Here is a 70,930-nt window from a genome sequence, read left to right as displayed (position 1 = left end):
TTAAAACAGCCTCATGGGTGAGAACAAAATAAAAACAAGCTCTTTAAAAATTTTAATAGCCTCTACTTCCTTCCAGAAGACAATCAATTACAGTAGAGAAGGAGAAAATGAAAAAAAAAAAAACCTCAGTGTTTTTTTTTCACACGGCACGAGACGCTGCAAACAGTTATCTATAAAGCTGTAACACTTCCTCACTATGAGCAAAGGAGGAAGCCTAAAAGTTGCATACTCTGCCTTGAGAAAACACAATATATAGTCTTGACCTTAAAAAAAATTGTTAAGAAGTGATTATTTGTTCCCTAAAAGGATTAGCTGCTTTACAAAAGGATTATCTACAGACTTCTAGAAGGTATTAAGCTTAGCCAGTGTATATAAACCACGATTCAAATTAACATAACTTTTCAGGAATATATTAATATGTAATACTGGGTTTACTTGGAGACAAAAATAGCCCTTGAGTTCAGTACGAACCAGGCGGCATGAATGCCTGTGTTTGGGGGCTGCCCTTAGCAGCCTCAACTCTCGTCCTACTTTCTCCACCTCCCAGTGCAGGATCCTACCTGAGCCTCCCTGCCACGCACCGGCAGCCAAACTCCGGCAGGGAGGCGACACAGGCTCCGACAATCGATCCTACCCAGGACTGACTCTTGCGGGTGAGTTGTGTATCCAGGGCTGTTCTGGAGCTGCTTGCAGAGGCCACAGCTGCGAGGGCCCAGCGGCAGCAATGTCCGGCAGACCACAGGCCACATCCTCATCAAAACCTCCTGTGGCCTGGCCTTGACTGTGGTTCAGGCTGTGAGCCTCCTGGGTTCCTGCCCCTTTTCTGAAACTGGTTCTCCAGGCTTCCATCTGATTCTAAGGACTATTCAGTAACCTTCTGTCCAGTTTCTTTTCTCAATTCTGTGGTGTACAGCTAAAAGCCACATCTAATACACCCAGGATAATAAGCGAATGAAGGCTCCTCACCAACACCTGCTCTGTGGAAAGGGCTTTTCATCCTTCTCTGCATAAGTGGGGCTAACCTGTGTGACCAGCAGAATATTGCAGAAGAGACCTTGTGACTTCTGAGGCTAAGATGCTGCAACTTCTGCCTTGCTTCCTCTGGGACCACTCTCTCTGGGGGAAGCCAGCTGACAGTCGTAAGGATGCTCACGCTGTCCTATGGATATGTGTGTCCACACGGGGAGGCACTGAGGCCTCCTGCCCACAGCCGACATCAGCTTGGCAGCCATGGAAGTGGATCAGCCAAGCCTCAGACGTACTAGCTTCAGACAGGTGAGCTGAGACAAAACTGCCGAAGGCTGCATTTGCTTAGTCCACGGAGCAACCTCTTCAGTGCCTGGGAATGTGCCTCGCAAAGTATCCAGGGACTCCTCCAAAGGCCTCTGCTTAAAATAGAAATGGGCGACTTCCCTGGTAGCGCAGTGGTTGAGAATCCGCCTGCCAATGCAGGGGACACGGGTTCGAGCCCTGGTCCAGGAAGATCCCACATGCCGCAGAGCAACAAAGCCCATGTGCTACAACTACTGAAGTCTGCGCGCCTAGAGCCTGTGCTCTGCAACAAGAGAAGCCACCGCAGTGAGAAGCCAGCACACCGCAATGAAGACACAACACAGCCAAAAATAAATAAATAAATAAATAAATAAATAAAATAGAAATGGTACTGAGGGCTGAGGTTTTCTCACTTTGCTCATTCATTAAAGCAGCTACTTTCTAGCGAGCTCAGCTACAGTTGTACTAGATAACTTCTAGATTTAAAAATTATATATTATCAATAGTTTTTAGGAAAGATGAAAGCACTAAGATACGGGGGTCCATGCCAATGTTTCCATGTTCTGTGACCAAATGGGACCCTACTGGACACTTCACCCACGTTGTCCTGGTTAATCTTGCAGTTTTTATTGCTTGGGTCATTAAATACCCCCTGAACACAGGAAGGGACGTTGGGCAGAGAGGAACATACCGACCGTAGGTCAATGGTGAAATCCTGCTGACAAACATACATCTGCCCAATCCCGCATCTTGAAAACATCCCCTTGTCCTTCCTGATGAAGAAGCAGGCCTGTGACCTTATAACTCAACCCCATTTCCAGCTCAAACTCTTTCTCGATAAAAACACTTCAGAGTTTGTTCTCACGTGCTCCTCTGATTTGTTCAGACACTCAGTTTCCCAGAGACATGGTCCACCTCACACCGTGGTTAATTGTATTTTTTATGCATTTTGACACAGCATTTAAACCTCCACACAAACACTCCTTGTACTCGTCATGGATATTTTCCAGCTTAGGCCTCCTGCAGGGAAATAGTTCCCTGCCAGACAGGCCGGACAGTGCAGCGATCGCACGGGTTTCATCAGGATCCGCGCTGCTCGTTTAAGGGGCTGAGCTCCCACCGACCAGAAATCAGGCGGTGGGAGATGAGTGCAAGGGAGTGGGCACCCCACCTGAAGGTCAGCTCCAATCCCGGGTTCATCCAGATCCTGCCAGAGGTAACAAGAAGTAACATGTGTGTGGTTTGGACACTGCATTAAAGAAAGACTGTGACTCCGATGCTAGGGTATCTCGATAGAATTTTTCCCAAAGTAGAAACTCTCCATGGAGCCCTTAAAACGAATCCAAAATGATTTTCGAATCAGGAGCAGCTGGGCAAAATCATTCTGTTACTCAGTTCTGCCAGGCTGGCAGCACTTAGCCCTGGGTATCTGTGGTTCCTCAGGCCTGAGTCAGGGTCTCTCCTGCAGCCCCTGGGGCGGCCCCTGTTTCCGGAAGGCTGTCCCCCTGGCCTCCTCATGTGATGAGGCAATCGGATCTTTTCATTTTTTGGAGACTGGGCAATAGGAGGGAGGAAACAATGGGCATTTCTTGAACTAGCTTTGCTATTACTCGTTTCAAAAGAATGGCACGCCAGCCATTCTGAAGGTGAAGTGCCAGCTCTCAGGGCCACTGGTCGGCAGGCATGCAGCGAGCAGGAAAGCTGCCAGAGGCACGAGGCCACAGCCACTGACATGGCCACTGCCACCAGCGGGGCCGGTGCCTGGGGTCAGGGCCCTCACTCCACAGCGCGAGTGTCCCCACCGCGGGAGGGTGAGCTCAGCGGGGTCTGGGGTTCTGGAAGAAGCAGCCCCAGGGGTGGAGCTGAGACTGGGGAAACACAAGAGAGCAGAGTGGGGAAGTGGCGAGCAGGAGGGGAGCCTGGGGGGGACAAGCCCGGCCACAGCCAATGGGTGGCCCTGCCGCCCACTTTGGCCTGAGAGTCTGACCTCCTTTGAATGTTAAGGTTAGGAAGAGAGTCGCAGGAGTCCGTATTCACTACAAGATAGATGGGCTCTTTAAAGAGAGGCTGGCAACATTTCAGTCCCGGGCGGCAGCCACTCAGCCATCAACACCCACGTGGAAATGGGGCCCCTAATGAACACACGCCGCTCCGGATCCACGGGGAAGGGACGCGGGCACGGTTCCCGGCCCAGGAGAGCCTCTCAGTCCCACGTGGATGACACCAGGACCTCGGGGCGGCCCCCTCGCCACACACGGTCCCCAGAGCAAGGCTGAGCTGGGCGCCACCGGCCTCTTAGGGGAACCCTGGGGGCAGACAGACAGACAGACATGGAAGCCCAGGCGCCAGGTAGAGGATGCAGGGGCAGGACCCGTGGATTCTGTTCAGCGCCGGAGCCCCAGCACAGAGTAGGTCTCCCGTTCATACTTGCTGACCGCACGAGTGAATGGACGTACGTACATAACTACAAGTCTCCTGGGGCTTCAGGGCCGCGGGCAGGAGCCTCCACCATCACCAGCACGCTGCTGGGAATCCCACCCTCCACCGTTTATTCTGTTTAGGCCTCGGCTTTCCCGAGCTGTCGTCTTATAAAAAGCAACACTTGAAACTGGCCCCGACTGAGTCCCTAACACCTCGTCATGGGTTAGTCTATCCAAGAGCTCTCATTTAGGACAGAAGTGGCCGGACTGAAAGGGGAGCAGAGCACGAACAAAGGGGATTCGCCCGGGATACAAGTCTCCCTCGGTGCAGGCACTCAGGACTGGCCCCCTCCCGACGATGGTCGCATTTCAGTCCTGAGAGCCATGAGTACCAGGTACCATCTCAATCCCGCTGTCGGCCCTGTGAGGAATCGGTGCCTCTTCTCCACCTGCCCAGGCAGCCACGGGGCCGCCTATACCTCCGGGGCACCCTCTGCCCTCTGTCACTGTGGAGAGGCCTGACCTCATTCCCGGGCCCCTGCAAAAAGCCCCTGACGTCTTCCACCTGGCCACACATCGGGATTCCCTGGGGAGCTTTGTGAAAAATGCAGCTGCCGACCTCACGGCATGCAGGATGCTCTGGGACCTGCCCTCTGGGACCTGCCTGATGCACGGCCCACTGGAGGCGACCACTGAGAGCCCCCCGGACCCCCAGCCCACCCCTCATCAGCCACCTCCCCCATCAGCACTCCCCTTCCTCAGAACTCCCCTTCACCTCCCCCAGCCCAAGATGGAGCCCAAGTCCCTCCTCTGATTCCAAGACCCTTCCCAGGAGGCCCAGGGGTCCTCGCATCCTGCTCCCTGAGTGGTCCAGCCTCTTCCCCCCCCCGCTGAAGGCCCCAGCCACCCTGCCCCAAGGTGATCTGGAGGGAGCTGCTCCACCCCCGACCCCTGGCAGGACACGGGGCCCAGGCCTGGACAGTCAGAATAGGGCGAGCCCTGGCCACGGTGCAAGCTTTGGGGACAGCAAGTGGCCGAGGCCTGGCTCATCAGAGCCAAGGAGACCCACCTGGCAGCCTACAGCTGCACCTGCTGGAAAGGCTCTCTCCCGGGGGAATGAGAGGCTGCTGGGGAAAGAGCCTGTCCAGGCGAAGGGGCAAGGACGGCGGACCTTGACGGCAACGCTGAGTCACTGGATCCCGCTCTTCCCGAACCTTCGGTTACGTAAGTCAAGGAGGCCTCTTGTGAACCCGAGTGGAATGAACCGTGTCTCCACCTCTGACACCCTCAGATCCCTGACAATACACAGCCCGCCTCTCCCAGTCTGCGGGGCGACATCACACCTCCCCCTGCACTGGGGCCCCCCGGGAAGGCCAGGGGAGTCGTGGAAGAAGGGTCAGCCCACACCCAGGTACAGACCCTCCAGCAGACCCTCCCACAGACGGGCCTGGGAGGCTACAGCCACGTCAGTAATGGGAGCTGCTCCTTCTGCCCTGCCACCGGGACCCCCACCAACTAGCACCGGTGATCAGAGGGGAGTGTGGTGACCTCAGGGCAGCTGCACACCCACCAGCTCCCTGGGGATACGTACCCTGGCTGGGAGTGGGGAACAGAGTGGACCCTCAGCCAGACTCAGAGTGGAGGCAGCAAGGGGCTCCTCCCAGAAGGCAGGCCCCCCTCAGGCTCCAGGGGCTGCCCCTTTCCAGGGGGGCCAAGGGACTCTCCTCATGGGCGCCTAACCGATGTCTCGTATCATTGGCAACAGGGGTCGAGCCCCAGGGTACCAGATACCAATCACTCCACACGTTTCAATGCATATAGCTGCCATCAATCAAGCCCATTACATCCACACGGCCAGGCAATTCCCACCCAACATCGTTCAGGCCATCGGCTCAGAAGTCACTCTGGGAAGCATGGCCACGCCCCTTGCCTGCCAGGTCTGAAAATGGACACAGCACATCGAGCCTGGCTGCTGCAATCTCCAAGCTGCCAGTCACTAAAGAAAGCACAATCTCTGTAAAACACTTACAAATCACTGCTATGCTGACACAAAACAAAACAACAAAAAAAATCCACTGCGAAGTAAAATAACCAGGATTGATATCATTGATTTCTGCCCGGCACAGCCTGCCCATTCAGGGTGTGCATTTTACTATAACAAACAATCAATCATTTGCTAAACAAAAGCATGCCACGTGCAAGAAACACACGTGACTGCCTTCTAAAATACCGCCTGGACGCAGCTGGCCGGGCCGAAACCACACCCAGAGGAACAGGCTGGCGAGACTCAGGCCAAGCAGACACAAGACGGAGGCCCAGCAGTGAGTCCATAGCTCCTCACCTCCAGACTCCGCTCGAGGGTGGAACGTTCCACTCCTGTCGAAACAGACAGAGATAAGCTAGGCTTTCGTGTGATGGAAGCAGATGAGGGGCCTCCATTTCCCGAAGCCCCAAAACTGAACAGGGGGTCAGACACAGGAGGGAGGATAAAGGGGTCAGCCCACCAGGGTGGTGAGAACAGGAAGAGGATGCTCGGTTGGCCTTGTTCTCCGCTTTTCTGTTTTTCTTTTTGCAGACGCCGCCCTGCTCTCATCAGTCTCTGGCCCGCCGTCTCCTTGAGTCCTAACACCATGCCTTCAATGAAGTTGCAGAGTTCTGATGGAGAGATAGTTGAAGTTGATGTTGAAACTGTGAAACAATCTGTGACGATTAAGACCATGTTGGAAGATCTGGGAATGGATGATGAAGGAGATGATCCAGTCCCCTTGCCAAACGTTAATGCAGCAATATTAAAAAAGGTCATTCAGTGGTGCACCCACCACAAGGTTGATCCTCCTCCTGAGGATGATGAGAACAAAGAAAAGTGACAGATGACATCCCTGCTTGGGATCAAGAATTCCTGAAAGTTGACCAAGGAGCACTTTTTTTTTTTTTTTTTAAGATTGATTGATTGATTGCTTGATTGATTGCTATGTTGGGTCTTCGTTTCTGTGCTAGGGCTTTCTCTAGCTGCGGCAAGTGGGGGCCACTCTTCATCGCGGTGCACAGGCTTCTCACTATCGCGGCCTCTCTTGTTGCAGAGCACAGGCTCCAGACGCGCAGACTCAGTAATTGTGGCGCACGGGCTTAGTTGCTCCGCGGCATGTGGGATCTTCCCAGACCAGGGCTCGAACCCGTGTCCCCTGCATTGGCAGGCAGATTCTCAACCACTGCGCCACCAGGGAAGCCCAAGGAGCACTTTTTGAGCTTATACTGGCAGCAAACTACTTAGACATCAAAGGTTTGCTTGATGTTACCTGCAAGACTGTTGCCAATATGATCAAGGGGAAAACTCCTGAGGAGATTCGAAGGACATTCAATATCAAAAATGATTTTACTGAAGAAGAGGAAGCCCAGGTACGCAAAGAGAACCAGGGGTGTGAGGAGAAGTGAAATTTTGTGTCTGATGCTGTAACACTGTAAGGATTGTTCCAAATACTAGTCACACTGATTTGTTTATAATTGTTGATATTAGAAAAACAGTCCACAAATGCAGCAGCAAATCAGTTGTATTAGCAGAATGTTGTCCTCATTGCATGTGTAGTTTCAGTACAGACTCCAAACTTATGGCTCAGTTTCTTCTAGTATGATCAAAAGTTCTTTTTTCTTTGCTCTGAATAAAACTGAACTGTGGGTTCTCTATAGAAAGTGGCATTTCGGGCTTTCCCTCTTTTTGTAAAGCAATTTCTGCCTAGTTTACTGTCCGGTTAACTACAGTTTAGTGACTTTTAAAAGTTGGCATTGTAAATAAAACAACTTGCAAAAAATTTTCTGAAATCGAATTAACAACATATTATCTTTATTCATGAGTTGGAAACTGGAAAAAGGCTACTTGAGGTAAATGTTATCAGAGTGGGGTTATCAGAATGTCTTCCAGCTTCCTGGACTCCACTGGTATTGATTAGCCTGTATGTAGCAGGGCTCCCTTAACTGGATCTGAGGACGTGTTTTTGCATTTTGAATCCTCTCAGCTTTGAATATGTTGGCTAGAGGCTCAGTTACTACTCAGTCTGTGGTTTGAGAGGAAACAGAATTAGACAGTTTGCTGGCTTTTCAATTAAAAAAGACACTTGACCCATGTGGTGTGTCATCTTTTTATAATCAGTAATCCTATGTGGGGAAACCCATAAACACTACTTGCATGTAAAAAATAATTTAACCTTTAATGTTAAAATGTGTGGTGTAACGCAGAAAGCATCAGTCACGAATGCAAGATACTTTCAATAAAAAGTAAGTTACATTAAAAAAAAAAAAAAAAAAAAAAAAAAAAAAAAAACGGGCTTCCCTGGTGGCACAGTGGTTGAGAATCTGCCTGCCAATGCAGGGAACACGGGTTCGAGCCCTGGTCTGGGAAGATCCCACAAGCCGTGGAGCAACTAGGCCCGTGAGCCACAACTACTGAGCCTGCGCGTCTGGAGCCTGTGCTCTGCAACAAGAGAGGCCGCGATAGTGAGAGGCCCCCGCTCGCCGCAACTAGAGAAAGTCCTTGCACAGAAACGAAGACCCAACACAGCCAAAAGTAAATAAATTAATTTAAAAAAAAAAAAAAAAAAAAGATGCTCAGTCCGGGTCAGGACATGGTACCAGGAACAGGCATTGTGACCCCGGCAAGTCTCAGGCTGCTCACCTAGGGCGGGCATTGTCCTCAGACTCTAAACAGGGAGCTCACACGGTTCCCCAAACTTCTCAAAGAGAAAATGTCTAAAGCAAAAAGGTAGACTTGGTTTTGGTATTTATTCATTTATTTTCTTTTCCATTACAGTTTATCCCAGGATATTGAATATGGTTCCCTGTGCTATACGTTAGGACCTTGTTGTTTATCCATTCTATATATAATAGTTTGCATCTGCTAATCCCAAACTCCCAATCCATCCCTCCCACACCCCCACCCACCCTTGGCAACCACAGTCTGTTCTCTATGTCTGTCAGCCTGTTTCTGTTTCGTGGATAAGTTCATTTGTGTCATATTTTAGATGCCACACATAAGTGATATCAGATGATATTTGTCTTTCTCTTTCTGACTTACTTCGCTTAGTATGATAATCTCTAAGTCCATCCGTGTAGCTGCAAATGTCATTATTTCACAGAATTGGCTTTGGTTTTTGGTAAACTGAAGGATTTATATGGAAAACGTATTTCTAGTTACCTAAAAACAAATGAGGAAGGTTACTGAGAAAATAACTAGAAATGAGTAAAAGTGTTTTCTTTTTTATTTGATGAAAATCAGTGGGAGGGGTGCCTCTTTAGTGTGCAGTGAATTCAGTTTCCCGAGCACAAAACCATGGTTGCGTTGAGCCAGGTCGTATGTCCATCCTGGGCACTGTTCTGCACACAAAGGTACCTGGACCTGGCTCCGTTTGTAAAATGAAGGGAGAAAATGAATTTTTTTTTTTTTTGGCCGCACGGCACGCAGGATCTTAGTTCCCCGACCAGGGATCGAACCCGCGCCCCCTGCAGTGGAAGCGCGGAGTCTTAACCGCTGGACAGCCAGGGAAGTCCTGAGAAAATGAATTTTTAATGCAATGCGACTGGGGGCCTCACCATCATTCCTGACCTCCGTGACTTTGAAGGGTGTTTTACAGCCCAAGGAGCCCTCAGGAAAACTCCCCTCCCCCGGCATGGAAGACAGAACTTGAGTTTCCCAGTTGGGCCAGTTCATGGAAATCTACAGGGAAGGTTCTCACTCCGGCTGGCTGAGAAATCGGCAAAGGCACTCAACCTCTGTCAGAAGCTCTTCCTCGGGGGCAGCCGGCCTTCTTCGCTCTTGGAAGTGAGCGTCTTTCCTCTCTTACAACTGCCAGGATGCTGACCAGCTGGGGCGGGCCAGCTGCATTAAGCACCCCTCAGATTTGGTTTGCGTAAGTGACCATGATTCTTTGAGCCTCTCCCCCAGCTGCTGTGTTCCACTCCTTTAATAAACGTCATTGCTTCAAATCTGGCTTTTCTCCACTTAAAAAGGAAATTTAAAATGTGATGCAGCAAGCTAGACTGAGGTCTGCAAGGCAAGAGTCCTGGGTGCAGGGAGAGAGTGGGGTGACTCCCAGTCTATACCTGTCAGAGGCCAACGGTGGCCACATGCAGGTTCATGAGCCCTTCCTACCACAATTCCTCTGAGCCGGCTTCTCTGATGACAACAGCCACCATTAAATGACCTATTTCATGTTATTTTATTAGGAATACGGTCCAATCCCCCATGTACAATGTACACTGTAACCAAATTTCTCATAAAAAGAAAGATAAACAGTTAGCAGGGTGATGCACAAACATTGTCATTACCAGTTTCAAGATGAAAAACTGTCCTCAAGCCGCGTTGGGCAGACTCTCCCTAGTAGAATCACCTGCCTCTAGTCACCAAATTCCTTGGCTCCCCGCCAAAGGCACCTCCAACTCAGCCTACAATCTGGTCTTATCGTTGTCCCTTAATCTGGCCCAGGTGCAAAGCAGTCTTCCCAGCCAAAAACCTCAGGGCCTTGGTCAGGCAAGACTCGTGAAACTGTAAAAACAAACAAACTGTAGACACATGCATTTTTCTGCAGGATGAGTCTATAGTCTTCCTCAGAATCTCAAAGGAGGACATGAGCTCAAACAGGTTGAGAACTGCTGGGCCATCACACAGAACCCAGACTCTTAGAAGTGTCTGGAGAATCCCAAGCTTTTCCATCTGTCTTGTCCCAGTCTCATCATCCCTGGGCTTTAGTTGCACTCAGATACCCGCTGTTCCTCAGATAAGTCACGCTACTTTTCACCGCTGGGCAAGCACACGGAGGTCCCTCTGTCTGGAATGTTCTAGCCCTGTTGGCTGCCAAGAAAACATCCTTGAAAACGAAGCCTGCTCTATTTGGTGAAGCCCTTCCAGGCCCCTGCTTCAAATGCCCGTCTTGACGGCTCTGTTCCACCTCTGCATCCACCTTTGCATTATATATGCCCTGGAAATGATGGATTTTGCCCTCCTATGGGTGTGGGGCACCCATAGAACAGGCACTGTGACTTTTTGTAACACCAGTGTTAATAAGCCCAGTGCAAGAATATCGTAGATACGCAATAAATGTTTAAATCCCCATTTGTCCCTTCTATACGACCTTACAGACTCTTTTAAATACAACCCACATTTGATTAAAACCAAGAAATATCCTTTGAAAGAATATCACTGGCTGGCTAAGAATAGGCCTAGCTTGGCCCAATTCTGTGCAAAATTATTAAATTTCTGGCTCTTGCATTTTTATATTATGTTGGGCCAAAATCAGGACTTTGCTCAAAGGAATTTAAATGAGCAGACTGATACCATCTCCAACAGATGACTGAACTTTAGCTGATGTTCGCAACACTGGCGAAAAGTAATTTATTGAATTACTGATGCACTTAATGAAGTGCTGCCAGAAGCTCAGGAGAAGACAGTGCTGAGTCAACTGTATTTGAACTTGAAGGACGGGGTGACTGTTTCAAAGCATTTTGATGTCCAGGACTTAAATGTTGGGCTGTTTATAAAACTAAGGCCACTTTCAGAGCCAGAAAAACCACCTACTGAAGAAAAGCGTTCATTACAAGGAATACTTTTATTAGTAACCAGGCAGGTTTTGAGATGACTTGAAATAATGTGGTTGCAAAGGAGAGTTTCTTTTGATTAGCCAATGTCATAGTGCAACTAAGATGGGTTTATTTTTACATGTTTAAGAAGCTGAAGTATTTTAATCTCTTTGAAAGAGCATTTATGTGTTTTCTAGTCATTAAAGCAAGTGCCCTAAGGCAACATTTTGTGAGCCCAGACTGATTTACTGTAAATCCCTGAATGTCATAAAAGGATACAAATATCCTGACTTTTTGTTAATTCATACTGATTCCCTACCCCTGTTCCCCTGGAATTGTTGAGAGAGCTTCTGCTTCTGAGATGCAGTGTCTTTGGGTCTAACTGTTAGCTCCGTGCCCTAATGGAAGTGACAGGTCACCCCCTTGCTCTCTGAAATCGTCTCAGGCTATGCCTTGGTCCTTAACTCTTGCCTACAGGTACTAGGATCCAGGGCTCCCATTCCGGAATGAAAAATTTGGAGGCCTCCTCAGATGACAATCATTAGAAGATAAAAAGCTTAGTATCTTGATAGTCTCCCTGCTTTGTAACAAGTGGATTAGTATAAAATGGCTAAGAGCAGGCCAGCCCTGGGAAAAATTGTGACGTAGGAAAAACTGACCACTGGTGTCCTCAAAGCCCTCAAAGCCCCTCTGAGCCATAGCATATCTCAAACGACCAGAGAAAAGCTTTATCCCATGACAAGAATCCAGCCAGACTGGTGAGTGAGGGAGGGGAGGCCCCAGGGCTGTGACATCAAATCATGTAGGTGGGTGTCCCCCTTTGAGGCCAGCCTTTTGAACCGGAGAGGAAGAAAGGGAGGCCGGAGCTCCCACGGTTTAACGGGGTACCTGCTGGGACAGGAGGTGGCACCGGCCGGGCTCTGCCCCAGCGGGCTCCCACCCCCGGCACTCGTGCGTATTGACAAAGGAGTCAAGGCCAAGTCTGCTGAACTCAGCGGAGCAGACCCATGGAAGCACCGTCCCTGGGACACAGCCTGAAAACGCCAAGTCCTTTTGGGGTCAGAAACAAAATAACAAGGCTGAGTACAAAGGTCACTCAGAATAACACATTGTAACCAAGTAGCTAGGCGACAGGACATTCAAAAATCTTAGCTGAGAAGAAAAATGGAAGTAATTTGCTCCCTAGTACAAAAATCGTTGACTAACGTTCAGCTGGAAACGACCAAATAGATTTAAGGACATTAATAACCAAAACTGCCTGTGTTTACAGAATGGAAATGGTGTGACTTGCTTTGAGGACAAAGCAAGTGTAGCTGAGCAGAAATCAGAGCTCAGATCATCTCGAGCCTTTGATGCCGGTCCTGTCGCCCCTGGACTCCTGGACATGATAGCTGTATCAGTGACCGTCTGGTAAGCAGGAGGCCGTGCTCTCTATACGTGACCTCAATCCATCCACATAACAACCCTGCTTGGGAAGTGTCATTGTCCCCATCAGAAAGAGGAGGGATCACACTGGGAGACAGTAAGTCACTTGCCCAGAGCCTCAGTGTCAAGAGCCCCAGCCTGACCCCATCCCTCTGCTCCAAAGTCTGTGCTCTGAGTCCTGGGCTGGGCACCTGCCAGTGAAAAGCAAAGCCCGGGGCTTAGATCCACTGCTGGTTCTCAGACAGAGTAAAATCACTGCTGGGGGAGCCCTATGCATACAGCCTCCTCCACTGCCCGGGACAGACAGCTCACACTCGGGTCTGTCACTTCCTCCCCTCCCTCCACTCCTCCACTTTCCCCTTCTCTTGGAGGCCTGGGTGCCCTGTGAGCTCCAGGCACCTGGCGAGCAGCCCAGCATCCCTGGAGAGCACGACGCAGCCAGGGCACCCGCCGGGGAGCGTGGCTGAACGCTGAACACTCGTTCCGGCATGAGCCTTTCTGCCAGATCATATTTAGCGTTGCTGGAACCCAGGCTTGGGGTCCAGACAAGTTTTCCTATCAATTCTTCATTCCCCACCCAATAAACAGAACAGCAAAACACCTGCCCAAAACGCTTCAGGTTTTTAGCACATAACCAAGGATCATTTTTTTCCTTCAAACTCTCCTCTGTCCCCTGCTGGAGTTTATATTTGTTTCAGGGAGAAAGAAAACGTTGTCACCTTTTTGGATCTCGCATCCAACATACTCTTGATTATATATGAAACCTGTTTAAAAACACACGTTAAAAAATATATATTTACTTGCTTCTTATTCCGCTGGGAATCAATATAAAAGGGTATGTTTGTTTTTCTGAAAGATATTGCTAACATTTTTTTATTTCGTAAGCTTTGACAACGCCTTTGAAGTATCTGCACAACTGAAAGAAAGACATCAGGCTCACATTTCTGGCTCTGGGCCGGGAGCCGTGTGAGTTCAAAGAGGCTGCGAACCACATCAAAACTCCCCAGGTAGAACACCTGGGGCGGCCCTTGATGGACAAGGTTTGGGGAACGGCAGCCAGACGGAGAGAAGAAAAGGAAGCCAGCTTGGTAATCCCCAAACTAGGGGTCTCCCAGCCTGAATCCGGCAGACACTCCCCGAGCCCCACAACTGTACACCTGCGTATCTGTTGGAGGATTTAGTAAAACTCAAGGAAACCTGTTTTCCTCCGGTGCAGCTGATCTAAAACTCCAACCATCTAGAATGTTATCCAGCACTCTGCTTTTGGAGAAAAACCCAAGTGACAGAACAGTGAGAAGTTAACTCTCCAAAAAAAGCCTTTCGGTATGTCTGGGGTCAGCATGTAAAACTAACACCATTCTGAATATACCCATGAGCCTAATCCTACTCTGGGTAGATCTGGTACCCAGCGCAGAGAGGATGTGGCCCCTGTGATGAACCGGGAACGGGAGGCCGCCCAGCTGTGGATGCAGCCGGGCGTGCGGTCGGCAGCACCGCCTGGACCAGCGTGGATGGGTGAAATCGATGAGCACACTGGGGTGAGGAGTGGCTCAGAGATGGCCCGGTGCCACACGTCTCTCTTTGGAGGTAAGAAAAGTGAAGTTCTGAGGGTTTGGGGGGCAGTCCACAGTTTCATAGCCTTTGTTTTCTAGTCTAGAAGCCATTCTCTTGACCCTGGGGCCACGCTGGTTCTAGACACACCACTTCTCGATGCCGGTTTGGCTCACTTGCATCTGGCACACAGCCTGGCTTAATCCAGCCCATGAACCCAGGCTAATGCACATAAAACACTGCATCTCCGCCTACCAGATCATTCGAACATTGAAGAGTCAATGGCGTGTGTTAAAGAATGGATTTGTTCATGGAGCACAGATTAAAATACTTAATCACGCAAATGTTACATCATCTTTCAAATTATCATGCAAAAACTAAAGTTAACTGGCATGTCCCACCGTATTGATTTGATCTAGCACTGTGGAAGGCACACAAAAGGTATCTATCTACTCATGTGGATTCTGAGCTTATTCATTTATTCATTCAAACATCACTGTTTCTTACTGCATGCAATACACAGCCTCGGGTATTGGAGGGGACTAATAACCACAATTTACGGAGCGCCAGCCATGTGCCTGGTACTTTATATGCATCAACCGTCACTCTCACAACAGTCCCGTGAAGTAGAGATTATCATTCCCATTCTAGAGGAGAGAACACTGAGGCATGAATCTTGAATAACTCAGCCAAGGTCATACCAGAACCAGGATTTGAATCCATACCTGAACCCAAAGTCCAGGCTCTCAGAGACATACCTTCCACCCTGAAAACACAAATGACCTGGGAGAGGAGATAAACACGTCAACTGGAAATCAAAATAGATTCTCATAGCTGCTTCAGGACAGGTAACCTTCTGCAGAACTAAAAGGACGAGAGATATCTCTTATGGAGAGGGGTTAGGAAGGCTTTGTGGAGACAGGCATTTGAAGTGGGCCTTGAGGTATGAGTAGGAGTCCCGAAGATGGAGATAAAGGGGAAGGAGATTCAGAGTAGGGGGCTGGGCGGGTTCCATCTCTGAGACTCTGGAAAGCATAGGGGTGCCTTCAGGGAGCACAGAGCCATCGCTTCACTAGGAGACGGCACGCCAAGAGAAGTGCTGAAGGCGATCTTGGAACACGCAGTTTCTTCCTAGTGATAATCAAATATTAAGAAGGCCAGTCTTTATCCTAATGGATATATTTGTTCTTGTTTTGACAGCAGAACCTCTGTAAGTGTAACTCAAACATTATAAATGAAAAAGACATGTCAAATAAAGGAACGGAGGCTGGCGTCCATGGGGCGCCTGACTGATCTCCAACCCGCCTCCTTGGGAGGTCATCTGGGGTCGCTCTGGTCCAGGTCAGACAGTCATTTTAGCAAGTATGTCGGGCATCTCCAGAAGCACTGTCAATGTGGTCCCTAGACAGACCTCTCTTATCCCTCCAGGATCCAGTTCAATCACATTAAAAAAAAAAAAAAAACGAGTGGCTCTACCTATCAACCACAACGACATCCCCTAAAGAGACACAGAGTCCCCTACATCCGCAGATGCGCTCCCGAAACGTTTCGATTCGTCCAATGATAGCTATCAGAGCCTCCTGTCAGGTACCTGCCTGGCTGGGCACGGAGGACACAGTATGGTCCTCGGGGAAACGACAAGCCAGCCTGTCTCTCCACAGCAGGGTGGAGGCTGGTGTGATCAGACGGATAAAGAAAACATCAGGAAAGTGTTGGGCTGGGTCAAGGGAGTTCACAAGTTTGATTTGGGACATGTTGAGTTACGGGCATTTGACATCCCAGAAGAAAGGTAGAGTGGGCACCTGAGCCTGGGAATCGCAGAGGACTGGTCTGGGCTAGGACGTGCCTCTGACCTGGAAGGAGGGGGCTTTGCTAAAAGGGGGATGGCTTGGACTGGGATGATGGCAGCAGGAGGAGAGACCAGTGGACCAACGGGGGCACAGTTCAAAGGAGACCCACCTTCACGTTCCAGCTTCACTGCTAACCAACCATCGAGCGCTGTCAACCCCTCACACATCCACCTTCAATACGCCCCCTCTGCGGACCCCGGACCCCCATCCTACGGCTGCTGCAGCCGCTCTCAGGGGTTGACGATTCGCACACACACACATCCCTGGACGGGAAGGGATAAAGCGCGAGGACACAGAGCTCCGGGGGGCTTCTGCAGGCTTCCTTGGAGGCACTGACCCAGGCCATCTCGGGGCCAGGTGTCCCTCCACAGTAGTGAGAAGTGGCCCCCGTGCAGGGCTTGTGGACCTGACCACAACGCTTCGCATTCCCTCTGTGCCTCCACAGCGGTCCCGGGAGGCCTCACAGTGACAGTAAAGTGAACTTCCTCAACCACTGCCCACAACTCACTTGGCTGGGGGCGCTAAGTAGGTATGGCTTTAAATCTAAAACCGTCTGGATCCATCTAACGACCTGGCCTTCTACAGGGACAAATCTAGCTCTTAGGTCTCGCTGACACATGGAAAGTCTGGGGATTTTGGGGGGAGGGGAGGGGCAGTTGCTGGTTCACAGGCATCACTAACACCGATGAACAAAGACCTCAGCCCCTGAGGTCACGGTCAGAGGCAGTGTCTCGTCGGGAAAGGGCCTGTTTCATGTCACCACCTGGCCCTTTGCTCCCCGAAGGCTTAGAGCCTGTGTTCAGAAAGCCCAGACCTCAGTCCTATTCGCACACAGAGCTCTGCCCCATACCACGAAGGATGTGTGACCATGGCAGTCAGGAGCCAGCCTGGGCCACCAGCACCCACCCTTTCACACCCTCCTTTGGCTGAGAGCTCTGATTCTGAAAAGGTACGGCCCTCCCTTTATCCCCTCTCCCTGCCACAGTTTATATGGGCATGAGTCTATTTTGCAGAGGCAGGATTTCACTGACCTTTCAGACACAAAGACCTCTAGGGACCCTGGGTCAAGAGGCACCGGGGGTCAGGAGCTGGCTGGACGTGGGCCCAGGGACTTCTGAAACATGTGACCAGCCTTTGCCGGTTTTGATCCAGTTCTGCCACCTTTCACTCTAGAATACAAGCACACACAGAGCCGGGTTCCTCTTTCCTTGAGTTTCCTGGGTTGAAACTCTGGTAGAGAGGTCCTCTTCCGAGACAGATCGATATCACAATTCTGCCAGTATAATTGTTTCACCTTTCTAGAAGGGTTTGCCACGCCAGGAAGGAATTTAGGTCAAGTCCAGCACAATCACTCAGGGCTTGGCTATGCCTCTCCATCCTAGGGGTTGTCCGGCCTTTCCCAGATGGTCCCGGGGAGCCCGCGGGCTTGGCGTTGCGCTGCCCTCTGGCCCAGGAACTCTGACAGGTCACCCCGCTGACGCGGCGGGCCGGCCTGGGCCAGCGGGGCCTGCCCGCGTCCCCCGCGCTCCCTGCCGCATCTCTGAGCCCCCAGCGGCATCGCACTCCGCTCCCCTCCCCGGGAAGGCAAGGGGCGCCTGGACAGCAGCCCACGCCCCTCCCGGAGTTGGTGCAACTCGGAGTCGCTTCCTCCAAAGGCGCCCGTCTCGTCTCGACCCCCTGCGTGCGGCAGCCCCCAAGTCACCCGCTTGGCACCCGCTCTGGGTCTCGCCTGCTTTCACACGCGTGCTCCCTGTCGCCGTCCCCCCAGCGCCGTCGCCACCCGCAGACACACACGCTCCTCCGGTCCGTTTACCCAGAGGGAGCGCGAGAGCTGCCAACCTGGTCGCCAAGTTGGGCTGGGGGGGCCCGGGGCCCGAGGGCTGGGGTCGCGCGGTCCCTTGACGCTGGCGCCGGGCGCGCCGCGGGCCGGCAGGGACCGGGCTCGGGGACCCGGCACCCCGGCGCGGCCCCTCCCGCGGCGGCGGCCGAGGCGGCGTCCCCGGCCTGCTCCGGCCGCCCCGGGCGCGCGGCCCCCGGCCCGCAACCCGCGCGCACTCACCTCGGGGGCGCCGGTCCGGTCGCGCCGATCCCGCCGCCGCCGCGGCGGCTCCGCATCTCCCGGGCGCCCGCCCGCCGCCCTCCGGGGCGCCCCGCCGTCCCCGCCGGACGCGCAGGACGGTCGTGGGGACGCGCGGAGGCCGCGGGGTCCGGGCGCCGCCGCACCCGCGCCGCCCGCAGCCGAGCAGGAAATTTGTCCGGCCGCTCCCGCTGCTCCTCCGCGCCGCTCGGCTCGGGCTCCGCGGCGGGGGCGGGGGCGGGCCCGGCGCCGCGAGGAGCGGGGGCGACGCCTGGTGTCCGGCGCGGGGAGCGCACCCGGCGCCCGCCCCACCTGAGGCCGCGGCTCCGCCCCGCAGGGATGGCCGGCGCCCGGCAGGGACCCGGCCAGCCTGGACGTTGTTAACCCAGGCTGGAGCCCCACGCGGAGACCCTGGCCGGGACCCAGGCATCATGTAGGGGGTCAGGGTGTGAGAGCCACTTTTACGAGCGGGAAAGGCCCTTGCTACCCAGCCTTGGCCCTGGACACCAGGAAGCGGCGTGGCTGGGCGCCAGCTCTGGGCCATGCAATCGGTCCAGGAGAGCAGAGGGCAGGCACCCTGTACTGCCTCTGGTTCGGAGAAGTAGGGAGAGCCGGGAAATCTCCTGAGCTGGTATCTTCCTCTGTAAAGCGGGAATAAGGGTGGCCACTTGGTGGATGTTGAGAAGGGCTTACTTGTCGTTGAGGCAATATCCAGCACACGCAGGAGGAAGAGCGACTGCCAGAGGGGTCTGGACCGGCTGTTCTGGGGGACGGCTTTCTAGGTGCCCTCTTGCAATCTGTTTAGGGAGGTTTCAGAGTACAGGAGATTCCATGGGGAAGGGCAGAAAGGATGCGTGTTGTCTCATCTTGGTTCTGCGCCTTCCTGCTGTGCCCTCCACGTTGGTCCAAGGCCCCCGCCCTCATGAAGGATAGTGCATCCCTGTTGCAGGGACCTCACTCATTATGGCTTGTGAATGAAGGAGCCAATGGTGAGAAGGTGATATTCAGGGTATGTTACCCCACCTTGTATCAGTAGCCAGCAGACCACCATCTGGGACACTTGGGACCTGTTCTGGACAGAGCTGTAGACCCCAAAGGCTGAGGAGGATGGCCACCTATTGGCTGAGACCGTCCACAATGCAACTTCCCTTCCACAGGGTGTAAAGAGGGCTCAAAGAGTGGAGAACTTGAACTCAGCTTTCTTGCCTTGCCCTGTCCATGCTGTCCCTGGGGGATCTTGTCCAGCGCCAGGACTTTAAATACCATGTCTACGCAGGGAGCTCCAGAAAAGCACAGCCCGTCTGGTGGTCTCCTCCAGGCTCTGATCCTCCTGGTTGTCTACCATGGCAGACCCAACTCTTGCTCTGACTCTGCTTCTTGGCAGGCATCCTGTCTCCACCTGCCCTCCCACCTCTAATCCATCCCTACGTCTACTTCCTGTCTAGCTCCAAAGCGCCTCTTGAATATGCCCCTCCTCCCCACTCCACTGCCTTCATCTGATGACTGCAGTGGTCCGCCAACTTCTGACTCACTGTTTTTTAGGCAATCCATTCTAAGCACACCATCCAGGAGGACCCCTACAAATGGAACCAGGTCCTGCCAGCCCTCTGCTTAAAAACCTCCGTTCCGAATAAAATCCAAACTCGTGGGAGGCTCTGCCTGACGTCTCAGCTGCTCCTGAGCCCCTCACCCCGTTCCCTGGGCTCCAGCCCCCAGGTCCTTCTCTCTGGGTCAGAGCCCAGCTCTTCCCACCTGAGACTCCCCTCCTTGGTACCTGGCCTGCACCTTCTTCCTGACTGCCTCTGGAAAATCACCCTGCGCCCCTCCCCTCGGCTCGTCTCTCACCAGGTGCATTCACTTGTAGGGTGTCAGTCATGGCCCCCTCCTTCCCCCTCTCTCTGGGCTGTGAGCTCCAAGACAGTCCACGCTATGCCTCTCCCCATCACCTCTCCATCTCCAGCTCCTGACGCAACAGGATAGCCAGGAGGTGCCCAATAAAAGCCTGTGGGCCGGCAGAACAGAGGAGGGGCGCCAGCCCCAGCGCCAGGCAGCCGGGTCACCCTGGAGACCAGCAGGTGGGCGGCCCCCTCCTGAGCGCGCCCTGGGGGAACAGCCCCGGTCAGGTGGGGCTTAGGTAGCCCAGTGACTCCAGCCAGCTGTCAATATCCCTGCGTGGTGGCCTCCAGAGCCAGCCTTCTGTACAGGAGGCGATCACTTCAAACTCTGATGAGCACAGTTTTGCTTGTTAACCCTGCAGGGCTGCAGAGGCAGAGACTGTGATGCAAGAAGAGAGAAACAAGTTGCCCTTGTCAGACATCTGCTGTTGGAAAGTCAGCAGCTGGGGAACATGATGAGGGGCAGATGGTGCCTCTCTCCGGGTGAGATCCTCTCTGCTGGACCCCCACGATTCTTCCCAGAATTAAGCAATATCCCTCAACCTCTGAAGTCTAAAGACATTCATCATCGTCGTACAAGAGTGTGTTGTCGGAGACATCGATCCAGGGTTGTGCTGATTCCCATTCGGAAGCCCCTGGATCCCCCACATCCATCTTCCCTCCACCTCTCATGGGCTCAAGGCCCCTCCTGACGTCAGAATCAATTCCCTTATTCCCCTCCTAGGCTCTGAGGACCACCCGCAGCCTCTTGCCATCCTGAATACCTACGTACTCTCATCTTTTATGACCCCAGGACATGGCCCTTCTTACCTCCACAGCTTCCTCTTTAGCCCCGACGCACTTCCTGTTTAAACCACCATCGGTTTCACATACGCCATCCTCCCACCTGTCTCTCACCTCCTCCTCTTCACCAAGCCATGCAGCTCCTTTCCTTTAAAATACAGCTGGAGGCAGTTTTCCTGTGACTGGTAATGTTAACTGTAGTTATGTGTCCCGTCTTCCATTTTACTGGAGGACCGGGCCTTTGGATTTCTCTGCAGTAACCCAGATAATGCCCATCATGCTTTAAGGGCTCAACAGATGCCAATCAAAGTTAAAATGCTGAGGACAGAAATGGTCTCTAGAAGAATAAGCAAAAAAGGCAAAATTGGTATGTAGAGAGAAATCAGAGTTTGCTTTTAAACATTGTCCAGAAACATTAACATAAAATTGCTCAAATTTAGGAGATAAAATCAGAAGGTCTTGGTGACTGTTGGCTACAGAGCAGGGCAAGGAAGGAAGACTGATTTTTTTTTCCTTTAATTTTTATTTATTTATTTACTTATTTATTTTTGGCTGCATTGGGTCTTCATTGCTGCGCGCGGGCTTTCTCTAGTTGCGGAGAGCGGGGGCTACTCTTCCTTGCAGTGCGTGGGCTTCTCATTGCAGTGGCTTCTCTTGTTGCGGAGCACGGGCTCTAGGTGCGCGGGCTTCAGTAGTTGCGGCTCACGGGCTCTAGAGCGCAGGCTCAGTAGTTGTGGCGCACGGGCTTCGTTGCTCCGCGGCATGTGGGATCTTCCCGGACCAGGGATCGAACCCGTGTCCCCTGCATTGGCAGGCAGATTCTTATCCACTGCACCACCAGGGAAGCCCAGGAAGACTGATTTCAGGACCTGTCCCCACATAGAGAAAACTCAGGATGGATGGCTATTCCAATCTCTAGAATGTGCCAGAATGAGTAACTCTAGTGGATCCAGAACTTTCCATTTTTACATTACCCATCTATCCTTCTCCCTCCTCTTTTCCCAAGTTATGCCCAAGTATTAACATTTACTAACCAGTGACATCATGAGGACAGACCCTTTGCTGGAATTTTCCTTTACCCTTTTTTTCTTGGAGTACTTTTCATTGTTGAATAATATATCATGTATTATAGAGATCCTAAATGTACAGTTTAATAAATAAAGACTAATGCATCTATCAAGATATTGAACATTTACATCACCCCAAAAAGTTCTCTCATGCCTCTTCCCAGAAAATCTCCCACTCCTGCTAAAGGCAGCACCTGTTCTGATGTCTATTACCATAGATAGTTTAACCTGATCTAGATCTTCGTATAAATGGAATCGTACAGAATATACTTTTTTATTTCTAGCTTCTTTCACACAGCAAAACCTCTTTGAGGTTCATGCTTTATTACCTATATCAGTAATTTAGGTAATGTATCTTTTTTCTCTCATTGCTTCAAAGATTTTCTCATTGGTTTTTTTAAAAATTTGAGTAAAATATGTCTTAGTGCAGTTTTCTTTGTCTCTATCACACTTGGGATTAGTTGTACTTCTTGGCTCATAAAGTATATAATATAGTTTATAATATCAGTTTATAGTTTTCATCAAATTTGGGAATTTTTCAGCCATTATTTCTTCAAAAATGTTTTCTGCCTGCCCTCATTTCTGGGACTTCATTTATATGTACATGGTATATCTAATATTGTCCCATAAGTCACTGAAGCTCTTTAAACTTTTAAGCCATTTTTTCCCTCTGTATTTCAGTTTGCCTAGTTTTTATTGCTATATATTTAAGCTTGCTAATCTTTTCTTTTACAGAGCTTAATCTTCTCTGAAGTCCACCCAGTGAAATTTTCATTCAGATATTGTATTTTTAGGTCATAGAATTTTTATTTGGTTGTTTTAAAACTAATTTTTATTTCTCTGCCAAGTTTCTTCATATGTTTGTTTATTGTATTCAGCTTTTCCATTAAATCCTTGAATATATTCATTATAGCACTTCTAAGTTCTTGGCTAATTTTAACATCTATGTCATCTTTGAATGTGCATCTATTGAGTTTTTTTGTCCTGATTATTTTCCTGCTCCTTTGCAGGTCTAATTTTTTTTTTTTTTTTTTTTTTTTTTATCGTTTGCAGGATGCAACATTCCTGAGAGTTTAGATTGGTTGATCTTTTGTTAGAATAAGTCTGTAGAAATCCTTATAGGTGAGAGTAGCCCCAGTTTTATGACAGACTTCACTGAAGTTTCATCCTGATAATGTACAAGTTAGTATTCCATGGAAGACTTCAGGAATTCTTACGCAGACCTCTAGAACTTCTTTTCTGCACAGATTTATTCTGCTTTGGCACCCCGTCTCACACATTCCAGCCTCCCCAGTAGCCACAAACTTTGATTTCTGTTCCTCTACTCAGACACAAAGCTGCTGTCTCTTTGGGCTTTACTTCTCTGTGCTGCAGTTTAGAAAACTTCCCAGGCAGAATGCTGGGGTTAATGTTGTAATCATCTCATATGTTTCCTTTCTTTCAAGGATCACAGCCTTCCATTGATCAAAACAAACAAAACAAAACAAAAACGAAAAAACTTTACCATGTGTGTTTTTCCAGTTTTATACACTTTTATATGGCGAGAAGATACGTTTGATATCCTTACTTTGTCATGGCTAACACAGAGTTTCCTACGTTTATTTTAAATATTTATTGCATTGTTTTGTAATTATCTATATGGATCCCTTCCCCCAAGGCTTGGTCTAAGTCATTTTTGCATCTTTAGCCCCTATCAAGCACCTTAAATGGTGCAGAGTGAATGATTTTTGAATGAATGAACTAATATATATGTGTATATATATGTGTGTGTGTATGTGTGTGTGTGTGTGGCAATTCGTTTTATGTTATGTGCTGTTTAGAATTGTAATTAGTTTAGTAAAGTTATGTGGTTATGTTATTTAAATAGCAGTTACCTTTATACTTAAAAAAAAATAGGAAACACATATACATGGCTCAAAATGAAAAAGGTTCAAAAAGTGAAATAATGAAAAACATGTCTCCTTTCTTCCTTGTTCCCCAGACAACCAGTTCGCCTTTTTTGAGACAAAGTTAGTTACCAGTTTCTTGTCTAATCTTCCAGAGGAATATTAGGCATTTGCAAACATCTGTATATATATGAATTTTCTGTTAACTAAATTGCAAGGTATGGGTATTTTTCCATATTAGCACTTATAGACCTACTTCGTTCATTTCAGCCTCTGGAGTCAATATGTGGTTGCACCAGAATGTATTTAACTCTGCTTCTGTTGTAGGCCACATAGGTTATTCCCAGTCATTTTCTAATACAAAAACAGCTATGTGGAATATCCTTGTTCATATGTCATTCATATGTCATTTCAAGTATATGAGTATATGTGTGAATATAGAATTCTTGGTCACTGGATCCAGGTTGTTTTTTTTAAAATAGATGAGCAATATGTGTGTGTGTGTGTGTCTGTGTGTGTGAGTGATTCTTTGGAGATAAGTTTTCACTATGTGAGTATGAGTGCAGTTACCATTCCACCTGTAATGACAAATAGCATTAATTACTTCTCTTCTTATATGATTAAGAAAGTTAGATTCAATCCCTTAAGTAAACTGACATCTAGAAACTGGAGTAAATACCACTGGAAGGCCAAATAATAAAACAATTCAGCACCTTCCAAGATCTGCTTCGAGGGGTGCATAGAATTCCCTCCTATTCCCCACTCAAAAAATCATAAATGTTTATGCTTTGGCAAAAGTGTATTTTTTCCTCAACTTCTTTGAGAAACTTGAAGACCTTCAATGGATTTCTGGCAGAATGAAATGACAATTTCTTTATTTTCCACCATGAAATTCGTGTCTGTAATCCACAGAACATTATTACTTGTGGAATGATTTAGTATCCACCTAGGTTTTGCCTTGTGTATACTTTTGATTTGCTTCAGGAATTGAGGAAAAATGTTGGTAATAGAATATAATACAGCACTGAGATACCAAGGAAAGTCTCTTGGTAAATAGGAGATAGACAGCTATTTCTTATCAGCTATTAAAGCAGGATAGAAATTTAGTTCTTAAATGTTTAATTTCTGGAAGTATTGCAATGTTAAGAAAGGCTTTTATGTATTAAAAGATTGCCTGTTTGAAAGATAAATACCATATGATATCAGTTACATATGGAACCTAAAATACTACACAATGGGGCTTCCCTGGTGGCGCAGTGGTTAGGAATCCGCCTGCCAATGCAGGGAACACGGGTTCGTGCCCCGGTCCGGGAAGATCCCACATGCCGCGGAGCGGCTAGGCCCGTGAGCCACAACTACTGAGCCTGCGCGTCTGGAGCCTGTGCTCCGCAACAAGAGAGGCCGCAACAGTGAGAGGCCCGCGCACCGCGATGAAGAGTGGCCCCCGCTTGCCGCAACTAGAGAAAGCCCTCGCACAGAAACGAAGACCCAACACAGCCAAAAATAAATAAATAAATAAATTTATAAAATACTACACAATGAACTTATCTACAACACAGAAACAGACCCATAAACATAGAGAACAGACTTGTGGTTGCCAATGGGGAGGGGGTGGGGGAGGGATGGAGTGGGAGTTGGGATTAGCAGATGTAAACTATTATATATAGGATGGATAAACAACAAGGTCCTACTGTATAGCACGGGGAACCATATTCAATATCCTGTAATAAACCATAATGGAAAAGAATATGAAAAAGAATATATATGTGTATAACTGAGTCACTTTGCTGTACAGCAGAAATTAACACAACATTGTAAATCAACTATACTTTAATAAAAAATTTAAAGATTAATAATTAAAAGAATTTTAAATTGCCTCTTTAATGGAAAATTATGAGTATGTCTAGGCAGCTTCTCTATTAAAATGATCCCAAAGTACACACAGTCTACATACATTTTATAACAAAAGTGAAAATGTACATGAATTAATTAAAAATAGTAAAATAACTCCTGTTATATTCTTTAGAGTTCTAGGTGCTGTAAGATGTATACTTGCGATTTAAAAAAAAATGTTAACCTTTAATAACCCACATGACAAACAAAAGAAGAAATCAGCAGCCTCAAATTGTAGAAATAAACAAGAAAGCTAACAGCTTGTCCCAGTGCTTTATCAGCTAGACTAGCACTTTCCAAAGCAAGAATCCTTTAGTAACGATATATTGTGGAGGAAGGAAGAGATGATTGTATATGGTAGACAGTACAAAACGGCCATTTTTAAACTTCATATATGAGTTGCATATTTATTTTCATGTATTTATTTTCATATTGGTACATCATCTGAGATTTTATTACAAGTAGGCTAATGGAGATAGTATCATAGTCAATTAATTTGTAAAAATATGAATATAGAAAAAATATTAAGGAATTAGAGGTGGGAATTCACATCTGTCAAAAATGGCACCAGTGGAGCTGGAATGATGGAATTGTGGGAAGTCTGGAGCCAGGGCCACTGCCCAGGAGCTGACATGACCTTCGTCCCAGATTTTGGTCTTATTCTCCAGTCTATGAAGTCTTCGTGTTCCGGACTGTGCTCTATCTGCAGCAGCCTCTATACCACAGGCTCTGACATCACTTTTCTATTGTCAGCCACACCCAGCTCTGTCTATCTCAGCCCATACTTCATGCAGCCCCTGCCCCTGGAGGAGTCCCCGGACATCTTTCACTCTTAACAGAGGGGGAGACGGTCCCCAATGTCAAGCCCTCTGAGATTCCCAAACCTAGTTGGAAAAGGTTCTTGACTTGAAGCAAGATCACAGATTCTGCCTCCCCAAACTCAAATGAATCAAAAGCAAGACCACCTCCCCCCAACTCTAGGAGGTATGTGTGTGACAGCTTTAGAGCTAATAAAATGCCAAGAGATTTCTGGGGTAGAGGCATATAATTGTTTTTTGCAATAACTTAAAGCTGAGAGGATACAAGTTCTGGACAAGGATGAAAGTCCATGAACTCAGGAGCAGATCCAAAAGAAACATAACCAGGAAAGAGAACAAGACAGGTGACCTCGTTTGAGGCCCTGTACCAGGTTATGCATGGGACTTCCCTTACCTGAAACGTATGTGAGCTTAAGTCAACTTGATTTAGGTATTTTGTCAAAGCTCTGTACACTCTTTCCTCCTGGATGCATTCGGGGGAAAAAGTGAAAGAAAGTCATCCAGCCAAAAACTGAAGCTTGGTGAAGATAAGACAAAGTGAGCCCAGATAATGTAAGAAGAATATCAGCGGAAATCACTCACAATGTATTAGAACAAAGCAATGGTTGGACAGAACTGCCCAGGTTAAGCATAAGCAAGATAAAAAGAAATGCCAAGGGGACTATGTAAACATACAGCCAAAGGAAAGAAAGACAGAGTAAACCCTCTGGGGTTGGGAAAACACGATCCAATGAAGTTTCCTCTGCATGTATTATGCTATGTAAAGACTTATAATAAGAAGAATTTGTTAAAATAAGAAATGAATAATGAGATAATAAAACAATAGAGATGAGCTGAAACTCCAAAGCACACAATTTCAGATTAAATACATAAGCTAGAAAAAGACTTGACTGAAAGACTAGTTATCCCCACAGAGGAAAGTAATGGTGAGTGCAGAGGAAGAAGGTAAGGAGACCAAATCAATTAGAGAGAGATGGTGGATGTGGAGGTCAAAGATAACCCAACCCAAGAATGACTGCTGTGTCTCAAGGTAAGATTTCAGCGAATGGGGCTCACAATTCAGAAATATGATACAGAAAAAATGTATCTGCCATGAATTGAGTGAACAGATTGAAAAGACAATCTAAGAATGAGAAAAAAAATGATACAGAACAATCTATACAAAATGTATTCAGGTCAGCTACTGCATTTCATGAATAAAGGCTTTTATAACTATGCTATCAGAATAAGAAAGTCACAATCAGAGAGAAGAAATAAAGCCGACCTCAGACTCTTCCACAGCAACATTCAATGTCAAAAGACAACAGAGTAACATGCACAAAATTGTGAGGGGAAGAAAATGTAGCAGCCACACTGTCATTCAAGAATAAAAGCTGACTGCTTCTTCTGACCCTGATGGAGGAACAGGGACAAGATTGGTCCTCCAGTAATAAAACAGAAAATTATATATATATAAAAAAAGAGTTTCTAGACACTGGACATCAGGCAGAATAGGACTTTAATTCCTGAAAGAAAAGAAAAAAATGAAGTTTTACTGACCACTGCACCAGGGAGTTTCCAAGGAGGAATTCACAGGCAATGGTGCAAGAGAAGAAACCAGGAAGGGCCAGTAATCATCTGGAGTCAAAGAGAAAGAGATCAGAGTTTGGGGAAGCAAAAGTGGCTAAAATTGGTGGTGCAGAGTCTTGGAGAGAGATAGCTGCCCAGGCAAGCTCTAGAGGTCTGCAGGGAGATCCCTCAAATCTTTGGTTGGTTTTTGGTCCAAAAGGGTGAGAGGAAGCCATCTGAGGTCACAGGAAAAGAGCCACTGGAAAGCAGTGTGACAAACAGTTCCTGGAGTTGACACAGAGCTGGGAAGAAAGACTTTGTAATAGAGAACCCAGAAAGAGACCCACACAGTGTGGTCATCTGATTTTCAACAAAGATGCCACATGCCAAGACAATCTATCAGGGAAAGGGTAATCTTTTCAAGAAATCAAGCTTAAACAATTGCATACCCACATGTATAAGAATGAATCTCAGCCATTACTTCATACTATCTTAAGAAAAAAACTTCAAAATAAGCAAATAACCGTAAATGTAAGAATGAAAATTATAAAACTTCTAGAAGAGAGCATAGGAGAAAAATACCTTTGCAATCTTGGGTTAGGCAAAGATTTCTTAAATATGACATTTAAAGCACAATCCACAAAATGAAAACAATTGGTACTTAGACTTCATCCAAATTAGAAAATTTTTCTCTTCAAAAGATACTACAAAGAATATGAAAAGATAAGCCAGAGACTGGGAGAAAATAGTCGCAAAACATATATCTAGTAAAGGACTTACATGCAAAATGTACCATATAAAAAACTCTTAAAACTAAAATGGCCACCAAGAAGGATATGTATAAATAAATTCTGATTACTTCACGCAATGGTAAACCTGATGTATTGGCATGAAAGGGAGTCCTATGACAAACTGTTGAGATTTTTAACAGATGATTACGAAACAGAACACGGAGTAGAACTTGATTTTAATATAAACGTGTATGGGCATAAGAATATGGGTATAAAAGTCATTGCCCAAATATGAACACAGTTATTTCTTTTAGGATGAATTTTTAAATTATATTTGCTCTCTTCCTTTTTTCTGTGAGTTCCATTTGATATTTTTTCTAATGAGCATGTATAACGCTTGCATCATGATATAAAATTATTTTCAGACTGGAAGAAGGCTAGAAGGACATAACTACGGAAATTCTGTCCTATCCCTAAAAATGTAGTTAAAATGAATAGACTTAAGTAGAAAAAACTAGTTTTCCCCATAATATGCAACGCTGTGAAGATAAAGATGCACATTCACTGTGTTAAGGGTGTGTGGTTAACTTGGCACAACTTCTTCTGATGAGCAACTTAGCAATGCATAGCAACAGCTTCAGAAAACGTTCACATGCTTTGACTCCCATCTAGAAATCTAAGCAAGGAAATATTCAGAGATACGGATGCAGGATTATCTAGAAGGATGTTCATGCATTGTTCTTTTTCAATCATAATTTAAAATTTGGAGCAACATAAATGTCCACAATAGTGGAGTATTTGTGCATATATCCCCGATAACTCATTCAACAAATATTTGCTGAGTGTCTGCTGTGCCAGGCTCTTTGGCAGACCCTGGGTCTAGTGGTGACCCAAACAAACATGTCCACCTCCTGGTCCATAGTCTAGTTATTCTAGTGGGAAAGACAGACATTATCAACTCATTCCGCAAGTAAGTTAGGTGCTATCCAAGAAAAGTACAGGATGAAAATGTGTATATACAATATTACTTTATAGCCAGATAAAGAATATAATAAAAAGAAGTGTACATAATATGCTGTGAATATCTATTTATTATCTCGAGAAATGATCTTCTTGCCAAATGGGGGACTTTCTCTGAGGGCCAGAAATGATCATTTACAAACTATTCGCCACTCAACAGGGAGAATGGAGTCACGAAGACTTAAAGCAGGAATGTTCAGAACCACTTCCATCAGAGAACTAAAGAGAAAGAGAGATGAAACCTCTCAAGTTATAATTTAAATAATGTGCAGGTGTCTGTTGGTGGGAATGTAAATTGATACAGCCACTATGGAGAACAGTATGGAAGTTCCTTAAAAAACTAAAAATAGAACTACCATACGACCCAGCAATCCCACTACTGGGCATATACCCTGAGAAAACCGTAATTCACAAAGAGTCATGTACCAAATTGTTCATTGCAGCTCTATTTACAATAGCCAGGACATGGAAGCAACCTAACTGTCCATCATCAGATGAATGGATAAAGAAGATGTGGCACATATATACAATGGAATATTACTCAGCCATAAAAAGAAACGAAATTGAGTTATTTGTAGTGAGGTGGATGGAGTTAGAGTCTGTCATACAGAGTGAAGTAAGTCAGAAAGAGAAAAACAAATACAGTATGCTAACACATATATATGGAATCTAAGGAAAAAAAAAAAGCCATGAAGAACCCAGTGGCAAGACGGGAATAAAGACACAGACCTACTAGAGAATGGACTTGAGGATATGGGGAGGGGGAAGGGTAAGCTCTGACAAAGTGAGAGAGTGGCATGGACATATATACACTACCAAACGTAAAATAGATAGCTAGTGGGAAGCAACCGCATAGCACAGGGAGATCAGCTCTGTGCTTTGTGACCACCTAGAGGGGTGGGATAGGGAGGGTGGGAGGAAGGGAGATGCTAGAGGGAAGAGATATGGGAACATATGTATATGCATAACTGATTTTTTTTGTTATAAAGCAGAAACTAACACACCATTGTAAAGCAATTATACTCCAATAAAGATGTTAAAAAAAATTAATGTGCAGGTGTGATCCAATTTGAAAGAGGAAATTTGAAAGGTGCACTTCTTTATCAAGGTCTAAAAATAAGGTGTCAACTCTTCTCTTTTCACTCTCCAGTATCTTTAGCAAGGGCTTCATCTCCTTAGGGTTTCCTTTTGGAACACTTGTTAGGGTCAAGTCATTAACCTTGGTAGGTGGGACTCTGTGTTGTCGGCTGCTAGAATCAGCAACATTTGGGGGGTGCGGATCCTTTGCTCCCTCATTATTTAGGAATTCTAGTTCTCTCCTGACGTGGTAGGCTGAACTTTCTTCCAAGGCACTTGAAAAAGAGTTATAAATTAATTGTGTGATTGAGGAAGTCTTGGAAAGACCATGCCTACCCCCTTGTTCCTGCTGGTTGGTTGTAACCATAGCAACCTCTTACTCCAGACCAAAGTTCAGCTACTGTAAATCTTTATGACCGTGTTCATAGTCCAATGTTCATTAATATGACCCTTCCTCATGGAGAGCAACGTTTTATATCTCACAAGCAAGTGTTAGACTCCATTTCTAAATACTGGACTCCAAATGAGAAGATCCAGAAATATTATAAAAAGATCTTTGTTTTTTTACCCTAGGATCCTTATTTTCCTGAGAAGATGCCTACGGCAACGAAAAGTCTGATGTTCTTATCCAGCTTTGTCACAAGCTTGGGGGCTTCCATCGTAATTTGTTCTGTTCTTACAACTCAAGAATGGGTCCGCAGTACACTTGTCATTAGTGACACTTCTTCGAATGGTAGTGTGATCATCACCTACGGACTCTTTCGTGGGAAGAGTATTCAAGAATTGAATCATGGACTTGCAGAATCAGACAAAAATTTTGAAGGTAAATCATAACTTGTTTGAATGGATACAGTGAGATTGAATTAACTGGGTAAGATTCATACCATCCTGTATTTGGGCCAAATAGCCCTTCAAAAGTAATTTCCTTGTGAACTTAGCTGGGCTGTAGATACGAACGCATATTTTTAATTTTGAAAGTTCACTGAATCATTATTTCAGCTTCCTCGGTTCTGGTTGTGTCTATTAGCAAAACAGTCTAAATCATTCTAGCAGAGGCTATGCTTAAACAGTACTACAGAGTGTATTGATAGGTAAATAGTTAAGTAAAAATATGGAACACCAACATGGTATTCTACAGCCAGTAGGGAGAACATTTTTAACTGTATTGACTATGGATTTTTAGTTGGAGCAAGAACCTCTGTCCAGAACTTCATTACTGGCATCTACACAAGGAAAAAATAAAGTGGAAAATATGGACAATTTCTTATCCTTATATCTCAAGTTCATTTCTTTCACTGATTTGAATTTGCAGTCTTACCTCCAATATCTCATTGCTGTTGGAATTGATATTAAATTTCCATTAAGTCTATTAATCGAATATTTTACAGGAATTCCTAAATTTTTTTCTGATTTCATACACACTAATGTCCTACTCTCAATGGGAGGAAAACAAAAATTCCTTGAGAATGATAAGTTGAATTTAGCTATTTGTTTGGCGTTTGAAGTTTGAATATATACCATTATGTTTTCTAAATTTAAAACCAAATTTGTAACTTGTTTACCACCTTAAACGGACTTTGTTTCAAAGGGTGCTGCGTGTAGCTCACTACACAGGCTTTATCAGGTATTATGCAGTCATTACCTCTTTCCTTATAAACGTACATCATTTTCTGCCTTATACAAATGTAGTGTTTAGCCCTCATGCCCTGCATAATGGTGGGACATTAGCTTTTGACATTAGCTCCAAGTTCTAGCTCTAATTTGTGACTTTATTAATGAAATGATTTCCTTAAATCCAGAGCAACATAATTATATTTCCAAATTACAAATTTGCCTTTTAGACCTTAGCAAAAGCAACGTCTCCCCCAGTATTTTAGCAGTATTACACATCTCCTCTGGTATCAGCCTCAGGTCCTCAGGAAAATGAGGAATATTCTCTTTACGGCGACTAGAAAAGAAGACTTTCAAAGATTCACTCCCATTTTCAGTTCTGTGAATAGCATTTGCGAAACCAAAACTTGTTCTACTTCCTGAATTTCCAGACACTTGTAAAATTTTTAAAATACGAGAAAGCAGCCTGTGAATTTTTTGATTTTCATGCAGTGTCTGTTTGGAACCAGTAGGCTCCAATTTGAGATAACTGGCTTCAATGAGATCCCTGACTCCCTACATCCAGAGAAGCGCCGAAGAGGCCCGGGTGGGTCAGCACCTGGTTCTAGAACCCCATGGGAGTGATGTGAGCACGGTGGCTTTGGGAGGGCAGGGACAGCTGTGGTCAAGGATAGCTCTGAAGGCGGCAGGGCAGCCCAGTGGGCCCACAGAGCAGGTGAAATATTTGCATTTGCTTTGCCTGGCTCTCTATTTTTACTCTTTTTTCTTTTTCCTACTTTTACTCTTTTCCCCAGAGAGCCACATTCCAACTTCAAGTCACTGTATCCAGTCACCCCAGGGGCTGTAGAAGATAAACGACCTCCCAGGCACTGAGATGCTGCACAATTTCAGGGCGTTAAAATCGTCTAGGGACACCTCAGAGCCCAGGGGTCTTCAGTGTTGATGGTTTTAGCGGTCGTTGAACTGGGAACACTTGCAAACAGTCCTCTTGGAGAGGGAAAAGTCACGTAACCCGAATGTAGATGGTGGTTCAGCTGGTGCAGGTGTGTGGACATGGTCCCCCGGGAGCAGAACTGCAAACGCGCAGTGAGACAGGTTCTTTAGGACCCCACGGGCTTATTTCCAATCAGAAACCAACCATTGGCAGTACAACAAAATCATCGTATAAATGCCACTTTCCTGCCCTGCCGTGGTGGATTGCCTTTTCATATGAGAAGTTAACCATGTCAGTTTCTTAGCTAGGATGAGGTCACACTGAAATCTCCAAAGAGTTATGAATGTTGCAAAGCTCTGCTATATTTCTACATAGGATTTATCACATGGTGCCGATTTGGGGCTGTAGATTTTGAAATGAAGTGATGATGGCTGAGTTCAACTTGCCAAAATAATTCAGCCTACAATACGCCAATTGGTGAGGAAAAGAATCAGTCCAACCTGGGGAGGAAACTCTCCGTGGTGTAGCTAGATTGTTCGGGCAGCTCAGGCTCACCAGGAGCTCTACTAGCCTCATCCAGAGGCATCCCAGCTTGTCCAACACCCAGATGAGAAGTGCCAGGTGTCCACCAGTGAGCACGTTGCCTTGCTACTCCAAAGACTCTGGATATTTAATTTTGGTTCAAAAAAACCTTCCTGAGCAGCTACTATGTGAGCGAGGGGCTTGGATCCCAAGCGGAACTGCACAGAGCTGGGTGGACTCACCACTTAGTCTTTTTAGAGAAAGACCCCGACCCCATCAGTTAAATCCATCAGCCCGCACTACTTGTAGGACAAAGGTGAGTGCAGGTCACCATGAGAACAAGGGGGAGTTTCACCCCAAATGTGCCTCCCCCTGCCCACCAGTCTCTTTTCACTACCTACCCCTTTTGTTCTGGGGGAACTCAAAGTTGTACTGTTGGCTCAAGCTAAAAATAATGAGGAGAGTGAGTCGGCTGCCAAAATCAATTAACTGCAAGAATGACTGAACTGAAGAAATGAGGTTTATATCTCCAGAATTTACAAAAAGCCCCTTCTTACTACTCCTAAGTGTCCTCCCATACACATCCCGTACTTTCCCCCCGGGGTGGCAGCGACATATAATTTGCCCCCAGAGACATGACCACACTGGGAGGTGGAGTATAAAGGGGCAGAAAAAGCTTTCCCCCATCCTTCTTTCCGAGACAACCCTCGTCAATTTCCTAGAGGCTGAAGCCATCAGCTGGGATGTCCTGGGAGAGCTCCTAGGCCACACTCTGGGATCCATGGAGTTAATGAGCCCTTCCAGGGATACACTGTGGTCCAGGGACTGGGAAGCTCCACTGGGTCAGGCCCCCTGGTGACCAGGTGCTTGAGGAGGGGCTGGAGGCCATTCCTCCGCACAAAAAAGCCACCGGCTCTCCCTCAATTTCCGAGGACTTCCTGAAAAGCAGAGCTAGAAGGGCCAGATGGCCAGTGGGGCTTGAGTATCAATGTCCATGCACAGGAAGCCCGGATGTCCGGATGACCCCCCGTGTGAGCACTGCCCACCACCCAGTACATTTCGGCCTCCCAGCTGCGGGAGCCGTGGCCTCTTTCCCCGGGGCTGCCAGAATCCGAGCGATTAGTTTCAATTGTGAGGTGGCTTTCTCGATTCCGATGCTTGACCCCTCAAAGGAAGGAAAAAGAACAGAATGTATTTGCTAATTTTGTGGGCAGAGAGCAGCTGTCAGATGCTGTGGGGGTTGATTGTGATTTCATTCTTGCCAACTTTCACTGAATTTCCAGCTTTCATTGTCTGAGTTCTGAGCCAGGAAGGGGAGGGGAGATACAGCTGTCATACCTGTGTGGCAGGGAATTCAGAAGGCCGAAATAGAATTTGGAAATATGGCAGTTAAAATTAAGATAAATTGTCACCTTAATTCATAGAAAAGTGTGAGTCAGTAGACTCCAAACGGACTCCCTTTTGAGAACTGATGTCTAGTAGATCTTACCAACAGTCAAAAAGAAAGCCAAACCTGACTGTCACTTTCTAATATACTCTGAAAAGGTGGAATGTTCACCATTTGCAAGTGAACATCCATGTACAGCTTTTAATAAGAAAGCTTTCCCCAAGGCAACTTGGTGCCTTGGACACAGGACGTTTTTCCCACGCTGAAATTTTTATTTTCTAGTTAAGTACCCAAATTTTGTCTTATTGGCTAAGGACAGAGGTCATTTAGTTCCCAGCAAACTTCTGATTCGATGCTGGAGTTTCCTCCTTCATGCTCAGGCAGAGGCTGTGGGAGTGTGGTACAAACAGGAGCAGTTCTTGCCGGTGGTGACTAAGTTTGGAAACATCTGCAGCATTTGACCCTGCACCTCTGAACAGGTGTGTCCTGCTTCTTGTTTCTCCTATTCTGGTGTCATCTTCCACGAGCCGCAAAATAGGTGTGTGCTACATCACAGCCATGCCAAGCCCTCACCACTGCATCTCCGGGGTGAGCCAGGCAAAGGAGCTAGAGCCTCGGGCTTGAGGGCAGGGCCTTCGGAACTGTCCCAGCCCAGACGGCTTCCCGGAGGGCAGGGGGCCCATCGGGTCCCACCCATCTCCACGCAGGCAACAGGGGGTGGCAGAGAGGACCGCATTCTCAGTTTAACCAATGCCTTTCAGAGTTCTTACCTGGAGTGCATAACAGAGGGGGCTGCGCTGAGAACTTAGCCCTTCCCATGGGTTAATAACAGAAACAGTGACAAGGGCTGGGCACTGCTAGGGACGAGCAGACTGGACGTGTGTGCGCTGAACTTTGCACCGAGGCCCGTCTCACTGAGTGGTGAACTCATGGCCTCTGTGTTGCTGAACTGGTATTTCCCTCTTCTGTCCTCTCTGGTCTCCCGTGGGGTTTGAAGGGCTGGAGCTGTGCTCACGGGAGGCCATACCCACATTTCTTTTCTCCCGCCCCTTGTCTTTCCTGACTCCTTTCTTGTCTGCTGGCCACACCCTCCTGCCTGCCGGACAGCCCTGTGCTCCTGGCATTCTATCCCTGCTCTGTCTGGAGACACTTCCAGCCCTGGGCTTGGCCACGTGACGCGGCCATCAGGATGAATTCTCTCACACACGAGGGTGTTTACAACCAGATCCCCAACGTCCAGATGTGTGAAGGCAGATTTGCTGGCCAAATCTCTTTCATGCCCACCCTCTGTCCGATGACAGGAAATTTACCTCCCTCGCAAAGTACCGCTGATTTAAAAAGAAAAACGTCTGAACTAATAACATGTGGGTATTCAGAGATGGAGAGAGGATGGACCCCGCACAAGTATCGTCACATCTTATCGGGAGAGTTGAGCCCATCTGGCCAGCATGGGTAGGGAGGTAAAGTCAGACTAAATGTGTGCGGAGTCGGGACCAGGCTGGCAGGAGCTTTGGAATCACGTCTTATGAAGAACACGTTGGGGTTTATATCCCTTTTCAAATACTGGGAAAGGCTGCAAGCAGGAGAGGAGGGAGTGGATTCTGCGTCGCTCCAAAAGGAGCATAGGATGCAGGGTAAATGCTGTAGAGACGCAGAATGAAAAAACTTTAAATGACTAAGGAGACGCAGCGATGGAAAAGGCCACCTTGCAAAGAGAGGGCTCCTCGCTGCCAGGACACGTTTCAGGAGGAGGCTGCAGATCTCCTCTGGCTCCCAGGGCCCCTTTCTTGAAACTGCGCCATCCATGGCGGAACAAGAAGGTTTCCATGGCCGTTCTGGTTTCTGTTCTTTAAAGCTGCTCTGGGGTGAAGATGTGAGAGGCTCCTGCTCTCTCCCAGGGGACCTGAAAAACAGGAATGGAAAGAAGGAAGCTTTTACTTTTTCTTTCCCACCCCCATCATGGTTCTAACACCTTGTAATTCCCAATGATGGTGTTAGTACATTACCAAGGACTCTGAAATCTTTTTCCCAATTTACTTTTTTCCTTCTGTCGCTGTGACTTTCACAGAACCTCTTGGTAAACACTTTATTGAATGTGCTGGCAATCTCCTAAGGGCCTAAAACACACTGGCTGTTCTTGGAGATGTTTATAAACGCATGGCTGGGTTTCCAGGTAAATGGGGGGGGGGTGGGGAGAGCGCATCTCTGGTGTCTGCTCATTTTGTAAACAAAGGACAGAGCGGAGGAAACAGATGCCTGGGGAGGCTGGCTGCTGGTGGTTAGAAAGAGGAGAACGGCAAAAGCAGGAACTGATGGCAAACGGCCCAGGGCACCTGCGTTTCATGTTACACAAGTGCATATCCACGTCTGGAGCTCCCCTACACTTAAGAAGTATGCAAATTTTATGAAAAGACTGACAGTTTCTAACCCCAGTGCCTAAGCGGGTAGAATGGGGAAGGAGGTAGAATGGGGTGCGTGAGGGTGGACCTGCCCTCCGGTCCAGAGTTGGTCTTTGCATTTGGTGCCACGTGCTTACCAAACATTGCTTTAGTTTTAGGGACATTGAACAATTCTTCCCCAAAGACTCTGCACTTGGTGGTCATCCTGTTCCTGGTCCTCAGTTTGTTGACTTCACTGTTGAGCTCTGGGTTCACCTTCTACAACACCGTCAGCAACCCCTATCAGACGTTCTTGGGACCGATGGGGGTGTACACCTGGAGCGGACTCAGCGGTGAGTATCGGCCGAGACGACGTGCTCTCTGCCTCCGTCCCCCTGCTTCCCTCTCACACACGTGGACACACACGGTCACGGTCGAGCCATGGGCATTAAGAGGGGCCTCCTGTGTGCTGAGTTGCGTGCTGGGGGCTGAGGTTTGTTTTTGTAAACTTACAGCATTTATTCAGTATCTTTGGAAATAAAATTCTGTTTTAGGTGCCCAGGTAAGAGACCAGAGTGAGGTGAGGAAGGCGTGTTAGGTGTTAAAATATATGACATACCCAGTCTTTGCTTTGGAGTATCTGGTGTAAGGAGTTGAACGAAAAACACACGCAACCACAAAACATTCACTGGGCTCCTGCGGTGTGCTTGACTCCAAATGAGGCTCCACGTGATGTGTGGAAGTCAACACGTGCACACACGTGCACACACGTGCACACACATGCATGTGTGTTATTTAGTCTCCTTCTTGCCCCCACAGAGCAGCAGTCAACTTGGCTTAAAATCTAAACCTGAGCGTGGCACCGAGCGCCACCAAGAATGCCCTTTTGGAGAATCTGGGGCCAACGCCCTTCTTGTGGGCAACCTGTGAGTCCCGGATGTTGCTGGGCGGTGCTGCTAGGTTGCGTGACTTGTTTGCTGGGAAAGGTATTGGGGTGGAGGATGGGAAGTGGGGCCCAGCTTGAGTCACAGTGTTTTGGACTTTCTCTGGGTCTCTGGACTCTGTGGCCACTGTGTCTGCCCAGGGACGCGGTCACGTGGGAGCCTCGTTGCCCCTGCCGGGCAGCCGGGTTTCTCCTGCTCTTTCCCTCCCTCCACCATGAGAACCTGATCTCGAGATCGGATCAGAAGCAGCCCATCCTACTAACCGGGCGGCTCTGGAGGTGGTCGCGTGTAAGCCACAGGTGGTGCATTTTTTTTTTTTAATAAGTTACTTTATTTATTTTTATAAATTTTTTTTAAAATTTTATTTTTGGCTGCGTTGGGTGTTCGTTGCTGCGCACAGACTTTCTCTAGTTGCGGCGAGCAGGGGCTACTCTTGATTGTGGTGCGTGGGCCTCTCATTGCAGTGGCTTCTCTTGTTGCGGAGCACAGGCTCTAGGCGTGCGGGCTCAGTAATTGTGGCTCACGGGCCTAGTTGCTCCACAGCATGTGGGATCTTCCTGGACCAGGGCTCAAACCCGTGTCCCCTGCAGTGGCGGATTCTTAACCACTGCACCACCAAGGAAGCCCGGTGGTGCATTTTAAACACAGACCAGGAATGTTCAGGGACAAAGAAAGGTGCCCTGGATATTAGGCTGTAAGGAAGCCTCAGAGGAGGGGCTCTGGGCAGCAGCTCTCTCCCGTCCCCCTGCTGAGAGGCCATCCTCACACTGGCCGGTGCAGGTGGCAGGAGGGGCCCCTGTGCTGTGGCTCCCAGCGGTGCGGTGCTGAGAACGAACACCCGGCTCTCGGGGGAGGGAAGCCCTGGCTGCAGCCCTGGCTGGTGCGAGTGTGTAAACACTTCCACTGCGGCCTTTTTCAAGCTAATGGTTGAGGAGATGTGTGAGCCAGTCCCAGCCCAGCATGGATACAAGGGAGAGCCATGCAACTCACTGATCAAGCAAGCGCAGTTCACAACTATCGTGCACCACAATGGTGGAAACTTGGGCAGCCCTGGGCAAGCCTGCACCATGGCCACGTCGCACACTCACCCCTCAGCTCTGAGCGTTTGGTGTCAGGCTGGTGTAGCCACACCCACACACGACTAGCCCTTTCCTTTCTTTCTGTGCTTTTATTACCCGGTGGTAAAAACAAACAAATGCCCCAATTTAAAGGGCATCTGCTGTGGGCCAGGCACAGCAGTCCTGCGGAATGAGTATTCCTGCTTCCTGGCTCCCAGTGGAGCTGGGGGAATTGGTTCCAAACTCAGAGATCCTCATCCAGATGCCCGGGTTCCTTGCCCCAAGCTGTTTCTAGGACGGTAGTTCACCTCCGTCAACCAAAGCAAAGGCAAGACTCATTGGCACTCATTGCCAGGGTAAAAAATAGATTATTTTAATTTTTGCTCATATGATTAAGAAGCTAAGGGACACTGTGGCTTCAGGTACAGCTGGATCCAGGGTCTCAGCCAGCACCGTCAGAACTCTGTTTTCCTCCAGTGTTCCCTCTATCATTAAGCAGCTGGGCTGGTCCTCTTAAAGGCAAGAGGGCTGCCAGCCCTTCTTGGCCCATCACCAATGCAGCAACCCCAGGAGAAAAGATGACTTTTCCCCCCAAATCTGACTCTCACTGGAATTGCCCTTCTCCATTTCTGGAGCAAGCTCCATGGCCGGCAGGGTTGAATTCACTGACTGAGCCCCTTGGCAGAGGACTGACCACCTGGGAGCTGGGGAGGATGGATCCGAGAGGAACATCGGGCTCTCGGACCAGATGGGAAGGCCCGATGTGGGCCCAGCGGGACAAAGCCGGCCCCCGTTCCTCGGTCTACATCTGCAGGGCTCGGAGCGCATCCCTCCATCTCGGCAGGAGGGAGCCCCAGGCTTTCAGCCTCTTTCTCCATGGTCGAGTCTAAGCTGGCTTTGCACAGGGCACGTTTGTGGAGGAAAACATGGAAAACAGGGCCTGCAGCCTCCCTCACCCTGGTCCCCACCTGCTTCTAACAACAAAAAATTGTTTGCCAGGCAGCAAACTCCCGCCACGTTCCCTCCCAGGCTTGGAGCAAGTTCTGACACACAGAGAGGCTGTGAGCTGGGCAGAAACACATTCGGAGACTTTGACTTTGCCTCTCTGTTCAGCGTTTGGCTTTGCCTCTGAAGGCCCTCACAGCCTCCAGCTTTGATAGGGCAGACTTGGGCCCCGAATTTGGTCGGAGAACTTAGTGAAAACTCAGTTCATGGGAGGCTTAGCCTGCAGAGGGTTTTGGCCACAGAGATGCCATCACTGTGTCCTTGCCTTGGGTCACCGTGGGGAGAGGGCAGGGGTCAGGCTGCCCTCAGGGGTCCTGGAGGCAGAGGGAAGGGCCACACACCCCTCTCCAGGCTGGGCTTGGACACCCTCTCTTTGGCTGCAAGGAAGAAGAGGGAGTGGTTCGCTAGTTTGTTTCTGAAGGATCAGGAGGGGGTTCTGCTTTTTTAAAAAATGTATTTATTTATTTTTGGCTGTGTTGGGTCTTTGTTGCTGCGTGCGGGTTTTCTCTAGTTGCAGCAAGCGGGGGCTACTCTTCATTGAGGTACACAGGCTTCTCATTGCGGTGGCTTCTCTTGTGGAGCACGGGCTCTAGGCGAGTGGGCTTCAGTAGTTGTGGCTCGCGTGCTCAGTAGTTGTGGCTCATAAGCTCTAGAGCGCAGGCTCAGTAGTTGTGGTGCACGGGCTTCTCATTGCGGTGGCTCCTCTTGTTGCAGAGCAAGGGCTCTAGGCACACGGGCTTCAGTAGTTGTGGCGCGTGGGCTCAGTAGTTGTGGCACGTGGGCTCTAGGAGCACGGGCTTCAGTAGTTGTGGCACGCGGGCTTAGTTGCTCCGCAGCATGTGGTATCTTCCTGGACCAGGGCTTGAACCCGTGTCCCCTGCGTTGGCAGGTGGATTCTTAACCACTGCGCCACCAGGGGAGCCCTGGGATTCTGCTTTGAGGAGAAAAATACCAGCATCACCTCCCGGGCCCCTGTGCCCTCTGACCCCAGCCTGGCGTGGCCCAACCCTGACCCCAGGGGATAGAACTGTAGTCTGAGAGATGATGGAGCCGGAGAGAACCTTGCAGACGGTGTGTCCCAACACATTTGATCCTCAGCCCAGGAACCGAGAGTGAGCGTAACCCGGCAGCTCACACGGCCCGATGGGGACAGGCTGGGGAGGGAAGCCAGTGTCCCGAGCCTTCAGGGGCTCCTCCTTCTACCAGGGGCTCCCTCCAGGCCCAGTAGATCTTCCGTCCCAGGAGCCGGACGACAGGCTGTGAGAGGCGTGCCCTTTTTCAGGGGGCTCAGGTCAGCATCCGTGTCCCTGACGGCCTCTCCCAATTCAAATCAAAGCATCCACTTCAGGAAAAAGCATTTAACCCATTTCCATCCTACCCCTTTATGACTAAGCTTTCATTAGAAACCTCCCAAGAGCACAGTGAAGGATAATTAAGGGGCGTGAGACGCATAGCGCAGAGAGCAGGGGGTTTGTATGTACCCACTCCTTTTATGATTAACAAATAAAACCATTAGGTTGAGGATGAAAGACCGTCATCACGGAGAGTGAGAACTCCTCACGCAGAAGCCCTCTCATTAGGGCCTCTGGAGGGCCGTTCCCTGGGTGTGGGTTACGATCAGGACAAGTTTGATGCCAAAATGTCCTTCTAGTTCTGGGTAAATGTCAGCAGATGACGAGTCACGCAGCCTGGGTCCCAGAGGACCTCCGTCCTGGGGATTCCCGGACAGCCACCCGGTGCGCTCAGGCCCCGCTCCACCCGCCGGCGCCGGCGGCATCACGAGTCTGGAATGTCTGCGTCCTGACCTTCCTCCTCCCGCCTTTTTAAACAGCTATATTGAGATATGACTCACATACCATATAGTTCACCCATTTAACCTGTGCCATTCAGTGGTTTTAGTGTGTTCACAGATCTGTGCAACCATCACCACAGTTGATTCTAGAATATTTTCATGGTCTCAGAAGGAAACTCCACCCCCCCCCCCAGCCCATCCCCAGTCCTAAGCGGCCACGAATCTACTTTGTGTCTCTAGCTCGCGCTCTTGGGAAGATGAGGGCTGAGGCTCGGGGAAGCTAAGCTCGTCTCCCAGAACCAGTAGCCGGAGCCCTTGAGCCCTGCTCTCTCTGACTCCAGAGCTGCGCTCCGTAACGAGGCCAAAGGAGCTTTCCAAAGTCAAAATGGAGGAATGCTCTCTAGTGAAGGACCTCGTGAAGAATAAAAAAGGGAAGGTAAACAATTTAAAAGGCTCTTCTAAAATGAGTTTAGTAAAGAGGTCCTTCCTGGTTAAATGCTGTACTCCGTTGTGTGTAGAATGAAATCCCAGCTCCCGAGCCGGCATTCAGGGCTCTCCAGGTGGGCCCATCCTCTGTATCCAGTACTCAGGACCCTCAGGACCCCTCCCCGTCAGATGAGCTTGTGCCTCACAGACCCGAATGCTCTGAGTTCATCATCCACCACGAGTCTCTGTTGGGGCTGCCTTTTCTATCTGTCCTCCCTCGGCCTTCCCATCCCGCTGGCCTCTCTAGATAGTTTCCCCGTTGACCCCCGTGTTCAAGCATTTATTCCTCACTCATTCAGCACACCTGCTATTGCCCAGGGAAGTGGGCAGAGCAGCTCCTTCTGGAAGGACTTGAGCTGAATGCTTGTCCCTGTCCGCAACTGCCCTGCACCAGCTTTAGCATTTGGAGCCTAGAATCTAGCTCGCGTCTTTCATTCCTTTTACATTCTCCCTAATGCTTAAAAGAGAGTAAATCCCAGTGTAGATATTCAGTGAGTACCCATAGAGTACGTGTGGTAAAGGAAAACAGTGACATTAAAAAATGTATCACCGTGTTACCTATGAAACTATTTCTTCCTTTCAGCATCCTTCATATTCATAACCATGGTGCTCTTTGTGGGGAACACACAGTCCAATCACCTCTCAGAAGAGCTGGCCCAGAGGCTCTACCCACTTTATCCGACAGCCACTCACGGAGGAGCGTCCCACAGTTACGGATACTCGTTCTGGCTCTCCCTGCTCGTCATTCTTCTAAACGTAGTCACCGTGGTCGTCATCATCTTCTACCAGAAGGCCAGACACCAGAGGAAGCAGGAGCAGAAAAAGCCCATGGAATATGCCCCAAGGGATGGAATTTTATTCTGAGTTCTGTACCCGCATTTGGTGGTTAGGTCTACTCTGTTGTGTGCCAGCTCCCCGAGCGGTAACTGGCTGGCTTGTCTGCAGGTAAAGTGCAGCCCTGTTTGACTGTCATTCCGTGACAGTTTTTGTATCTCATGACACTATGTTCTTCATAACTGATGTACCCTTGCAAAAGGATTCTTCCCACGAGGGTGGGGAAGATGAAAGAGAAAGCTCTCCAGTCCTTGTAGTGTTCAAAGCAGCAGAATGATTGTGAGCCTACGGACCTTTCTGACCGGGTCTCAGTCTATTAGGTAATAAAGCTTTGGGTTACACACCTTCCCTTTGAGTTGCTCAAAGCACTTTGGTACCTACGATCTCATTCACCTCAGGAGAGACCACGCATTTTTCTTCCACTCTATGAAGGAAGACTTCCAGGCACAGAGAGATTCAGAACTTGTTTTTCCTAGACCAGGTGTTGGAAGCAAAAGGAGAGACTTAGGGGTGTACGACCTGGTCCTCTGGACCCTCAACCGCCAATATAACTTAAGCCCAATGGTGAGTAGAAATGCTGATATTCATTTTTGAGTTTCCAAGATGGGTTTTTTTGTAGGGAAAAGATTAGGAAGGAAGAAGATCAAGGAAAGATTAAAATTATAGCCCTACAGTCTCATGCTAAGAAGGTTAAATATATTTTTGCTTTAAAAAGATCGTGGTGAATTCAGTCAAAAGAGAAATGTCATATTGTGGTAAGTTCTAAAAACCCCATCAACCAACCCTCTGCTTAGTTGCTGCAGTGTCCCCGACACAGGTGTAGATGGTCAGGTGGGAGTGTATCACCCATCAGCAGACTCCTGCCCAGCCAGAGGCTAAGAAATGGGTTCCAGCTCTATGGCTTGCAGGCATACCCTGATTCAGGGCCAGGGCAGGTGCACAGCACAGGTGATGGGTTGCCTTCTAAGAACATGTGGGTGGAACGAGTTCATGGCCTCATGAGAGGACAATGGGTGACCTGGAATATTTTAAAAGACACCAGATGGATTCGACCTACTTCGCCAGTAGGGTATTCTCCCGGAAAATCACTTTGAGAATCTTTTGGGCTTGACAGAACACTGACAGAATTCTGAAATAATCACCTTTCATGTCTTGATGGAACCAGAGCCAAAAGAAGCAGAATTCCCTTAGTGTAATTTACAAAGCAGCAGCTCTTTGGACAGAAAGATACATCCTTTATGAAACTGGCAGAGATTAACCATCTTCTTACCCATTACTTTTTAACAATCTGTCTTAGAAATAACATTTTTCATTCAAGAAACATGCACTGAATACCTGCGATGTGATTAATGCCTTGCTAAGCCAGGTACCTGCCCCCGCGGAGATCACAATTGAACAGTCAAGACAGACATTCAAAAAGCAGTCACTAATTCCGTGTGAAATCCGTTCTTAGTCACAAAACTGTGTTCATCCTTTGAAAGGTCAGTTCTCCATAACCTCCCTCCGCCAAATCCTACTAAAGTCAAAATTACTCTAATAAATCAACTTAGTGTGAAACTGAGCATATTAAAAATATGATTACCCACAGTGAAACTGTTCTAAATTCTTTGAAGCTAAAAACATTTATGTTCTTTGGAAGTTTGAATTTTTATATCAGATGTTGCTAATAGGGATGAGTAACAAAGAGGAAACAGATGAGGGTAACAAATTTGCCCTCACATCCTGTATCAGTACGAAGGATTCTGTAGCTGGTGAAGACTGTGTTTACTCATCTCAGCATTGGAGCAGAGCTCGGTTTCTTTAGAGGACAGACTATCTTAATCCTTATATCACAAATGGTCTTTGAGGAACCACTTAAGACACGGGAAAATCAGGTAAGTGGAGCTACAGTCACAGTTCGGGAGACGAAGAGCTTTGCTCTCTTACTACGTCTGAAGGTAGAAAGTAAAGAAGCTGCCTGTGTGTTCAGTGGAAATCTTCTTAAGGAAGGACAGGGCTTGCTGACTATTCACAACCACAGGCAATGTGGCACGACCCAACTCTGGCCTCCTGCCCCGGCCCCCAAGATGGGCCTTTTAGTGAATGTCCGTGGGGCAGGGAGGGGGACTGACTGTTTTTTCAGGGAAAAAAGTGCCGTTGAATAGTAATTTGCTGTTATAAAACTACTAATAAATGTGCATTCTCTTACTTTTCTTGTAATGGAACCACCTGAAACACTATTTTGAAGGGGTCCAAACTGTTCCATGAAATATGAATGTTTCAAGGGTGGTGATATGACCCCTAATCAGTCCACGTGGTCCTGTTACGATGAGCTTAGTTTACCATATAAAATATCGTGCTCTTCAGTTTTATAAGAACATAGAGTCTGTGATAATGATTGTAGGGAAAGTCGTACTTTACACTAATGTCAAAGTGATGGGGCTCCTCTAATGGGCTGATGCTTGCAAAGCACGGTGGCAGACAGGGGCCTTAACCTCCAGTTAAGCTTCGCCTTCATCATTACAATTTGATTTGATCATCTCACCAAAGCCGGTGGACCAGGCAGGGCAGGGGGAGTTGTCTCCTTGGATATGCCACTTCTCTGGGTCTAATTAACCATCCTGCAGCCAGCCCCACGTGGCCGTACAGGATTGGTACCCGTGGCACATAGCCATACAGGTAGACGTATCAGCAGCCTCCTGCCTTCTGATTGGCCTCTTGGAAGCCCTAGGAGCCTGCAGTTCTGCAAAGCATAGGCAGGTGCCAAGCAAAGTTCCAGAACAGGTTCTCTCTCCGCCGGCCCCTCGCCCACCCAGAGTGCATCCTTCTTTTTCACTGAAACCAGCCACTGAGTGCAGACTTGAAGCCAGGTTCTTAGCTGTCTAACCTGATGTCTTTCTCCAGCCTGGACCAGGTTGCAGAGCAGGCGTGTGTGGGACCGGATGTCTAGGAGTCAGGAGGCTTTCTGATTCTGAAACTCCAGCTTGGAGAGAAGCCAGGCTCCTTGGTCCCTGAGCCCCACGGGGGTCTCCTGACCCTGGCACCCAGATCCCCCCCGAGGGCCTTGGATACATAGGTCCCCCCGCCAGGGGCGTGGAGGGCTGATGCCTCCGTAGCAGCTGGGGCTGCAGTCTGCTCTCTGGGCCTCATTCCCTGTCCTCACCCCCAAACACCCCCCGACCCAGGACACAGGACCCAGTTGGAGGCTCCATTTGTACACTGCTCTGACATCTCATAGGAGCCGCAAGAAGCCAGCAGTACCCCCCTTCTCTGAGCTTTTCTCATGATGAAAAAATAAGTAATAAATAATAGAAATGACAACCGGTGTGGGATTGAGCAGGGAACGTCTGCAGTCAGGCTGCCTGGGGTGGAGAAGTTAATCTCAGCAAGCCTCGTTCTAATCATCTGTGAAGTGGGATCACAGTACCAGGCTTTGCTCTCAGCAATGTGAGAATGAACTGTGATAAAGGATGTAAAGAACTCGGGGCCTTGATAACTGATGGCCATCCCTCTCCTCACAGAACTGGGAGCCTGCAGAGCGTGGTGGTGGCAACTTTAAAAGCTAGAGAATGTTGCCCCTTTAGCTACCACATTAATAATTCTTTTGTTCTGTAAATGAGCAACAAACAACTTAAACCCCGGGAGGCTAATAAACTTGCCCAAGTATCCACAACTGGCAAGTAGCAAAGCAGCACGAAAAACAGGTCTCCGGGCCCCTGTTCTTTTTTACTAACGTTTGATTCGGTTCTGTAAACATGTGTCTGCATCCGGCTGAGGGTGGACCGAGGGGACAGAGGAGAAGGTCCCTGCCTGTGAGCTCTGCCCGAGAGGAGGCATGGACTTCGCGGTATTGCCCGTGGGGCTAAGCCGCACATTTCACTGCATTTGTGTGTCTAACAGTGGATCTGGATCTGGTTCATTCAGAACACAAAAGAGCAGCTTGCTCAGGCAAAAGCACCCAATTTGTTTCAAATAAATCCTCAGCCGGGCTGGAGAGGGCGGGGTCCCCCCGACGTGACCCTCCCACACACACTCAGATGAGGCAACGCCCCTTGACCTAAGAACTTTGTGCTTCTTAAAATAGAAAGCGAGGCCCAGGTTACTCACGGTGACCTGGGTCACTGGATTGTTAAAGCCGAGCCCAAGGAGGAACCGAGACCTGGGGAGCCCGTGGAATATTAAATGCCCTGAACGCGACTGCACGGAAGGTCAGCCCAGGCTGTTCTCCCTGCCCTTCCTGCTCTGTGATGTCACGCTGCCCGCAGACTCTGAAAATTCTTAGAGCATCACTTAGAATTCCAGACAACGTCCTAGTTACAAAAAAAGAAAAGTGAATCTGTCTTTGTGACAGGCTTCAGACCATGAAGGTTTCATTTTCAAAATGTTTAAATGTTTAGTTAAAAAACAAAAATTTAGCTAGAAATACGTTGTATTTTATGACTATTCCTTTTAAATGAACTACTTTAAAAATGAACACCCCTCCTACCTCTGTCTCCCACTCCTCACCCAGAGGCGTAGACTTAATAATTTGTAACCTTGACCCTTTGTAGAATGCTCTGCCCCTCTGGCTGTCCTGGAGCAGGGCATGCCCACAAAACGGTCCCTTCCACAAGCAGGGGTTTCTGCTTTTCTAATTCACTGCACAGATGGTGGGTCTTCCAGAGAAGAGTGTGGTCACAGCAAACGTCACCATCTCTCAATGTGTGCTTCCCCTAAATGCTCTACAGGAGAGAATCCATTGAATCCTCCTGGCAAAAGCAGGTGCTGGTTTAGAATTAACTCATTTCACAGATGAGGACTGAGGCTTACACTGTTTAAATGGTGTGTCCACAATCCCGCAGCAAGGGAGACATTGAGCAGAGATGCCAGCGCAGACTGTCTGCCATGTCTTGGGTGGGGCACATGCCCTGGGGGCCGATAATCTTACGGTGGCCCCTTGTGTCTGTATCAAAGGGTTGTAAAATGTCCCAAGAGCACATCCACGCACTAGACCTTGGCCTCCATCAGGTGTCCTCCTGGTAAGTTGGCTGGATTCCTGAAGTGCTGAATCATTCTCCTGTGGCTTAAAAGTTTAACTATTTTCACCAGACACTACACACTGAGTGTTATCTTTATGTACTTAAGGCAGACTAACCTCTTCTTGATGGCTCCATCACTGTGCTAAGTAGAGGTTAAGTATTCTGTTGAAGGCTGGTGAGGAAGTGCAGAAAGCACATGCTTATGTGCTGAGACTTAGGTTTAAGTGAATACACAGTGAACAAATATTTATTGAGCGCTAAGTCTATTTAAGATGGGTGGCAGAAGGTGGGAACCCAGCTGGACAGACAGACCTTGAGTCCACCCTGACGAGGCTTTCCAGCAGAACCTCTTTGGGAGCATCTTGAAGGTGAACCTAGACTAATTGGGAAGGTTTCCCGAGAAAGACGTGGCCTTTGCTCCACCCCGAATTCTGGGACCTTAGAGAGGATCTAATCCAGCCCTCGGGTTACAAGGAAAGCAAGGGAAGCTCAGATCTAGGAGGTCGAGGGTTTCTAATCTCTGCTTCCTCGTTTGAAAATAAGAAATAAAAGGGTAGAGGAAGATTCAGGATCCTTTAAATTCTTGGTGTTTTCTTCTTAATTTCATTAAGTTTATTGTTTAAAGAAACATTTACATAAACACAGAATGTGAACAGGTCAAGGTTCCAAGTATGCAGGACACATGTGATAAGTGTTTCCCAGGGAACTTCCGTTCCTATAAAAATTTTGTTTTTGCGAATGCTGCTATGATATTCCAGGAGGGGTATAACAAGCCTGATCTGCAGGGGTCTTACTTTGCTGTATAGTGTTGTTGAAACGTTCCTTTCAGCATTTGCCTCACAAAAGTCAAATAACGCCGTCTGCAGCAACATGGATGGACCTAGAGATGATGATACTAAGTGAAGTAAGTCAGACAGAGGAGGTCAAATATCATCTGATATCACTTATATGTGGAATCTAAAATATGACACAAATGAACTTATCTATGAAACAGAAACAGACTCACAGACATAGAGGACAGACTTGTGGTTGCCAAGGGGGAGGGGAGGTGGGGGAGGGATGGAGGAGGAGTTTGGGGTTAGCAGATGCAAACTATTATGTATAGGATGGATAACCAACAAGGTCCTACTGTATTAGCACAGGGAACTATATTCAATATCCTGTGATAAACAATATTGGAAAAGAGTGTATATATATGTATAACTGAATCGCTTTGCTGTACAGCAGAAATGAACACAACATTTAAAATTAACTATGTTTCAATAAAATAATTAAAAAAAAAAAATAGCACACACAAGAACCTCAGGAAAAAGGGCAATGAATGAATGATGACGACAATCAGGTACACTTGATAGGATAAGAAAAATTCGCTTCATATTCCAGAATGAGAAATCTTTGAAAAAATGTTCAAATTTCCAGACTCCTCCATGTTTTATTTACAAATGAGTGCCCAGGAGCTCGTGGTGTACTGTTGAGGAAACTCTGAGGTCATGTGTCTGGGAGCTGTGTGGCTTTTTACTGAGAGTTCCAACCCACGCATGTTTCACACCCTGCTGTGAACGCAGTGCCTTTGGAAGGTTTTTTGGCTGTACTCTGACCCAAGTCAGTTAATGCCACTCCACCTGATAAACTGCCACCCCCAGTGCGGCTCAATGCAAACATCTAGCTTAATGCCTCCATGAAAACTTGGCTGTCATGGACTCGTTCAATCAAATAAAAACTTGTAGAGAATTTTGATAGCAAGATAAATGATGCATCACTTTTTCAGAGGGTCATAGAGATGGATGGCATTTAAGATGCTCATGGCTAAAGATCAGGAGTTCGTAAACCTTTGGTCTCAGGGGGACTCCTTTGCACTCTACAGATTGCTGGAGGACCCTCAAGAGCTTTTGTTTATGTGGGCTGACTGTACTGATATTTACCACATTAGAAATGAAAACTGGTAAGTTTTCACAATGATCATTTTTTATTTATTAAAAAACCCCAACAAATCCATTACATGTTAATACGAACAACATATTTGAAAGAAAAATAACTATATTTTTTAAAACAAGAAATAATTTAGTGAGAAGAGTGTCATTCTTTTGTATTTTTGTGGATCTCTTAAATATCAGGCTTAACAGAAGATGGCTAGATTCTCCCATCTGCTTCTGTCTTCCATCTGTCATCAGTTGTTTGGCTGAAGAAAACTCAACCTCACATGGAGATATGGTTAGAACAGAGAGGAGTGTTTTATGGCCCTTTATGGGTCTTTGCTTTAAGGTCAGTTGCCATGTGGAATCTGAAACTATAGGAGTGAATTTTTCCTTCTCTGTTACATTAACACATTGCATCCTTTGCATTGGTCTCTTTTGTACTGGGACTGGATCATTTATCCATGCATGATTTTGTAGCATCAAATATTGATCACTTGAAAAATACTGGTTCACTGACTTAGGCAGATCTTCCAAATGTTGACACATTAATTATAAACATCTAAAATTCACATTTGTTAATATTGCCACCAATCTCATCAGAAAAGTCTTGAAGGACTGGGAAGCTGGGAAGCTCAGGATGGCAAATACAAGTTTTCCAGAATTCTAATCTTTTGCTTGAAAGCTCAAATTTTATCCTTGGCAACAAATACTGTCAGTTGTTTTCCTTGAAGGGACAGACTCACTTGATTCATTTTTGAGAAAAAGTTTGCCAAATACTCTGGCCTGAATAACCATAGTTTGTCAGTCATTCTTTCAAATAGAAATGGCACTGCATGAAAGAGGCAGTAAGTTTAGCTCACGTTTCAACCAACCTCACAAGTGCTTTCCCTGGAGACGCTCACAGTGCTTGGGTATGCTGCAAACATGCTGTGTGCATATTTTCATTTCAATCAGAGGTGTTCTTAACTAGAACTTGCTTTTTTCCCCACTGCAAGTACATGGTGGTGAAGAGCATGGTAATGTCTGGCGCAGTTTGATGAGTGTCTTCATTTGTGCTAAAGTGCAAGCAATTTTACCCACCATTGCAAGTACCAACCCAGTTCAAAAGGCAGATGACATCTTACTATTGTGATGAAGATAGTTTTGATCAGAACCCAGAACTCTATTACAACGATATTTGAAAAGGAAGGTTAGGATTCCAAGACAGTTTCCAAGATGTAAGTGAGAGTCTGTGTCTTAACAAAGCCTCAGAACATGGTCCCAACTAACAGAGTAAGACAGCCATGTCTTACTCTGTTTCTCTGGAGAGTGACAGTTACAGGGGATGGAGATGTAGAGAATGTAATTATATCCACATCATGCAACGTGATGAAGCAACTGAAAATGATGATTGAGAAGGAAATATGTACACATAATATGGTGTGAAAAAGGCAGGCGTTCTACTGCTAACGGGGGTATCCCAAGGTGCAGAGGGGCAATGGATTTTATTTTTTCTTACATTCTCCTGTATTTCCTACAATTGGCATGCGTTACGCTCATATTCAGAAATAACGACCAACCTTCTTTCATTCTTTTAAAAAGGCAGAGATCAGGAAATGGGAAAAATCAATCCATTGATCACGAGGTCAGCAGGTCTAAGTGTCGTAGTCAGAATCATAGAAAAAAGGTAAAATTTGAGTTGCAAAGCTTGCTGAGTCTGAGTCCAGCGGCAAAGCTGGGAGAGCAAAAAGACGACATCCACCCCGGCTATAGAGGGGAGTCCCCAGAGTGAGAGCTGATCCAAACTGGTCATTGTCGGGCAGATGCTGGCCACGGCTGCTACAAATGTTTATTGCTAGCATTTGTAGCTGTAAATGGCCTCCCATGTTTACTTGCTACAATCCCCAGTGGCAAGAGGTATCTTCCAGGACGACCTTGAACGTTTCCCACATTCTTTGCGTGAGGTTCTGTTGTGGGCTGAATGTCTGTGTCCCTCCAGGTTCCTATGTTGAAGCCCTAATCCCCAGTGGGATGGTACTTGGAGGTGGGCCTTTGAGGGTGATCAGATTTAGATGAGGTCATGAGCGTGGGGCTCTCCTGATGGGGTTGGGGCCCTTGTAAGAAAATGAAGAGAGGGGCTTCCCTGGTGGCGCAGTGGTTAAGAATCTGCCTGCCAATGAAGGGGACTTGGGTTCGAGCCCTGGTCCGGGAATATCCCACATGCCGCGGAGCAGCTAAGCCCGTGCGCCACAACTACTGAAGCCCGCGCGCCTAGAGCCCGTGCTCTGCAACAAGAGAAGCCACCGCAATGAGAAGCCCGTGCACCACAACAAAGAGTAGCCCTCGCTCACTGCAACTAGAGAAAGCCTGCACGCAGCAACAAAAACCCAGTGCAGCCAAAAATAAATAAAATTAAAAAAAAAAAAATGAAGAGACAGCAGAGCTCTCTGTCCTTCCGTCAGCACCAAGGAAAGGCCACATAAGGACGCGTGAGCAGGTTGCTGTCTGGAAACAAGGAAGTGAGCCCCCATCAGGAACTGAGTCTGCAGGCACCTTGATCTTGGACTTTCCAGCCTCCAGAACTGTGAGAATTAAATGTCTGTTGTTTAAGCCCCCCCCCCCCCAGAATGTGATATTTCATTATAGCAGCCTAAGCTGACCAAGACAGGCTTTTTAGACCCATTCATCTATGGGGGGCATGGTCAACTTGAGCAGACGGGCCTCTCAAAGGTAACTGTGTTTTGTGATAAGCCCCGCAGAGCGCTGGACAAAGGAAAGCAATGAATTGGGTGCTGGCTCTCAAGTGGGGTAAGAGGAGGCAGCAGGGAGCTAACGTTGGCCACTGCTCACTCCTGTACGTGGTGGGAGTGCGGGTGGTGGATGAGCCCACGATCAGGAGCTTGGCTCCAGCTGAGGACTTCCAGCTAACCAGCTGTGTGACCTTGAGCTGCAGCTTTTCCTCTTTGGTCCTCGGTTTCCTCATTCACATGACGGGAGGCCTTCCGTGACCCTGGCTCACTCCTACATCTAAATGTTGATTAGGTCCATTGGGGTCTTTCATGAGGGTTTGAAAAAGGCAGTTCTGCAGACTTTTTGTTCCTAACCATGATGTTGCAGGTAGCCTTTGGGTGGGTAAGAGGGTGGGGAGATTGGGCTTAATCTGGGGTCAGGCATGCTGACAACGAATGGGCAGATATGAGAGGAGGACAGATTTGTATCCTCCAGAGGAGGATGGATTCCAGCAAAGGGGAAGAAGCCCTGTGCTGACAGGCGGTCGGAGGCCCATGCCCTGGATCCACAGGCTGGCACGTGCTCGCCTCCGTCGCTTAGAGGACACCACGGAGCAACTTGTCCCTCTCGAAGGACTCAGCGCGGGCTCGGGAGATGCGGAGATTGAAGAGGCCTTTCACAGGGCACACACCTGAGCTGTGAGCACAAAGCCCAGGGCTGTCCCTGCCTGGGACCCAAGCTGTGAAGAGAGGGAATCTAATGGAAACTTCATGGGAGACTTCATATCTTGTTCACCATCCGCTGAAGGTGAGAAAAGACAGCCATGATTTTTTTTTTTTTAAACATCTTTATTGGTGTATAATTGCTTTACAATGGTGTTTTAGTTTCTGCTTTATAACAAAGTAAATCAGTTATACATATACATATGTTCCCATATCTCTTCCTTCTTGCATCTCCCTCCCTCCCACCCTCCCTATCCCACCCCTCTAGGTGGTCACAAAGCACCGACAGCCATGATTTTTAAGGGAGCACCACAGCCAGGGTGATGGTGGAGGGAAGGGAGTCAGTGGGGAGAGCCTGCTGGCCCCAGATGAGAACGAGAGAATTTACCGAGGCTCCCGCGGTTCCTCTGAGGGACACGCAGACCAGACACCATTGGCGAACAGCCTCCTTTTCTAACCATTGGCACACCTGCTCCCTCGCCTGAGACTTTCTGTTGGGAGCAGAGTTGCCAGTTACACTTCAGAGTGTTCACAACGAGCCCAACTTCACCCACACGGTGATGTTTTGATGCTTTTCAACCAGAGAAAGCAAAGAGCCAGTGCTCAGGGGGCAGGTAGAATCATCAGCTCTCAGAGAAATGCAAATCACACCACAATGAGACACCACTTTGCACCCACTAGCCTGGCCGGAATCAGAGGCAGAGAACGGTAAGCGTGGTTGAGGGTGTGGAGAACTCGGAACCCGCGTGTACAGCTGCTGGGGGTGTGCAGTGGTGCAGCCACTTTGGAAAGCAGTCTGGCAGCTGCTGAAATGGGTAAACAGAGCTACACATGACCCAGCAATTCCAGTACTAGCTATACACCCAAGGGAATTAAAAGCACATTTCCACATAAAATTTGTACACGAATGTTCATGGCAGCATCATTCATAATAGCCAAAAAGTGGAAACCATCCAAATGCCCATCCACCAACGAATAGATAAACAAACTGTGGTGTAGCTATGCAGTGGAACATTAGTCACCCATAGAGAGGAGTGAAGTACCGGCATATGCTACAACATGAACGGGCCCTGAAAACACGAGGCTCAGTGAAGAATCCAGACACGAAAGTCCACATATTGCAGAATTCCATTCATACGTGATGTCCAGAATAGAGAGATCAGGAAAAACAGAAAGTAGATCAGTGTGCTTAGAGCTGGGAGGGGGGACACAAGGATCAAGGAGAGACTGATCAAGGGTTCAGGGTTTCGTCTTGAGATGGTGAAAATGTTCTAAAATTGTGGTGATCGTTTCACCTATCTGTGAATATACTAAAAACCATTGAATTGTACATTTTCAATGGGTGTGTTGTATGGTGTGTGAATTATATCTCCATAAAGCTATTTAAAAAGTCTGTTACATTCACTTCTAATATTTTTACATGAAATAAACAAAAAATTGCTAAGACCATGGAAGCCTCCTTTCTACCCCATCCCCGGTTCTGTTCCCCTTCCTCCCGCACCAAGGTAGCCACAATCACAGATTCTGTCCTTCTGTCCATGGTTTAGGTCACTTTTCCATAGCCCCTAAGCATCTTTTATTGTCACCACCACAAAAGCTCTGGGAGACTGAACCATTACTAACCCCATTTGGCAGGTGAGTAAACTGAGGCCCAAAAGGTCAAAATTGAGCTGCCCAAGGTCAAAAGTCCTAGCTGACTCCAACTGGATGCTATTGTCCCACCCCTGTGTTAGCAACCTGCTTTTTCATTCCCTGTTTTTCCAACCACCTTCTTTGGTAAAACCTCACAAATGATCCCATTAATCTGTTTCCATGAAGAGAACATTATGAATAACATTATCAGTGAATATGTTACACGCAGAAATCTCAAAACATCTCTGGTATTTTCCAGGACACATTTTTACAGTTCTAAGGTGATTTTATAAATCCTTCTATAAAATGTGAAAATTGCTATTCTGAACAGCTCGAGCAGACGATCTAGGTTTCTTAAGTAGAACCCAACTAATTCTCACCTGCCGGACCTACGAATGTCACAAATCTTCCAAGAAGCCTTGAACATCTTATGGTTTTTGTCAGCAAAGGAGGAGAAACAGAGAGAGGAGCTGAGAGCCTTTGCATTTCACACACTTCATCATGGAGAAGATGGACGTGCTGTGAGCCATGAAATATCTGCCAAAAAAGGATGAATAAAACCGGTAAACTCTCCTAGAAGCCCGACACGGGCAGCCCCCGACCACTCCCGCCCCAGCACCCCTCTGTGGCTCACCCTAAGAAACCAGCCACTGCACCTCGGACGAGACGCCCTGCCCACTGGCTTTTGTGGGGCCCCCTGGATCTGCGAGGCATCGTGGGCAGACACGGAGATGGACAAGACGTGGCCCTTGCCTTCAGCGCAGTGTTACCTATCAACTGATGTTGACTTGCTTCTTATCAAAAGTTGGCCCATAATAGTGAGAAAGAGTGGCTTTTTAAGGGACCCTTTATATCCAGGAACAGAGATGCACAAATTGGCTGGTGCATCTCAGGCCACGGTGTTTGCAGGTGAGCCGGAGCCCACGGAACCCCAGATCCACTCGGGCAATCCAGGCGAGAGCCCCACTGTTACGGGCTGAATTGCCCCCCAGAAAGAGATGTTGGAAGTCCTCATCCCGGTGCCTGCGCATGTGACCTTATTTGGAAATAGGATTCTTGCAGATGTAATTAGCTCTGCACCCTCCCATCCGCATCCCACCCCCACCCCACACACGCACAGCTGAGGGACAGCGTGGAGACTCGGGGGCAGGGCGGCGGGGAGGCTCAGGGAACTTGGCTTTGCTCCCACGGGGCCAGGATCTCACTTCCTGGCCTTGGCCACTCTCTGCCTCCTCCCCCCGCCCCTACCAGGGACCCTCCCGCCGAGTTTCCTCGTCTGTAAGCTGCAGCTCTAGGCCAGAGGTCAGCAAACGACTTCCCTTTCGTGGGCCAAGTCCAGCCAGGCCCCAGCTTTTGCGGACACAGTTTTACGGAAGCACAGCCGTGCCCCGGGAGTTAGGCACCGCCCGCAGCTGCTGTGAGGCCCCCGCGGGGTGAGGGGTTGTGAGGACAGCGTATTGCCCTCAAAGCCCTTAACTGACTATTTCGCGTCGCCCCTGCTCTGCCGTTTTCAGTGGGAGCAACACTGCCTCCTAGCGGGCGACTTGGAAACTGTTTCTGGTGAGTCACTGAAACACTCTCATGTAACTTACTTTCAGTTCTTGCAGCTCCGCTTTCTATTAGAGTCAAGCCATTATGTTCACCTTTTTTGAAAGGTGGAGCATAAGCAGGTGATAGTCTCTATGGATTCACTGTGGAGACATTAGAGACAGCGGGACGACAACATCCTTACAGCCCCCGGGCGGCCCGGGACCCCGCCTCGGCATCCCACGGCCCTTTCAAGGCGGCACCACTAGAGGGCAGTATAAGCCCGCGAGTGCGTGGCTGGAGCCTGGGCCGCCGGCGCCACTGAGAAGCAAGTGCCCGGGACTGGCAGGGGGTCCTGAGCTCTCAGCAGGAGCCGAGGCATCAGCGGGGCCTGGGTCCGAACCGGGGAAGGGACCATTCTGGTACGTGAGCCATGGGGGAGCAGAAGCCCCCCTGCCTTTACTTGGATGTCGCCCCAGCCCCAGTGATTTTGGAAATGCCTTGTCCTCAAAGAGGCTCCTTCAAAGAGGGCTCTGCTTGGTCGTGCCCTGCAGAGTCGCATTTACACTCTAAAGTTTCCAGAGGTCGGAGGTCAGACAGCGAAGGAATCCGCCCCTTCAGCTAAACTGACACCCTCTCCAATTTATTTGACATTAGGGTCTTTTGTGTGTGTGTGTGTGTGTGTGTATGTGTGTGTTTGTGTGTGTAACACCCACACCATGAAGCGGACCTCGGTGAATGCTGACTGACCCTTTTTGGGAATGCTTGGCTTTTGGTTTGGTTTTGTCTTTAAAGCTGGATCCTTGTTCATTTTCTAGCTGTCTTTGCCAGTAACCCAGGGCTGGTTTCTCGGAGGGGGAAGGGAGCTTGCTGGCAGGCAGGGTCCCATCCCCACAGGGCTGGAGGGAGCAGATCCTGTGTTGCTGCGGGAAGGAGCGCTTGCCAAGAGGGAGAGCGGGGCTCATGGATTTTAAGTGCTCTCGGACCACATCCGTCATAACTGTGGGTCAGTTCACTTCTCCTGATTTCTGTGTCTCCCCTTAGGCCCCCCTCTTGTCTGGGAAAACGATGGGTGGCTGACAAAAGCAGCAGATAACTAACGAGAGAAAGTTGTGTAAGAAATGTGGAACGACCCCAAACCTCTAACATGGTTGCCCTGTTCCTCCTTGGACCACGGCTCCCGGGATGGACAACGGGAGAGCCGGGAGTGGTGTGATCCTCCTCTCCATCTCCCCCGGCCTGAGAACACAGGCCGGTGCCATAGGACGCGGGCGCTGGGTGATGGAGCCGGGAGGAAATGCAGATCCCCGCATCCTGAGACGGATGGGGCTCATGTTGGCAACAGCCACTGAGCAGTGAGACTAACGTCACTCCTCTACGATGCGAAAGGTCAACTGCCGCAACAGAAATCTGGAGATGAGTCTCCATCACCATTAATGGGTGTCACTGTGCAGTTGATTTTTGCTGATATCCTTTTAAAATCCCATGCCTGTTACATCCTTGTAGATTCCAAGTGTTGGAAACCCCCCTCCTTCCCTCCTCCCCTTAACCTCACCCACTACCTGTGACAATCTAATTCTTAATTCTTCCACAGTATGTTCAAGACCTTGAGAATAGGCCACCTCCTCCAAGAAGCCCTCTGGGGCCCCCTTTGCTGTGCACCCTCAGCATTTTATTTGCATCTCTCGGGTGCCCACTGTGACGGGCTGGGAATCCTTCTTGCACAGAGTAAGCTGATTGGATTAAACATGAATCAATGAAATAATTTTCAAGACAGGCATCTCGGAGGTGCGTCATACCCACCCCTCTCCCACCCACCCCTCCTGGGGGGCCCCGGCAGCAGTCCTGCCTTCGCCCTGCCTGCACGCTGCCCTGCTCCCACCCACGGCCCCAGGCCCCCTCACCCCCCCACGCAGGGCCATCCCAGCCCCACCTCACAGGACCTCAGCCCCTGCTTCCTCCCGGCCACCTGGGCCCTACTGCCCTTGAGTCCCCAGTGTCGCATCCCAGCCAGGGCGGCCCTCCAGTCCTGTGTGCCTGTTCCTCTCTCCCCCTGAACTTCACTTCAGCCCACGGGGAGCTCCTGGGGCTGGGGGCGCTCTGGAGGCTGCGTCCGATCCGCCCTTGTCTTTCACGTGGACCGGTGGGGCCTGCCCACCACCCTGCCCCCCAGAGCTTTGGCAGTCACCCCCTGCCGACCAGCCCAGCCGAGATGCATCCTCCGCCCGGCCAAGTCCCACAGTGCCTTGCAGACAGAAGGTGACAGGGCCCGGCCCCAGAGCAGTGGTCTGGGGTTTACAGACCACACTGAGAATTAACTTGGAAACGGCGTGCTCTGAGCACTTGGTGTCACGTGCACACTCAGTTTCGAGTGTTCACTTCGTCCATCTCAGGTAGTGACATTTATAAAACTCCTTTCTTCTCTGCCTGAGGGATGGCGACCACAGCTGGACCTTGACTGTCTGCCCTCCCGTGAAGGGCAGTCGCTGCCAGCAGGGCCCTGGGAGTCCGGGGGGCAGCGGCCAGACCATGGCCCGTGGCCCGTGGCCCGTGGCCCGTGGCTGTCTCCCTGCCCCCCTGCTCCCGCCCACGGACACGGGCGCTGGGTGATGTAGCCGGGAGGAAATGCAGATCAAATCCAGACATTCCTGTGTCCAGCTGGGGCAGTACATCCCAGGGCTCACTTGTTTCTAACAGAGGCTCGCGCGGCCCAGGGCGCTGCTTGGAGAAACCAGCTCTCTGGCAGTGGGAACTGAGATGTAAAAGTTAATTGTTTTATTAGACTTTAAAGAGCAGAAGAACAGCCCCCCAACAGCAAGTGCTTAGGAGTTGTTTTCTAATTTATTTTTATAACGAGTTTTCACTTGGTATTGATCGTCAAGGGCTCTGGGGGGACCTGTGCCCTGGCCCCTCTTGAGGGCTGATGCAGTGGAAGGCAACGTGTCGTCCGGTTTATAATTAATTCCTTTCTTTTAAGGAAAGCAATCAGGAAGAATCTCGTGACGCTGGGGATTTTCCCTGAGTGAAGTATTCTCAAAGGCATTGCCGGTCTTTCTGGAACAGAGCAGAGCAGCTTCTGGGGGGTGAGTGGGAGCGTTGGGTTAGCGTGAGTCTTGCTAATCCTTCCTAGAGTGAAAACTTGTTTGCGTTGTGAGCAAACGACTTCCTTCCCAGACCTGGGGTGGGGTGGTCACACCAGCTGCCTCCCACCCTTTCCCCCTTTGATGGGATTACAGCTGCTTGGGGAGATTCATTTCACCTAATAGGCTCTGATGGATGGTCTTCGGCGGGGTTGAAACATCCCCTGGCCTGAGGGAAAAACTCGCATTTCTTCTTCTTGAAAAATTATTTCTCACAGACTCCATTTAAATTCTTTCTCAATAGAAATTTCCCATAAATTTATAGCTCTTGAAGATTATCATTCTCTCAAACAGAACCCTAGGAAGGAAGGTAGATTCTTCTTTTTTTTTTTTTTTTGGTGTCTTTCCTTTTAGGTGTTAAATGTCCATGTAGGATTTATTTGAGTGAACACAGGTAGGTTAATTCTATAAACAAGGACCCCAGAGGAGTCGGTATTGCTGTAACGTAGAGAATCTTATTGTGACGTAGGCCATGGAACGGCACTGACTTTCTGCGTTTTTCATGGGATTCAGAGGACATGTATGATCGCGTCCGCCTGCTGTGGACCCCAGAGGTTGCTGGGCAGGTCCTGGGAGGGATGTGAGGACAGACGGACGCTGCAGGGGCTGCGGCCGGCTCTCCCCTGTGCTGGTCCCTCTCCCACGGGTCTGTCCTTCTCTCCCCCCAGGCCTCTGAGCAGGTACTGCCTCCCCACCCCCTCTCTGCCCGTTGCCCCCTGCATCACATCCCCACCCCCCTCTGCCCGTTACCCCCTCCATCACATCCCCACCCCCTCTCTGCCCGTTGCCCCCTGCATCACATCCCCACCCCCCTCTGCCCGTTACCCCCTCCATCACATCCCCACCCCCCTCTGCCCGTTACCCCCTGCATCACATCCCCACCCCCTCTCTGCCCGTTACCCCCTGCATCACATCCCCACCCCCTCTCTGCCCGTTACCCCCTGCATCACATCCCCACCCCCTCTCTGCCCGTTACCCCCTCCATCACATCCCCAGCACTTCATCTTCCGGTTTGTCTGATTCTCTGTCTCCACATTCCCGCTCTAAAACCTGTGCCCGAAATGGCCCCTGGACCACAGTCGTGCCCACAAAGGCTGCTGTCGAGTGAACGGAGGATGGAGAAGAACTGGGGTTTGGTTCAGGCCGCACCGCATTCGCTGTTTCGCTCTTGGGCAAGCTCTTTGGAGCCCCTAAGCCTCAGTGCTCCCATCTGTGCTCTGCACCTGGTGGGGGTGGGTGGGTAAGGGGGCTCCGGAGCCCACATCCTGGCCCCTCGGATTGAAGGGAGGATGGCGGATCCCTTCTCCCCAGTTCCTCATTACGGCATGGGGCAGGGAGGACCAAGGTGAGAGGTGAGAGCTGTGCAGGTGCCCCAATGGAAAGCCTAAGAGGGAGGAAGCATCAGCTGGGGTCGGATGGAAGAGACCGCACTTCTCAGACGCGCAAGCAGAGGCCGGGCCAGGGGGTCTCCCGAGGATTCCCAGGGCACCTGGCACCTCTGGGCGCCCTTGTCGCACGACAGTGTCGTCATTCAGGGCCTGTAGCTCCCAACCCCACCTCTACCCACAGGCTGGTGGACACAGGTATGGGGTCTTGTTGGTCTTGGCGTCCTGCTGTCCAGCAGAGTGGGTGCAATACAGGAGGACGCCCTCAACCAACAGCGATTCCGCACGGGTTTGACAGTGGGGCTGGGTGGCAGCGGGGTAGGATGCCTGAGTGTCCCCGGGCACCGGGTCTGTGCTGGGTGGGGTGAGCGGCGGGGACGGAGCCGGAAGCGTAGCCAGAGGCAGGGCTTGCGCACTATTTCAAAACTGCCTCCCGGCCCCGGGTTCACTGGCTGAGCTTTTTCTTCTCAGGATCCCCACCCACCAACGGCTCCAGGTGACAGGCAGTCTGTTCTACACGGTCCAGCTGGGGCAGTACATCCCAGTTTCTTGTTCCTAGTAGATTCTAAACGAAAATTATTAGAGGAAAGAAAGGCAGAGTATCTCTTGTGGAGTGAAATATAATCCAGCAGTTGCTGAAGGAATGCTGTCTGAGCACCTGGGGTTTGAGGAGAGTACGTGGAAACTAAAAGAGATGAATGTACATAGCACGTCACCCAGTCCCACGGTTAAGAGATGCTCTGCAAAGGGACATAGGTGTTAGGTTAAGTAAAACAAAACCACAGAGCTTTGCTTTCCGAGGTCAGAGCTCTGGTACCCCATCTTATTACATACATGCATGACACTTATAATTTTATGTATGTAAAATTGTGTGTTATATATGTGTATATGTGGTATATATGTAATAAAGATGGGCTATAAAATTCATAATTTTGTATACATGTAAATATATAATCAAATATATAACACACACATATACACATATATGCTATACCAGGGTCACAGCTAACCTCTTAAATGCCCGATCTGTTTAAGATGTTTAATTTAAAACACAGTTATCCTGTGGGCTGCAGTGCTATTAACCCTGGTGAATTTTTTTTTTTTCTGAGACCTGGTGATGGACTCCTTTACCCCAAATCTAAGAAACAACAGATTTGCTGTGTGTGAGCCCCAACGGAGACGAACATAGTCTTGGGTGGAATGTGCCTGCTACCCTTTAGGGAACAAAAGACAAAAATGCATCATTTTCAGGGGATGGGGTGGGATGGGATGGAGGAGCATATCAGAGAAGGCTTCCTGGAAGAGGTGATGTGAAAGCCAGTAGCAACTAGTCAGGCAGCTGGGGAAGAAGCAGGTAGAAGAAGCAGCAGGTACGAAGCCCCTGAAGTGAGGGACCGTGCTGGGTTCTGGGGGCTCCACGTAGGGGAGGGTGGCCGGAAATCAGCCTGGAGGAAGAGAGCAGTGAGAAGGCAGAAGTGGAGGCTGGATTCCTCTGTGATCGGCCCTGAATGCATGAGGTCCTGTGGGGTCTGAGCTGGGAGGGGTGGCTGTGAGTGTGGTTTATTTAGATGGCCATCTGGGCCTCTGTGCAGATGCTCTGGCCACTGTTCAGTGATGACCAGGGCCGGGGGTGGAGCAAGCGGGAGGGGGCAGTGGGGCTGGGAGAGCAGGTGAGGGTCTGAGCCACGGAAGGATGTGGGGCGGCAAGGAAGACCATGGTTTAGCCAAGACAAGAAGATGGGACTGCTGGGCTCTGGGGGTGGGCTGGAAGGGAGTGGGGGACAGGGAAGCCCTTGTGGCTTCTGGGGAAGGCGGAGGGTGGCTGAAGGAGGGGCAGGTCCCGGATGGCGGGAGAGAGTTCACCGTGGGACATGCTGAGTTCAGGTGCATTTGGGACATGGGCTACCCAGGAGGAAGATGGTTGTGCCACCGGGGTCCCCGAGAATGGTCTAGCTGCAGCTTCTGGAGTCATCAGTCTGGGGACGGGTGGTGGAGGAAGACACAGGAAGACATTCCTTGGCCAGGATCGTCCAGAGCCCGAGAAGAGGCCGGGCTGAGAGCTGAGCCCACAATCGTGAGGCCCCCTCCCCCAAAACACACCCTCTCCACCAAGGGCCCCAGGAAGCAGTGCCCCCGACACTGCAGCCCCGAGTCGGGCGGCGAGTGGGAGGCCCCCTGCAGCCCCCAAGGACCCTCGCGGTGCTGGGAGCCTGCTCTCACGCCCAGCGGGCTGTCCTGGAAAGACAGAGCTGAAGATCCCCCAGATCAGTTTCCGCCGGGTGAGCTGCTGCAGAAAGGCTGAGTGACAGCCTCGATAGAGATCGCTCCCTGTTTACCTGTAAACAGAAAGCCGAAAGCCGCTAATCTCTTCCTCTGCTGCCCCCTCATTTAAGCAGGAGATGACAGGGATGAAAAGGCCCCCAGAGAGCTGAGAAGCCTGGGGCTTTGTCCTTTTCTGAGGGGGACTTGGGTGCCTGGAACCGACTCCCCGACAGGGACTCACTTCCCCTGCCAGTCCAGGCAGCCCCAGCCCGGGTTTAGCGCCCCTGTGAACAGACTAAACAAGCACACGGCCTGTCGAACAATAAAGACAACGCTGAGTCCCCAGATTCTGTTTGTGCGGGAGAAATAGTCTGCTGTTCGGCTAACTGGTGAACTTGGAAATGCTATGGCCGGGAGGGGGGGGGGGTGATGGGGTGAAGGGGAAGCTGGTGGCCCCGGAAGTTGACAAAATGCCTTGCAGGGTGTTCTCAGGGATGGGGAAGCACTCCTTCTGCCCTCGCAGGGTCTCCAGGCTCTAGGCGGTCTCCCCAGGTTGACCGCTCACCTCCACCGTGTGGTATGGCCCTGGGACTCCCGTTCCTCTCTTTCACCTTCAGGGAAGAGAAAGCACCTTATGCAGAATTTGCAGGAGGGTCTCTGCTGGGCTTCTGCATTTTCTCATTTCTCTGATTACATTTATTCTTTGGCTAAAGTTTTTCTACAGATGAGAGGCAGGTGGATGACATGGAGGGGGTCTGTCCTGGGAAGGCCCAGAGGGTCCCGCTCAGTTACAGGTGGACCCTCTCTCTTCTTCTTGTGCTGTCTGGTCTGGACAGGGGCTGCGACGTCCTTCAGAGGGAAGGATCACATCCATCGCTCGTTACACAAATCTTTCCTTCACCCACTGGTTCACTCACCCTCTGTTAGGTGCTCTCTCCTGGCTACACAGTTCTAGGAAGGACACAAAACTGAAGACAGCACTCTGTCCCAGGACTCTGCTGGCATCTCACAAGTCTTCCTTAAACATCCACATACTCACCTGCATTCCAGGTTTACGGGGGAAACAGCTGTGGGATAAACCCTTCCTGGAAAAGCACTCTAAAGGGTCAAAGCTTTCAAAATTAGACACGCATACACACATTCACACGCATGCACACATACAGGCATGCTGTCTCTCTCTCTCTCTCACACACACACACACACACTCACACACATGCACACATACAGGCATGCTGTCTCTCTCACACACACATACACACACACACACTCACACGCATGCACACATACAGGCATGCTGTCTCTCTCACACACACACATGCGCACACACACACACACACACACACACACACTTTGTTTTGCAAGTCACTTCAGTGTCTCCCAGAAAACCTTAATCATACAGGCTGCACCTATTTCCAAATATCACATTAATTTTAATCTTGGGCTCCTGGTCTATGTTTTCTCCTTCTTCCAAAGCACATGTTCATAAAGCAGAAAGAGGAAACTTCTGTTGCAGGCAGAGAAAGATCACTCAACATCTGACTCTTAGTAGACCCGGATTAAAGCAAGTGAACGCCTGAAATCAAGTTCCCGCTGCCAGGTGTGTCACCCTGGACTAGGGGCTGTCCCTGCAGACACCGCTGAGTGTGTACGAGGTCCTCAAGAGGTCCCACGGTCACCATCCTCCCGCTTCCAAAGCTGGCTTCCCCGGATCAGGTTACCCAGCAGCAAGTGACTTGCCTGCGGAACAATGACACCCAGTGACAACCAAGCGTGGAGAAGGAGGCCACGCTGGGAAGTCCAGGCCTGTGACCGGGCTTTGAGCCTGGCCTGCTGCCTGTCAGCCCTGGAACCTTGAGCAGGTTGATTCTATGGCTTCTGCCTGTTTCTCCACAGATATGAAGTGTCAGTTCCCTGCGGTTAAGAGAAAAATGGCTCCTGATGCAGAGCTTGGGGACAGAGCCAATGTCTTTATCAACCTGGGCTTTTGGGTTCACGTGGCTGCCTGGTGAAAGCCACATCAAGGTCCCTTAAATCACCCTGACAGGGGACCAGCCAAACCCACCCCGTCCATCTTCCTTGATCTTTCACAAACGCAGGAGGAAGACCCAGCTAGCGGGGCCACCAGCTTACCCTGCCCTCGTATAAGAGATTTTAGAAGCCCCCAAAACAAACAAAATGAAACTTCTGATGGTGATTCCTCACGGGATTTCTGAGCTTGCTGAGAAGAAACACCTTTATCTAAAAGTTGGGATTGTTGACGGAGTGAGATGAAAACTCTCCCTCTTGCCCCAATAACTCCTTGCTGCTTCTTGTTTTAATCTTTAGGAAATGAATGTCCATTCCTATTACAAATTGAGAGGCTAGAGAAACTTAAAAACATTTAAATTTATATTTAAGAATATCATAGCTTATATATCCTAGAAGGAAGTTATAGGAAGCATACAGTGAAAATTGCATGCTCTCCAAAGTACAAATCTTGCTGAGACATTGTGATTAATAAAAAACTATTTAGTAAAGCACAGTGACCACCTTCTTTTTAAGAACAAGGTAGGGTTTTCAGCATTATGAAATTAATACAAATACACGGGAGCTAAGGATCTGTGGGATAAGTGATGCTTTGAAACTGAAGCAGAAGCCAGCATCCTCCCACAAAGGAAGGCAGCCTGGGAAGCAGGCATTGGGAGTGGTCCAGAGGGAGCCACAGGAGGTGATCCTCTCCTGCAGACGCTGTGTAACTGGGCTGACTTTTTTTTTCCTATTGAATGTCAACTTCTGGCAAACCAGTGGATTCCTTGTGTCCTCTATTTCCCTAAACTGAGACCTAGGCAGCTCCCTCCCACGGAGCCGCACCTCTGAGGACTGGAGTTTTCCCTTTGAGTTGAAGCTGTTCATACTCCATCTGGATCCCAACCATCCCACTTGCCCCAGTCTTATGGCTACTTCACCTCTTGCCGTCACAAAACGTACAAGAAGCATTTCCTCAGATGCCCGCTTTGAGTGCCTGTTCCCCAAGAAAAACATCTAGTGAAGGAGCAGGTTTCTTCCCTTAAAAAACTACTTCAGGCTGGTGTCCAAGGACCTATCTGTTGTATAATTTTAGTAGGACAGATTCATCGGGACTTCTTGACTGCTATCTTGAGAATTTGAAAAGCTTGTTAGCACAAAAAAAAAAAAAAAAAGAAAGAAAGAAAAGAAAAGAAAATTGAGAATGTTTGGAGGCTCCTTTTTGTTATATCCCTTTAAGCAGAAAACCAGTTGTAACCAGCACGAGTCAGTTCAAGTGTGCTCTGTCCTGTAATTCACACCACCAGCCTGCAGAAATGAAGAAGAATTTCTCCTTTAAACTTTTCCACATTAAATGATGGGTTTTTATGATTTTAAAGTATGACTGTCACTGCGGTGAGAAAATTGTACACTCCCTTCATCTTGCTTTTCTTCAGGCTTTCAGAGGAAAATGAGGGAGCAAAGTCCCCAAACCAGGAAGGTGGAATGTTTTCCTTTGTGCAAAAATTGCTTGGAGTCCTTCATTTGTACTAAAAGCGAGGTGACCCCAGCAAGAATCTCCATGACAGTGGAGTGTAATTGCAGTGAAAAATTAGTCTAAATTAGTGAAAAGACAAATGTTGCCATCTGTCAAATGACATTTCAATTGTCTTTACATTTTCATCCGTATTTTAAAGTTTGAGTGTTTCAGCCCAAAGAAAAGATTTTGAATGCCAAACAGAAAATGGGCTCCACATTCGTATTTCCATTCTGCACGTGAGGGTGAAAGGAATTACATCCTCACAAGAATGCCTCCTGAGCAGTTTTCTAACTTCCTTAATTACTGGCGGTTTTTAAGGGCTTTAAATGTGCCTCTGCAATTGCTCTCGGCATTGCCAAAGGGTCTGGACTTAACGGTCTCCACTGGAAGAAAAAAATGAGCTGTGCATCTCAATCTATGTGTGTGTGTTTGTGTGTGTGTGTCTGTGTGTGTGTGTGTCTGTGTCCCTACAGAATCTTTACTTACAAAGTGGTTGAGAAAGAGGGCTAGCTTCATCAAAAACAGACATCTTTCTGTGGGTATCTACATAAACTGATGCTAATAGCAGATGTATGATTTGTAGAGACTTGGCATGGTCTTTCCAGGGAAGCTGCTTGGAAACCCCAGAGTCTTTTTTAGCAAAAATTTATAGGCAGCTTCATAATTTTAGAGCAGGGATTCTCAACCCCAGCATGACTGACATTTTGGGCCTGATGATTCTCTGTCCAGGGACTGTCCGGTGCATTCTAGGATATTTAGCAGCATTCCTGACCGCTACTCAGTGCCAGTAGCACTACCTCCTTATCCTAAAAGCTGTGACAACCAAGGACATGTCTACACATGGCTGCATGTCCCTGGGGGCGAGACCACCAGAGTGAGGTCCACTGGTGTAGAGACCTGTGTGTGTGTGTGTGTTACCGGTGATGGGAAGTTAAACGACCCCACGTATCCCAGACAGGCGTCCGTGGGGCTGACTCCAAGCCATCTGACACGTCTCAAGGGACACTGGTGTCTTTTGTCCTGTTTACCTGAGGGGCAGGTGGCCGGCTGGCGTCTTTAGGAAGATTAATCAAATGCCTCTTGGAGAAGCTGCCCTGACTTCGCCTTCGGGGCTCTGCCTTTTGCCCCGACTCATCCCCCCCTCCTCCACCCCACCTGGTCCTCGGGATTTTTTGGGACATGGTGACAGGGAGTGTTGATTTCAGAAGATGCATGAGCTCAGGGAGGCCCTGGCTGGGTTCCCAGGACCCGCATCTCTGCCCTCAGCCCTGGGCCTAGCCCACCCGGCCTGTTTCCGTAGCCCCTGACACCACTTTCCTGATCAATGAGGGAGAGCTTGCCTCGGGACACAGCTCCCCCCTTCACATTCTTCGGAGGCCAGTGGGCTCTCCCACAATCCCCAGGGATGTGGCAGCCCGGCCCTATTTGCAGCCACCTGGCCCCGAGAGCCACGTGTGCTCCGGCTGCTGGCGGTGCTGCTGTTGACTCTAAAGCTGTAAAAGGTCAGCGCCAAACAGGACGCCCTGGAAGATGAGGGAAACCGAGTCCGGGATTCACTCAGGATCACACAGCTAGTGTGGACCGGCTTCCCACACTGGGCGGCCTGTTCTGAGTCTCTCTTGGCCTCCACAAAGCCAGAAACGGGTGCCTTCTACAGGCAAAGAAAGGACACACAGAGCAGCTCCATCAGCCCTCCCTCGGGGATGCGTCCTCACTTTGAGGACTAGACCCCAGAGATTCAGAGGGGAAAGAACCACCAGTTCTGGCCTTGAAGATGGAACTTCATGGTGCGCAGATGAGGGTGGGGTGAGGAGGGGGGTAAGAGACCCAGATCTATCGCCAAAGACTTTCTCATTGATCCATCCACCACCTAGCCACAAATCACAGACCCCCTGGCCTGCCAAGCATTGCGCCGGGTGCTAGAACCCAAAGACACAAAAGAGATGGCTCCTTCTCTCCAGGGGCTCAAGGTCAAGTGGGCCATCAGCTTTGCTGTGGCCAGACGTAGGGCCCCTCCTGGAGGTGGGCAGGCAGCTGGCACCTGCCTCCTCTCTCTAAGGAGGTGCCTCACCCAGTCCCTGGAAGGTGACTCAGGGCCACGATTTCTGAGAGGTCAGCCCCCTGTCCCTGCCAGGATGAGCTCCGCAGAGCTGTGAGCCCGGTAGGCAGAGACACGCCTGCTCTGCACCCCCTGGGGGGCCTCCTGCAGAGAACCTTGGGTGTTGCTGAGGGATCTGTGTTGTTTAGAGAAAGAATTAAGCAACCACTTTTGTTTAAAGACAAATATCATATGATATCACTTATATGTGGAATCTAAAAAAACGTGGTACAAATGAACTTATTTACAAAACAGAAATGGATTCACAGACATAGAAAACAAACTTATGGTTACCAAAGCGGGAAGGAGGGAGGGATAAATTAGGAGTTTGGGATTAAAATATACACACCACTATATGTAAAATAGATAAACAACAGGGACCTACTGTATAGCACAGGGAACTATACTCAATATCTTATAATAACCTATAATGGAAGAGAATCAAAAAAAGAATAGATGTATATAAGTGTATAACTGAATCACTTTGCTGTCTACTGAAACTAACACAACACTGTAAATCAACTATATTTCAATAAAATTTTTTTTTCAAAAAGAAAGAATTACTAGGCTGAGGACCAGAGGGAGTGGGCATGAGGACGGAGGGCATGAATCTCCTTGAACACTTTCATGAAGATATTGTCCTTGTCTCTGCTTCCTGTGGACCAATGTCTGGATCTCGTCTGTGCCTCATTCAGGGGACAGAGGACAGTGGAAACCTGACAACCCAAGCAGCTCGACTGGGGAGACTTTTGCCCCTGGAGGCCTTGGCTAACCCAGGGCCCGGGCAGTAGAGTTGCCCCATTGAGCAAATAAAAATATAGGAAACCAAATTAAATTTGAATTTTAGGTAAATAAAAAATGGGACATATTTACACTAAAATTGTTTGTTGTTTATCAAAAATTCACATTTAACCTGGCATCCTGCATTTATCTGGCACCCCCATCAGGGATGATGGGTCAGCTGACTCCTAGGGAAGCCCCCCAGTCTCACCCCAGGGGCACCCAGGAGGTGGGTGTCCATCTCAGCCCCGCATTAACCACCACCAAGTGACCTGGAGTGGCTCATCTTACGTCTCAGCTTCCACTTTCAGACAAGAAAAGCTTACCCAGGCCATCTTCAAATTATGGGTCCATAATTTAATTTCCCTTTGCTTTTTAAGTGTACCATCCATTACATTAACGCCTATACAAG

The 70,930-nt window shown here is 48.7% G+C and overlaps 2 protein-coding genes, 1 long non-coding RNA gene and 1 pseudogene across 6 annotated transcripts in view; 2 read left to right on the top strand and 2 right to left on the bottom strand.

The window, feature by feature from the left end:
- PTPRE (protein tyrosine phosphatase receptor type E) overlaps nt 1-18,312 on the bottom strand; it is a 166,077-nt gene extending 147,765 nt beyond the window's left edge. The window contains exon 1 of one of the 3 annotated variants that reach the window (XM_082406691.1): nt 18,141-18,312. Coding sequence is in view for 1 of the 3 variants with exons in the window: in XM_082406689.1 (XP_082262815.1) it covers nt 18,141-18,196 (56 nt within the window). In the remaining 2 variants the exon portion in view is untranslated. The remainder of the gene's footprint in view (nt 1-18,140) is intronic. The other 2 variants (XM_082406692.1, XM_082406689.1) reach the window with 2 other exon arrangements.
- Nucleotides 6,065-7,385, top strand: LOC309635611 (S-phase kinase-associated protein 1-like; annotated as a pseudogene). Its single transcript has 2 exons — nt 6,065-6,597; nt 6,891-7,385. The product of its transcript is annotated as an S-phase kinase-associated protein 1-like (transcript).
- Nucleotides 18,313-22,912: 4,600 nt separating the features above from the next.
- Nucleotides 22,913-25,408, bottom strand: LOC309635438. Its single transcript, XR_014248833.1, has 2 exons — nt 25,334-25,408; nt 22,913-25,029 (listed from the first exon to the last, which is right to left on the bottom strand). It is a non-coding gene; the product is annotated as an uncharacterized lncRNA (long non-coding RNA).
- Nucleotides 25,409-31,314: 5,906 nt separating this feature from the next.
- On the top strand, nt 31,315-46,014 carry CLRN3 (clarin 3). The gene is made up of 3 exons (XM_082406686.1): nt 31,315-31,699; nt 37,882-38,061; nt 43,577-46,014. The coding sequence occupies exons 1-3, from the start codon at nt 31,471-31,473 to the stop codon at nt 43,855-43,857; spliced, it is 690 nt and encodes a 229-aa protein (XP_082262812.1). The 5' UTR covers nt 31,315-31,470; the 3' UTR covers nt 43,858-46,014.
- The last annotated feature ends 24,916 nt before the right edge of the window (nt 46,015-70,930 follow it).

Source organism: Balaenoptera borealis (assembly GCF_965194805.1).
Source record: "Balaenoptera borealis genome assembly, chromosome: 10".
Lineage (NCBI taxonomy): Eukaryota > Metazoa > Chordata > Mammalia > Artiodactyla > Balaenopteridae > Balaenoptera > Balaenoptera borealis.
This window is presented reverse-complemented; position numbering and strand designations above follow the sequence as displayed.

Bases quoted from the DNA above. Each gene is read 5' to 3' on its own strand.
- CLRN3 (XM_082406686.1), top strand. From the start codon at position 31,471: ATGCCTACGGCAACGAAAAGTCTGATGTTCTTATCCAGCTTTGTCACA. The intron at 31,700-37,881 runs GTAAATCATAAC...ACATTGCTTTAG, and splicing joins ATCAGACAAAAATTTTGAAG to TTTTAGGGACATTGAACAAT. The intron at 38,062-43,576 runs GTGAGTATCGGC...TCTTCCTTTCAG, and splicing joins CACCTGGAGCGGACTCAGCG to CATCCTTCATATTCATAACC.